At 39.7% G+C, this 55,980-nt stretch overlaps 1 long non-coding RNA gene across 1 annotated transcript; it reads left to right on the forward strand.

Annotated features, from left to right (window-relative positions):
- The first annotated feature begins 4,331 nt into the window (after nt 1–4,331).
- On the forward strand, nt 4,332–29,848 carry LOC125324011. The gene is made up of 3 exons (XR_007202753.1): nt 4,332–6,541; nt 24,373–24,498; nt 29,306–29,848. It is a non-coding gene; the product is annotated as an uncharacterized LOC125324011 (long non-coding RNA).
- Nucleotides 29,849–55,980: the final 26,132 nt, after the last annotated feature.

Raw genomic sequence — 55,980 nt, forward strand, 5'->3', positions numbered from 1 at the left:
TGAGCATTGAGTAAAGCCTTCTGAAGCTTTGGTGACTGTAAACTTTAGCCTGGGCTCAATTGTCAGAAGAACAGATTCCTATGGTGTAGTCAGTAAGTTTGATCACATTTTCCATGTATCACATCTACGAACCTGCCTGTAAAAGGAAAAAATAAACAACAAGCAAACTGCAGTCCTCCTAAAATGTCTGAATCAGAAGAATATCAGCAAAAATACTGTAGATTGAGAACTAAATTTTAGGGTTTTGTGTAGTTTAATCCAGTATCTGGTTGTCATGTCCCAGTGAAACACTAGCTGAGTATCTAATTTCTCTAGCCTTAATCATATTGGCTTTATCCTTTAAAGGATACTTCAGAAGACATAACCAGTGGGAAAAAAGCAGTGTTTGCAATACAAGGTTTACTGGGCATAACTTAATGCTGACAACTAGGCTGACAGTTTCTGTAGTCAGGCTGGTTTGTATCCTACCAGATTCATACATACAGAATGGTTGTTTCTACCAGCCACTATCTGCACTTCTGTGCCTGCAATTACCATATCCGACAAGGAATAAGCTGTGATTATAATATATGTGATGTGGGAAGTCTTGAAATAAGTTATCTTCTCAGTGGTTGGCAGGAGACCCTGAATGGCTTTAGCACAGAGAGCTGAAAGTGTATTCCTGAATTAGTTTCACCTTTATTTCAGAGAAACCAGAAGGGTGGACATTTCATGATTTCTTAAAAGTGTTATCAAGATCTAGAGAAGAATACTGTCATTTGAATTTGGAAGATAATCCAACGGAGTGCTTTGCATCAGTAAACTGCAGAGGGCTCTATGAATTCGTCATGCTCAACAAGAAGAAAAGCAAATTGAAGGAAGTGCAGGTGTAGTGCTCTTAGCACAGTTTTGGATTTAGCTGAACTTTACTCTCCAGTTCACTGGCTCGCGTGACATTAAGAAGACAAGAAAGGTCAGACAAATGGCAACTTCAAAAAGGTTCTTAAATTCCAAGGATGGCTTTTGACTTTGGCCAGGCTGGTGAATCCTTAGCTAACTGTCATAGTATACCAGTAGACAAGCACTCTACTCTAGATGTAAATTGTGTTCTTTTGATTTTCAAATAACATGCAGTGATATAGCAAAATTCCCAAGTTCCCAGCACAATAAAACAAAATAGATTTTGTGAATTTGTTACTTAAAGTTTTTAACAGGTTCTAAAAGAGGGAGGCTTTGATTTGTGTAAAGCTGTTTATGGTGCTATTTAAGATTTGACCTCTCCCTTGATGTGATTAAAAGTGGGAATATAATTAATATTTCTTCCTGACACTAGGGCCAGCAGGTCAGTAGTTGCCAAAGAAAGGAAAGCTGTTATTTCTAGGAGCCAAATAGGAGCTCTACTTTTGAAGTTCTGCTTGTACCAAATGGTATTTCAGCTTGGAAGATAAGGGAGCTGTAAGCAAAATCTCAAAAGTGAGGAAATGAAGGACTCTTTGAACTACTTACAACTGACCTACAAGTTTCTTTAATCTCTATGGACCTCCTGCATAGACCTGTAGCCAGTTTGACATACCTTTATTCACTATACTCATCTCTCCTTCACATGAACAGCGCTGAAAATTGTAGTAAGGCTGGCAAGCTTCCAAAGTTAGCAAACCATTGTAGAAGCACCTTCACTCTTTGAAGAGCAAACAATAAAGAATAAAGGAGTGTTTCTCAAATGTCCACAGATGGATATTAGCCCTGATCATTTATGGATGGATGTTAGCAGAATAGTGGCATAAATTAGAAATACCAATGAAATACTATTCAAGTGATTTAATCAAAGTCATTAAGGCCAACTAGTTCAAGAAAGAAAGTGAAAATGAATAATTCCAGCAATGACTGCTGATTTAACTTGTTTCAATTAATACACTTCAGTGCCCTTGAAATGCGTCCAATTGATGAATGCAGTAGTAATGACTACTGAATCCATCAAAAATAAACATATTCATTGTGGGTGATTTTTGGATTTAGAACAACCAGAACAGAAAGTTAAGCCATTGGGCTAATTTGAGGCACCTCACCATTGAGTAGATAGCACTCTCATTTCTTGGGTAACAAGTGCCTGTGTGCACTGAGTAAGAGGAAGCTGGAGTGGATGGGCAAGACCTACAGAGGTCACAAAACTCATCATGTAGCAGAGAGTTTTCTGTGAGTTCCCAAGAGATATTTATACATGAGTTCATTTTCCAGGCTAGACATGTTTTGCAACTGTGGGTGTGCTTCACCACTGAGATAAACTCTTCTGCCCATCAGTACAAGCTGATTGTTTCTAGGTACTGCTCCATGAGCATTTTCATTTGTTCTCGCAAGACAAAAAGCCAAGTTACTCCTTGGAACTGTTTTTGGATTCTGTTGACCAGCAATTTCCTCTGCATTGTAACAATTCGAGCACCTAAATAGACCGATCCTGACCAGACAAGGTTGTGTCCTTAAAAAATTCTGTGTGAACACTAGGCTTAATTTTTGTTATGCAGTAGACTTACAATTTTTGATACCTATAGAACACCTGTGAATAGATGCAACTGTGGATGCAAACCACATCTTAAAGCTGATATCCCAGAATTCCAGATAATGAATCAATAGTAGTTTTACTGCTGACTTCAGCTGGGATATAAATACATATATAATTATAATAACAGCATTGCAATAGCTTGTCTAATAAAAATTATAAAAGAATTAAAGAAAGCTAGATGTAGGATAGGATATTTCAGTTGGAAGGGATGTACAAAGATCATTTAGTCCAACTGGCTGGCAGCTCCAGGGCTGACTGACAGTTAAACGTAGTTAAGGGCATTGTCCAAATGCCTCTGAAATACTGACAGGCTTGGGGCATCAGCCACCTTTCTGTGTCTGAAGTGCAATACAGAATCCATAAGAATCCCTTATAGTAGGTAACTGCCCCAAAGAACTACACCTTAATCACATGGTTTCATTTTATAAGGAAAGACTCTAGTAACTTTCACTACCTTGCTGTAGTCAGTATTTGTAATGTGGTTACTGTTTTTTATTTGCCAGGAAAGATACATAGGGTTGGCTGGGGGGGGCTTTCCGGGGGGATACTGGGGGGAAGATCACTTTTTGTCTATATAGTTCCAACCCTCTTAATTTAAGTTATAATGGGCAAATTCCCAACTTTCTGGTATTCTCTGTTAGAAGCCAATCCCAAGCCTGTCACCATGGTGGCAAGGAGCAAAGTCTTTGGAGAGGCAGCATCTCATTTGCAGTGAATTCCTGGATGGTTTTTCTTAAATTGGCTCTTCCCCAGGAGTAGCTTAAATGTGGTTATCCATTTAAATAGTTTACTACTGGGAAAACAAAACTCTATAAAGTACAAAATCTCATTTGCAAAGGGGGTCCTGGGGATCGAAAGTGGATATACACGTGCCATGTGTTGCAGTCTCCATCCTCTGCTTTTCCTGCTGTTAGGAAATAATTTGAAAATTATCTAAAATAAGAGCAATATATTCCATGGCTGAACAATAGGCTCAGATCTGTCTCCACAGCAGAACCTGAAGTGGCAGCCTTCAGCAGTAGTTCCTGTAGTCCACAGGAAAAAAAGAAGTGAGCAGTTATTGGGAGGAACAGCACAATCTCTTCCCAGGAGGGATGTCTCAAAGGAAAGGCTTGGCTGTGGTGTGTGGGAGCCTCTGGCCATGGTTGTACTACTAGAAGGGAAGTTCCCAGGACTGCTCTTTGGTCATAAGAGCATCTGCATGTAGCAGCTTGTGTCCATGATGATTAAAAAGAAAAAGAAGAAGTGTCTCATGCTCTGAAACAGAGAGGCTGCCTCAAAAATTTCTGGCTGACTGATCATGCCTATGCCTAGACTGTGCCAAGGATTGGTCTAACAACAAGAAAAGTTACTGGCTTTCAGTGCAACGTCCCTTCTCAGAGATCCCTTGGAATTATATAACGAAAAGTGGGGGGTTTTTTTCCTCCTGTATTAAGTTTGCATGGCCTGTTTTTAGTAGTGTGGAGGAGGCCACAGAGGTGGCTTCTGAGATAAACTTCTGGAAGCTTCCACGACATCTGGCAGAGCCAGTCCCTGGTAGCTCCAAAGATAGACCCGCTGCTGGCCGAGGCTGGGTCACTCAGAAATGGTGGTAACACCTCTGTGATAACATAGTTGAGAACAAATCAAAACAAAGGTTGTTGCACAGCCGTATTTGCAGCCAGAGAAGAGTGGAGTGAGAACACATGAGCAGAACAACTCTGCAGACACCAAGGTCAGTGCAGAAGGAGGGGCAGGAGGTGCTCCAGGCACTGGAGCTGAAATTCCTCTGCAGGCTGTGGTGCAGCCCATGGTGAGGCAGCTGTGCCCCTGCAGACCATGGATCCACAGGGGATGCAGAGATCCACCCGCAGCCCATGGGGGAGGTGCCCACTCCAGAGCAGGTGGATTCCTGGAAAGAGGCTGTGACCCCGTGGGAGACCTGTGGAGAGAGGGGCCCTGTTCCCATGCTGGAGCAGCCTGTCCTTGGAGGACTGCACCCCATGAAAGAGTGACCCATGCTGCAGCATTTGGGGGGTGGTGTAGCTCATGGGATGGACTCACATTGGAGAAGTTCACTGAGAACTATCTCCCATGGGAGGAACTCCACGGTGCAGCAGGGGAAGGACTCCTCTCCTGGAGCATTGGGAGAAGCCGCAGGTGATGAACTGACCATAATCCCATTCCCTGTCTCCTAGCACCACTGGGGTAGGAGGTAGAGCTGGAAGGAGGGAGGGATGGGGAGAAGGTGTTTTTAAGGGCTTATTTTACTTCTCATTATCCTGCTTTGATTTTGTTAGTAATAAATTCATTTTATATCTCTAAAATGAGCCTGTTTTGCCTGTGATGGTATTTGATAAGTGATCTCTCTTGATCCTTATCTCAACTTATGAACCCTTCATTAAATTTTCTCTCCTCTGTCTAGCTGCAGAGGGGAGTGAGTGAGCAGCTTTCATGGGTGCCTGGCAGCTGGCCAGTGTCAACCCATGACATGCCCTAATTTAGGGATAGAATAAACTAAATCCTTGGGTCCAAACCATAAGTGATAAAAGCTCTAAGGAAACAATGCTGCTTTCATACATCCAACATTTCTTCACTTGGAATAACAGTTTGGGGAATATCTTTTGGGAAATACACTCCAAAACTATCCCAGGCACAATGAGTTGCCCCAAAAATAACAGCCCTCTTACTAATGATAAAGGAGCACTGGCCCTTGGTTCTTATATGCTTCTCTGAAAAATCAGAAAATGTTTTAAACACTATCACAAAGTCCATTAATATGGTATTTGTTGGAACGGAACCTGGTATTATCTGTAGTTTTAGTTTTGTTGTCCAACAGAACTTTAAAAAGTCTCAGAAATCATTTTCTATATTTAGTTCAGTTTAGTTTTTGATTTTTTTTTAAATTTACTCAGTGCTCAGGCCCTTGTGTAGTCTGGGTTTGGCTGAAGACTTTTTTGAGAGTTTAAAAGACCTCAGAGACACATCTAAGAGTTTAAACATTAATAAAAAGTGTTGGGGAAAAAATGGGGAGATTTTAAAATGTGATTTTGTTCTCTTCTGTACTGTAGCGTATGTAGTAACAGCAGTACGTGCTTTTCTTAGCATACTATTAGCATTAAATTTTAATAACATATATAGGATCTCTGGACTATTATACATAAATGAAGAAGACAAAACTCCTTTTCAGGTAAAATATGCATATTTCTCCTATATATTCTTCTTTTTTTTTCCTGCTATCTCTTTTATCATAAACACCAGAACTATTTACAGTCCTTGAAGGAAGACATAAAATTTAAGACTGCAGGTACCGCTCCTAGGTTTTTTGAATGCTCTAAAAACCAGCGATTTAGATTTTCTAAATAGAATCACTGTTATATTTAATACATGATCTTTATTTATTTTTTGAGGGGATAACTTGGAGAAGAGAGCTGAAGTTTCATATACCTTATAAAACCAGCATTCTATCATGTTGATATTTGTCTTCTTCTGTGAACAATGGTTTCCATTAGTGTCTTGTACAATTACATCTGTTTGATTATTAATGTGTTCATTAAAAGTATTTTTTTACCCTATTTCTACATTTCTATTGTTCATTCTGGCTGGGAAGGAGATTTCTTTCTAAAAAGACAAAGAGCCCAGTTGCCTGAATCTAATTGTATTCTCAGTTTACTTTAAGCAGAGATTTTAGTTGATCTAAAGTAAAAAATATTGTTTTTTGCTGTAAGCCAAGTGAACAGAATCTGTGCTTCCCCATTTTTCCCTGTCTTCATTACCTAATTGTTATTCCTTATTACAAGGTGTCTGCCATCATGTTATTTATTTATTTTGCAGCAGGTTCCTTTTCCTCCACACTTGTTCTAACTGGTAGTAAGCCCTTAATGCCACAGTGACCAATGGTAAATCACCGTGTCTGACACTGGGAGACAAAAGAAGCAGGAGGGACCTGTGAAAAATGCCTGCAAGAAGCAAAGCACAGCATGGATGGAGATGATTCACGTCTCTGCAGTGAATCTTCAGTAAAAGGTAGTAGAGCAGAACCAAAGACCATTTTCACTCATCTTGAATTCATTTCACCTGATCTCTAAAGTATTTCCCTGCTACCCACCAGAGCTTTGAACCAGGCTGCGTGTCTGAGTACTGCTTTTTTCCTTTCTTTTTTTTTTTTTTTTATTTCCCAAAAAAGTGAGATTAAAAAAGGCAGCTAACAGAGGGAGAAGCTACAAGCAAGGAATACAAAAAAGAAACCAATTTGGACATCTGTCTGTCCATCCCTTGAAACTTTCACAGATTTTTATGCAATATGATTTAGAATATGAAGTTTTCCAAAAACATGTAATGATCTTAAGTTCCCAAGTCACTTAAATGCTTTTGGAAAAGTTGCTGGAAATTGATGCATCCATACTTAAACAAAGAAAGGCTTTCTATTTAACAAAGCCTACTGGTAAATTTTTGTCTATTTTTATAGCTATTTTAGCTGTTTCCTTAAAAAATTAACTTTTTTTCCTTCTCTTTTGCAAGTATTGTAATGCCTGTTCGATTTAGTAACTTAGGGCTATCTTATTCCTGTACAAGTCTATGTAAATCTGCTGGTTACTTTTAATTAAGCAGAATCAAACCTGTTGCCCTTCATCCTGAAAAAGCTATAGCAACATGCTTATATGAGTCAGAGACTCAAAGTAAGTAAATTTAGGCTAGCACAGATAAGATGATGTTGAGAGTGACCTCATGGATCGTTGTGTTCCTTTCTACCACAGACAACTCCAACCATCATACAAGCTGATTTTCTTTGGGTTTAAACCAGTGTAGGGCTAGCCTTGTTAGTATGACTGAAAAGACACTGTCCTGCCTTCCTGGCTTTTCTGGCATTCCAGTTCATTTCTGCAGGACAAGAGACTTGGGATGTAAGTTTGAGTGCTTTCTGATTAACTTCAGCTGAAGCTGGAAAAAATCAACACAAGATTTTGCCACTATTGAGGTGTTGAACCTGGATTCCTCATATGTAGATATTTCAATTTAATTTCACTGGGGAGCTTACCAAAATTACCTTGTTGAATTCTTTGGGGAGGTGCCTGCATTTTTCCTAGCTGCTGAAGCTCTGTACTTGTTACCTATTCTGTCCAAAACTGAGACTTCAATTGTCATCCCCCAGGCCCCCTCTTTTCTTATGAGAACTGTTAGCTGCGTCTCACTTTTGTGACTGAATTTTGGATCCTTCTAATAAAAAATCTTTCCCTAAAAACTTTTGACCATGTGGAAGTAATGCCATTGTTACTTGTGTGGTACTACACTATGTAACTTCGTTATAAGATTTATTCTAAATACACCGTTGAAAGTTTAAAAGGGAGTTGCTAAGGCCTGTGGATCTGAACCTTTGCTAAAGAAACAGTAATTTACCACCCAGAAAGTGATAGACAATGAGGGTTGGAAATTGTAATGCCATAGGAAAGTAAAGAATGGCCCATTTCTTCTTGCACAAACAGAGCAGAATCTTTTTATGCTAAGCAGTCTGCTTTGCAAACATACACAAGAGCCCCTGTGGTTGCATCTTAAAAGAATAAGCCTACCAATATATCTTATGCTCATTGATGCTATATACTGTAAAGATTTTTTTTACTGTAGAGGCGCTTTTGTCTTGCCTGGGTTGTAAAAATATAGCATCGACCTTTTTGTTTTGGTGCTATCAGTGATGTTCCAGGCCCTAATACCTGGAGGTAGGTCTAACTGCATGTCAGGGTAATTGCAGAGAATATAGAGTGCTCACCCTGCCCTGCCTCGGATCTGCAGCTACAGCTCAAGGTGGCAGACAAAGGGAAAAGAGAGAGAAAACATGTGCATGTGTTTGTGCATGCGTAGGCAGTGTTAACAGAAGGGAATTAGCTGGCTCAGAGCTTTGATTATTGACTACAGAGAGTTTCAGCTCTGGTCTCTTGTGTGAATCAGTCAGATCCATGATATCCAAAAGTGGTTATCAGCTGATGATTGTTTGATTGCCTGTGAAGTAATTAGTTTGAAGTGGGCTCCCCCAGTGAGACTCACCTGGTGTCTGTGCACCCTTTCCAGGTGCTCTGGGGCCAGTTGAGGAGGTGATGCCTCCAGGCAGCCCCAGCTCCCTGTAACCCTCCCTTTGCTGACATGAGGGCTGCTTCTGCCACGTCACTGCTGATGACTTGCTGCTATAATTGCATCCAAACCCATCTCAGTTAAAATGAGCCAAATAACCCTGAGATTTGAAACAATCAGTATTGGCTAACCTGGCTGGTTCTGCAAGGGATGGTGGAGACATGGCCACACAAACCCTTCTGCTAGCAGGCTGGAGGAGCTGGTGGGCTGCAGCAGTGGGGATAGCAGATGGGGCTGGAGTCAGCAACCTGTACAGCTGACACAGCTTCATCTGCAATGGGATTGAAGGGGATCTACAAATACTAATCTGCGTTCTTCACTCTTGTGATAGCACCAACACATTTCTAGGGACTAAATGAAAGTAAGAAATCACCCACTTGGCCTTGGTCACCATCCTTCAGTTTTCCTGTTATGGACACCAGTCAGTTAAGACTAAACCTTGGTCCCATTATAAGAACAGCCAAATAATCAGTGCTTTTCTTTAAATCAGAAGTTAGTTCTTAAATGATGAAAAAGTTTGTAGTTCTTTAATCTACAACAATGCAAAGGTTCTCAGTGCAGCAAATATAAACACTTGTCCTGATCAGCCTGATAAACAACCACTCTTGCGGCCATTCATTACACCTGGTTACAGTGAGTGTGGAAACTCCTGTATTCTCCAGTCCTGCAGGCTGCCTGACCTGTGTATAAAAGGACTGTGATTACAGCAATTTTGACAAGCACTGACTTCACTGTTAGACATTTAAAAAGAGTTAGAAGTAGAGATTTTCTTTTGGTGCTAGTTTTTCTTGGGTTGTAATTTTGTATTACTGTTGTAGTATAAATCATTTACTGTACTAATGGGAAGGCAAATTTCTGTCGGAGGGAGCAGCAGCAGCTGTCCTAGAGACAGGTGTGAGATGTGGCCCTGAAGTTTACATTTCTGGAACTACCTCTCTGCATGAGCTGCAAGTAATAACCTTGTAAAGGAAGTTGTCACCTTTTGGCCTCTGCACCTCTAACCCTCAAATAATGACCAAAAAAGTGAAATTGTCCAAGTTAAAAGTTTTCCTTTTTTCAAGTTATAAATACAAAGAAGAGAAGGTCTGTTATTCAGTCATGTTAAAAAGAAGTTGAAAGCTTCTGAACTGGAGCATGGTTGCCATTATATAAGAATACATTTTCAAAGAGCATATTCTTATTTTAATTAAATCTTCAGTATAATCTTCATTGTTTCCTGTCTCATTATTTGACATGCAACATATGTTAACTCCACTAAAACCAATCCACTATCACAGTTTGTGTGTGTTTTAAACATATCTCCCCCTGCTGTATCACCTGTCAACAAACTGGTCACCTCTAATGATCTGTTTAGTCATCTGGTTCCCATTATTTCAAGTTTAAGTTCTTTTTCTGACAGTAGCTGGAATTGTTTCCTGCTGGGTGTCTCTGCTCTGTGGGCCAGCTGGGAGCACAGGGATGAGGGGAGCTTCTGGGGGTTGCACCGTGGTGTTGCCTGCACTTCTGGAAGGAGCATCAAACCAGAACAGTGCTGGTTAAGCTACCAAGTACTCTGAGGAGTCACGTGCCTTGGCTGGGTCAGACATCCCATACAGATGAAGAGTGAACCAGGGCATTTCCTCACAGCATTTTACTGGGCAGTTGGCGCTATTTACACACAACATGGAGTAATGGGTTTGCTGGTTGTTTTAATTGAAACTCTTGTTCTCTCAAAGCTTTACTTGGTACCAGCCTAGCAACTCCACCCCACCTAGTGCAACTATTTTACATCTTAAGTAAAGACATGGCCAGATACAGCCATTCTGGCTGCAGCAAGGTTGGACCAAGCAGTTCCTATCCACCCCACCCTATGCTGCTCATTTCTTCTCATGGTACCAAAGGGTAGCTCTTATGGTTCTGTGGGCTTTACTGGTTGAGAGTTTTCCAGATAGGGTGAGAGTGATCCTACCTAAAAAGCCCTTAAGACAGGAATTGTGGGCAGAAGTTGGGAAAGGAGAGAAATCTGAATTACAGCTGGACTGATGATTCTGTCACAATGCACATTTCCCAAAATCTGGAGATGTTGATGTGCTGGTGTACTTTCTGAAGAAATGTTGTAGGACAATACCATCTGTCCAGGACCTAAGGTTTTATTTTCAAGCATTTATTTAAAGTTGTATCTACTTCTGAGTGTTCACAATGCTGTATGCTTATTTCTTTTTTTCTGTTTACTGTGTCTAGATAAAAGCATGGAGTAACACTTATCAGAACTGATATATTATGTGGTGTTATTTTAGCACAAATGCTTACTGTTCAGCACCTGTACAAGATCAGCCATGACAGCTGATGGTTTAAAATTTATGATGCATCATGTTGACAATATGATTTCAGCTCCAAAACATACAAACTGTACTTCAGTCTTCTTGTCTTTGCACATATAATTTTAAGCAAAGAGAGAACAACTCTGGACTATTCTGACAATTTTGTATCTTATTGCATCATATAATGTGGATTATATACAACAGAGATGGCTGAAAAGTACAGTTTCCCCACAGACTCTGCTCTGACAGATTTGCAGTCTGCTGAATCCTGCAGAGAATTGAGGATGTGCATTACAATGCCTCATCTCCTGCAGGATGCTGTGAACTTTCAAGTTCTTTTCACTGGGTAATTCCTACAGTTTTTTAAGTCAGGTATGAGCAGTAGAAGACTAAGTGATAGATACGAAAAATGCAATTTATGAGCAGTTTTCACATTTAGAGTAATACACATTGTAAATCAGATCATTGTCTAGTTTGCCAATACATGACACATTGTGCTGCAATGTAAAGCCAGAGCAGGGCACTTACCACATCTGGAGTGCTATTACTTAATTGAATGCATACCACGTGCCACAAAAGCAGACATATTATATATAAGGACAAAAGTGGAATAGGATTATGTGATGAAGAAAGGCACAATGCTTTTTGCTTTGATACCAGATGATGAAGTGACTGCAATCTGTATATTTCAACCCTTGTAATTCATGTATTTCATGCCAGCAATGATATTTATTAATTTATCACCAGCATTAAAGTATTGATATTATAACTTGTAAATAATATAGTCATATGCAGAATTGTATATTTTAAAACAGTGGTGAATTTACCCCAACACTGAAGTAAAGAAACCATAGCATCAGGACTTAAAACCAAAATTAGTAATGAAGTGAAGAAATGGTTAGTGTGTTGGTGTCAGATTTGTCAGGGCAAAGCCAAGCAGTTTTGTAAATTTAATCCTTCCTCCACAAAGATTACCTAAGATAACTATTAGTAATTTGATATTTACTATTTAATGAGCTTGGATTTAAGCAAATAAATTTTCATCTTTGTGTTTATCCTTGTGAAAGTATAAACTGATGTATTATGCAAATAGCATCATCTCTGGTAAACCCACCATCTCCCTTCATTCACACCGACTTGTCTGTGTGTTCCCATGTTGACACCTTCATTTTGAATATCCCTTTAATCCCTTATTTATTGATTTATAGCTGTCTCATCAAGAAAACACTTCCTTTCAGCTTATTTAACTTCTATTGACTACAAGATGTTGGTAAAAAGCAGCCTCTTCCCAAGGCAGCTTTGGACTTGCTGCGCTTGGGTTCACCGCTGGCTCAAGGATTTGCTCTTGTGTACTCTTGGTACTGTGAGGGAAAATCAGGTTTACAATAACCTCAGCCAAACCATCCCTGTCATGTGGGGTGAGCAAGCCAAGCAGATTTCCATATGATGTAAAGAAACAAGTACAGTAAAGGGGCAAAAGCAATTCTGATGACTAGAGCACACGCACAGAAAACAAATATGTCTAAACTGTATGTGTAGAAGTAGGCATTTCAGACCCCTTTGAATCTGAAGGGTGGGATTGCTGTAAACCCTTAGCTCATGTCAGGATTTAGCCCCAGGCCCACACAGCCACTCAGTCACTTGTCTGATCGGATGGAGGGAGAGAATCATAAAGGCAAAAGTGAGAAAACTCATGGGTTGAACTAAAGACAGTTCAATAGGTAAAGCAAAAGACATTCACAACCAAAGCAAAACAAGGGAAGTAATTCACCATTTCCTATGGGCAGGTGTTCAACCACCCAGGGAAAGCAGGTTTCCATCGTGCATAACGGAGACTTGAGTAGACAAACACCATCAATCCAAATATTCCACTCACTTTCCTCCTACTTCCCCCACCTTTATATGCTGAGCATGACTCTGTATGGTGTGCAATACTCCTTGGGTCAGTTGGGGTCAGCTGTCCAGACTAGGTTCCCTCCCAACTCCTTGTGCACCCCCAGCACCCTTGCTGGTGTGGTCGGGTGAGGAGCAGAAAGGTCCTGACTCTCTGTGAGCGCTGCTCAGCAATATATAAAAAATCTCTATTATCAACACTGTTTTGGTCACAAATACAAAACACAGACTCTTAATAGCTACTATGAAGAAAATTAACTCTCTCCCAACCAAAACCAGCTTGACTTACCACCTCCCATCTCTGTCTGTCTTTTCATGCTGCTCCCTGAAATCCAGGCAAGACATTTTCAGTTATGTACCTCATTGTAAACTCCCTAACTCAGTTTTAGGAAGTGGGACAAATAGTGCAGCAGTATTAAGACAGTATAAGTAGTAGTGTTTGCATCATTCTTTCTGTAGAAGCGTGCACTATTTTGTCCTTACAACTATTTTCTCGTTTGAAGAAGATAATGTAATAAAAATAATACTAAAATAGTAAAAAATTAGGACTTCCGTCTAAAGTACTTCTTACTCCAGAAGCTTCTGGAAAGCAGATGCAAGTGCCCATTAACCATATACACACAGAAAGGGCTGGGTCTAAATTATTTATGTGGTATGCTCAGTGGGAGGCAGATAAGCCAGCACAGACAGCAGTTGCTGCTGTGGGATGGTGCTGAGCTTGTCACTGGCCCTGGTGTGAAGAAATGCTGCATGGAGAGGTTTAAGACGAGCCTGTGCATGAGAGTCGAGGACCATGTATTTGTTGTGAATGTTTATAATTTCTCTAATAATAGATTGTTATGTACAGTGCAGGGAACAGAGAGCAACTCTCACCTCTCCTTCCATTGAATAGCAAGTCACCTTATTCTGTGATGTACAAGGCAAAGTAATTGCATCTCAAACATGTGGTGTGTATTTGTTTAGAATGTTAGTGCAAAATTGATTTATGAAACAATTTTCCCTGTTTCATGTCAGAGAGGCCATTTTCTGGTGAGTAATTAGATGTGGGTTTCACCTGCATTGTGACATACACTTTTGTGAAGCAAGGTATAGTTGCTGCTTTTCATTAAATAAATCTCAGGGAAATTTTGCCTAGTTGTTCATGAGAATTTTTTTTTCTGTGACATCATTTCGAAGATTGATTCTAGTTGATTTTGGAAGAGTAATGTTTTGAATTGTGTTTACCTGTGCTTCCCATGACATGCAATAAACAATGATCTTGTCCTACTCTGGAGGTAACTGTCCCTTTTCATTTGAAAATCATAATCTTAGATCAACATACATGAGAAGACCTGTACAGTATAATTGCACTTGACATGGAAAAAAATTGTCTTCCTGGTCCTCAAACTATCCCCTGGGCTTTCAGTTTGGTACTGAGCACCTCAGGGCAAAAATATTCTCCCGACCTGGTGCCTTTATTTTATCACAGTCAGTAAGTGAGGCAGACACAGTTTATGCATACTGATTGAAGATTTTTTCATACTTTTACATAGATTTTTAGGTAATTTTTCAAACTTTGGTACCTAAAGTTATATACATAAATTTTGCTTGGTTTTTTGGGGTATCCATTTTAATCATGTAAATCCTGGATTAGATTCAGATGCCCAGTACATTTTATCTCTTAAATTTGAAATAGTACTCTGCTTTTTATTAGACATTGAATTGAACTGATTTTTTTTAGGAAATTACAGGGTTTCCAATGAGTTTCCTTACAATATAATTCAAATCTCATCAAGTTTAAACAAGAAAAGTTGAACATTAAATGAGCTATTTACTTTTTATAGACTTATATTTAATCTGGGAATATAGCAAAGAAAAACTTACAGAATGTATTTGATATGTTATTGGCATATGAACTTTTAAAAAATTGTCTTTTTATGAATTTGTTAGATTAAGTGATTTTAAATGTACTATAAAACAAAGAAATCATAATTCATTGAATAAACTGATGCTGGGACTCCAATTTTAAGAAACTGTTGTGATTCTACAAATCTAAGATCACTGTTTCAAATAAGTTTCCTTTTAATTTGTAGATATTTTCACTTCCTCCTTTCCTTAGTGTAGACTGAAAACGCACATTTTTTCCAGGGAAAACAATGCTCTATTCCTGATCTAGTTTCTGAATCTGGCTTTCATTTCAGTGGAAGTAATCTTGACATTCATTTAACACAAATGAAATCTATTTTATCGGTGATGATTTATTTACTGTTTGTTGGGACATGCCTTTAACACTTGAAGAATTTGAGGGTTTTTCGCAAGCTTAATATTAGGATTCTTTGGAAGAGAGGAATAGGAGAAGGGGATTTTGTTCCAGAATATTTTGAGTAGTAGCACCATGGATTCTTTTTAGTTGGTTTTATAATTTTGAAATTTCTCTAATAAAAGCATTGTACTTTTTGGTTTGAATTTCTGGAATTATGTTTCTCAATTGTTGTCGTGTGTTAGGCAGACTCTTGTATGGGAATTATGAAAAATGTAGCTTTTCTAATCACGTGAAGATGAAGGAACTATATCAAGTCTGACTAGTATTTGAAATATTAACAGAAAATTTGGCTATGGATATGAGGTCTTCTGTAAACCCACAACACATGCAGAGTAATGCAGGGTCAGATCTGTAAAAGGATCAGAAGTTTAAAGCTGTTTAGGCAGATGATTTCTGGCAAGGTAGTCCAGAATTTAAACTTCTGTGACCTTCTACCAAACCTTAGATAACAAAGGCAGATTAGAAATAGTACTAACTGCGGTCATAAAATTCATTCACCCAGACTGTAATCCTCCCTAAAATAGAAGTTACAGCCTTCTTGGGAGATCCATTCCTAAAGATTAACAGAGCATTCACTGCTTGTGGGGAAAGAAATGGGCCTAAAATTGGAAGGCGTCATTTTATAAAGCAGACATGGCAGGACAGAGACAGCGAGTTGTGGGGAAGGGAAGCAAGGCCACCCCTGGCATCTCAGAGGAAGTCATTAGGAGGAACTTGGTGTGGGGGAAAAAAATTGCTCTCTTAGCATGAACATTACTGAGAAACTGGCTGGTCCCCACACTGGCTGGCTCTGCTGAGTGCAGGCGAGACAGATGCAGAACTCTGATTGTATTGATCTGAGTAATAAAAAATTTAAAAAGAATAAGAAAAAGATATTTTTTTGTGGGAGCAGAAATGAGTTAGGAAACTGATTGCAGCACAGACTGGTAACTTATTGATCACTATTCAGGGCAGCTGGAAGTAGAATAAAGGACACGAGGATGGGAAAGCCAGAAGCCGCTCCACAAACAAATGGATAACCTCTGGCTAGCATATAGGAAAACTGGGATTCAGATGCATAACCTCTTGATCATGCTATATGGCAGAAATTTAAAAGAGAAGCAGAGACAGGAGATTTATCTCTTTGTGAAACTTGTAATTATACAAATTCCAGTGCAATCTTTCATTGCAAGTTTCTCCTTGCTGTCCTGAGTGGTTTGCCAGCTGTTGTCCACTGCAGTTTTTTACACGTGTTGATATAGACAACCATGTTGATATGTAGATGGTTGAGATCAATATATTTGTGGTGCCATTAACAGACACATTATAGCATACAGAGAATTATTTATTCATACATTGAATAGTTCCCAATGGACGTTTTACAACCTACTGGAAAACAGGCTCTGTGAGATCAAAATATAAATGTTATAACTGACGTGGGAAGGTTTGGAGAGGGAAGAAAGTGTAACTTTCTCATATATTTGTTCATTAAAAAGTATATTTCCTTAAGAAATGAAACAACTGGCTGCCGTGCTGTCCTCAGTCTCAGTGCTATTAATAGACTGACAGGCATTGCAGCAGACTAACTTTAGTAGAGTATTGAAGAAGATTGCTTGTAGATTGCTCCAGATGATGTTCTAGATTCTGTTCTGTTCTGTTCCGTATTACTCCACTGGAGGATGAGTAGAATATGTACCCAACTCTGTTACATCTCACCAATGTGTGCTACAACTTGCATGCGTTTCTGATGTTGTTCAGAAATTTACATTGAAAATGGCCCTAATTTGCTGACCTACTCACTGTAGAATTGTTCTCAAACAAAGGGGCAGCTTCTGTGGGGTACGATAGTGCTTTTCATCATGTTAATATCCTTACACAAGTGGCTTAGCTGTGAAAATTCCCCTCAGGGCAAGTACCAGGACATAAGCCTGAAGGAGTTCATGCCTTCTGATGGGCCATAACTGACACAACCAAGCTACGCTGACACGTAAGAGGCAGCTGTCATGTCTTAGAAGGTGTTGAAGACTGCCAGAGTGTCCCACGAACCACAGTATTACATCATCCAGCATAAAACTCCTCACCCTAGGAGAGGTACCTGGGCAATCCCACTGAGCCTGAGCATAATACTAACCCCCCAGGCTTTGTATTTCATGGGTTTCCACCACCCCAACAGATCAAGACTGTGACTATCACTTCGACCAACAACAAAAAATTGCAACAGTCAAGTCTTATTTGTGGATCCAAGGGTGGAGACTGTATATATTTCTAGTCTTATCCTTTCTCTTTCTTTTTCATTATACATTTTCTTAAGGGTTGTTTTTACACTTTTATATTGTTGCATCTCTAACCAAAATGGCTACATTTTAAAATTTGCAGAGTACCATATTGTACCTTAATATTCTAAAGTTTGCAAGTAAAAGTTTGTTATTGAACATCCTGCGAATTTTCTCGTTTCTCCTGCGCACTGCCCAGAGTAAATCAAACAAACTTCCCCTAAACCTGCCGGAGACCATGGCATAACATGTTACTTAGTTAAATTGCTGCTTCCTGCCTTTTCATTCCTTAATAAGAGGAGCCCAGTGAATGACAAATCATGCAACCAATGCATAAGTGACAATTCTTAAAATGTAATTCAACTTCACGTGTGATTTAAAATACAGTGAAAAGGTTGTTATCTTTTCATGTACATGAAAATAAAATTTCAGCTTTGCAAGTACTCTGCGAGGCTTTAAAAATATTAAAGAGGTGACAACCTTTTTAGGATTTTAGACTGGTGATGGCATATAATACTCCAAAATAGGAGTAATCTAATGGTTTGAGCAAAAGTAATGGTTTGAGCAAAAATTATTTCCAGTTGTCTGCAACTACATAAGTATATGAGAAAAATCTTGATGTATTAAAAATTGATGAGGAATAATAATCAATCTTTATCTTTAATGCAGTATATTTAGCTCTTTATATTTTCTATGATGGATTTCTTTCAATGCAGGTGCAACCTGTGCTTTCAATCTCTCTAGTTTCGATACACCTAGTCTAATTTTTATACAGGAGTTTAAACTGAGATATATTCACATTTCTTAAATATGTCCTACAGCATTCTATTCTCAGACTCACAGTCTGCAGGAGGGGTTGCTGCACCCTTAATGAAAGAACCTGTCCCAACACCATCTAACATAGTGGTTTAATAAACCCCAGATTTTTCTAAGGTTTATAAGAGGATTTTGAGGAAATTTTGGAAGTCTTTCACATCCTTCTATGGAATGACAATCAAAAGTATCTGTAGAGACAGTTCTGGAGTTGTGGTATTAAATTCCCTGTTCCAGCCTAAGAGGTACTCAAAAGCTGTCTAAACATGGTCAAGGGCAAACAGCTCTAGGTGATCCTTCATGAACCGCATGACCCCCAGAGGTCCCTTCCAACCTTAACCATTTTATGATCCTCTATTTACTTTGATAAAAGAAATTAAGATGTGTGTGGATATACATTTCATGAGAATAGTCCTATTTTTATTCATCAAATATTGTTATTGTGATTGTCATCACTACAGAATACAATCAGTAAGAATAACTTGGATTTTCTTCTAACATGTAACCAGACTCAGCTTTGTACTTTTTTGCACTTTCAGCTGCAACTATGTATTGAAGGTGTACATTTTATTAAAGCTGACATTCTTACAGATTTCTATACTCATATGATACTGGTTTTTGACTTCTTTTGCTACAACTTGACTTTCTGGATTTCTCATACTTCACTACATCCTTTAGAAAAGGTTTCTATTTCTGAACCACAGTGCAGTTGTTATTGCCCTTATTGCTTCCCTCTTAGTTTTAGTCATCTCCAGCCTTAAGTATTCAAATGTTTGTTACCCTTTCCTGTCATCTTTTGAGTTATGTTTGAATTCCTTGAAGGAAGGCAGAGTTCTGTCAGGGACTTTTCATGAGACTGGCATTTTTCCCCCTCTCCCAATTCTACTTGGTTGCTCTAGCACTGTAAGTGTAATGTACTAACAATAAAGCAAAGCTGTACTACATTCTGCAAACCTACAGTAATACTTTCAGGCACCCAGTTCAAAGATCTTTTTCTCAATGATATTTTCATAGATTTTCAGGGAAAACCAAGAAAATAGGAAAAGGCTGAAGTATCTATAGGCTATAAATATCTCTATCTATCTATCTATCTATCTATATCTATCTATAGTTATATCTATAGATAGATATCTATATCTATCTATAGATATGTATAATATATTTATAGGCTTTCATACCATGATTGCTGATTTTTGATTAAAACAATAATATCATGCCTGACTCATTACAACACCTCCCCTACACACACACACACATGCTTAAAGTTATTGTATCTGCTAGAAACACCCCAAATTGCTATATTTAGAAAATCAAACCTCTTTCTATCACTCTGAGTGTAGAGTACCATTCTCTGGTTAAAACCTGCTTCTTATTTCCACATACACGTTCCACATACACATTGAGTTGGACCACAGTTACTTGACTAGTGATGGAAGTTAAAAGTTAAGCAGCTGGGTTTTTTTCTCTTTCCTGTGGGGAATATAAATTGTGATATAGGTCAGAGAACAGTTTACAAAAACTTTTATACAGAATTTCATATATGAAAGAATAAATTCGGGAAATCACTCATTTTCCCCCCTTCAATCTTTTCACTTAAATCTAGATTTGTCTGCATATAAATATATAGAACATTTTCTGTAACTGTTCTGCTAGTAGAGCAGATGACTTGTCAGTAGATAAAAATGTACTTAACACTTAAATAATTCCTTCATACATATTGTTAGAAAGCATTTTACAAATACAGTCCTATCAATGACCATTTTACAGATAGAGAAGGGAGATATATATTAATTTATTTGTTAAGAGCTAAGCAATGGATAAAAACAGATTAAAACATAGGACTGTAGGATAAAATTCTTATGTGCTCTACATCAACAAGAAGTTTGCTGCTTATTTTATGAAGCAACAATTTTATCCCGAGTGACCTACCTTCTCATCTATTGCATAGCCTAGCACTGATTGCCTTTACCTACACTTGAGATGGTTGACCTGACGTACAGAGTTAGAACCTAAAACAATATTTTGTTTTGAATTTTTACCATAGTATGGACTGCTTTGTTCATGGATGAGATCTCTCTCACTTCAGCTGTCTGCAATTAGAAATTTAAGCTCAAGCTAGTTTTCTGAGCTTCTTTTGTTGTCAGCAAAGAAAAGATGCAACTCTAGAATATGCTTCCTTCCATCTATTTGAAGACAAAGATGAATTATCAGTTTAAGCTTGCCCTGCTGTCAGAAGAAACAGTATTGGAGTCTTCCCCCCTCCTCATGTGCTCATCACAAAGTGTCAGATGCACCATGTGGTGAGTGGATCTGAGCTAAAACTAAGCTTGTGTGAAAATGGCTGGTTTTCAGCCAGATCAGCTCCCTGAACAATTTACCATATATTTGTACAAATGTTGGTATCAGCACAAGAGACAAATATGTGCAGGACTGGGAATAGTGCATGTAAGTAAAAGCAGTGCAGGCCTGCTTTCTTTCCCTGGTAGCACCAGGTTAAAGGACCTACTGAACACCAGTCTTAGTCACCTGTGCTGGTTTTGACTGGGGCAGAGTTAAGTTTTCTTCATAGTAGCTGGTATGTGCCTGTGTTTTGGGTTTGTGACTAAAACAGTGTTGATAATTCAGGGATGATTTTGTTACTGATGAGCAGCACGTACACAGACTCTGGAGCTTTTCTGCTTCTCACCCCACCCCACCAGAGAGGGGGCTGGGGCTGCACAAGGGGTTGGGAGTGGACCCAGATAAGACAGACGACCCCAGCTGACCCAAGAAATATCCCACACCATACAAGTGTCATGTTCAGCATATAGAGCTGGGGGAAAGAGAAGAAAGGGGAGGACGCTCAGAGTGATGGAATTTGTCTTCCCAAGTCAGTGTTATGTGTGATTGGGCCCTGCTTTCCAGGCTGAACACCTGCCAGCCCATGGGAAGTTATGAATTAATTTCTTGCTTTTCTTTGCTTATATGCACAGCTTTTCTTTACCTACTGAACTCTCTTTATCTCAACTCATGCTTTTTCTCACTTTTACCCTTCTGAGTCTCTCCCCCATCCTCCTGGGAGGGGAGTGAGAGGCTGTGTGGGTCTGAGCTGACAGCTGGGGTTATACCATGACACCACCTACCATATTAAGCAAGATGAATCTCACCGAAAGTTTATGTGCAATCACTGCTGCCTGGCATTAACCTTATCAGCTGAAGTTTAGTGTGATATTAGTACAACAGGCTTTTTTAAACCACCTCCATGAAAGAATCTGACATGGTTAAATAACCATTAGAGAAATGCTGTTATTGGAAGTGGAGTTGCTGAATTCTCTGTTTATTTGTAACATCTTACATGCAAAGATGTTGTTATTTTCCAGATATCTTAATTGTGAAAATTTAAAGAATTATAAAATTGAAAAAGACTGAACAGATTCACCTCATGCTCTGATTCTATACTTGATCTAGTTACAATTCTCCTAGATACTTGTTTATTTTACTGAGAAGGCAAGCCCAAAAGGATTAAACCTTGCCTGCAGCTTTCTTTTTTGTGCAAAAGTCAATTATGGCTAGCTAAATATCCCTGAGGTAAACATGTGTGAGGCTGATAATGTGGTTAGAATAGCAACAGCAGTTTTAAAGGAGACTGGTGTTCATGGAGTTAACACATTCCATATTGCTATCATGCAAAAAATTACAGACACTTCCAGTCAGGGAGCATCAATCAATTTTTGTTAACTTTCAGGATTTTTTCTTCCTGATGGAGCTAATATTACATCCAAATATTATGTGTACTGCATTTGTAAATTTAATTCCATTTGCTTAAGGAAATCTTCTGTATGAAAAATGTGAGTTAAAAACTATGTTATTTACCTGGTGCCACTGGATTGACTGTGGAATGGGTCAAATCCTGCCATTCTTAATGAGGAAAATATTGACTAATGGCTTAAGTAAATATTATCTGAATTCAATGAATATTTATGTATTAAATATTCAGAGGAGCAGAAAATAGTTCATAGCTTTTCCTCCCAACCACCGAACCACCATGGCACCTAACCAGCCATGCTCGTGCTTATAATTTCCTTCTGTATTTTGGCAAAATGTTGCAGTTTCAACAGACAGTGCTAAAAACATCATATATCACCACAGTATGCAACCTCGTAGCAAAATGATTCACCTGGGAATTTCAAGTTCCTTGCAATTAGAGAAAGGAACTGAAACCATGTTCTCACAGTGAGCAGAGTGCTATAGCCACTGACACTGGATTAAGGGAGGCAGGAGCTGCTGTACAACTGTCCTCCAAGTGAATTTTTGAGTAAAGGCTGATTTTACTCCAGGAGGAGGTAAAGGAACCGTGACATGCAGTCAGAGAGAGAAAGAATAACATTCCTTCATTTGGGCCTACCAAAACTCTGCAGCATCAGCTAGCTTGAAGTGACTCCTGACTAGGACATAGGCCCAACAAATCCCAATGTTGCATCCCAGGCTCTTTCCATGCATGTTTAGGAGCCTAATGCCAAACTTTGGCCTATGACTTTCCAAGAGTGATAGGGCACCTAACTCCTCTGCCCTTCTAGTCTTCTCAATATATTTTGTCGTCTGGTCTATAAAATGGAAATATTTTTTTCTCTTGGGACGCTGTGAATAGATGGAAGACCCTCAACTACTGATGTGAGCCAAGGCTAAAATAACCAAACATTAACAGATAGCAAAGAGGTGCAGAAGAAACTTGAATTTTGAAATATTTCTGAATGTATTAGACCACTTTTGTTGAAAGGGTTAGCCTGGCAAAGAACCAGTAAGAGTAATGGGTAGATAATTTTACAACAGATATTATTTTTATTTCTTGTCAATCTATGAAATATTGTCCTTCCGGAGGTAACCTGACTGCCACATGGTGTAGGCAATTAATTCCCTCTGTCCTCTAAATGTATTTTGCATTTACTTTCAAGACAATTGGCTTTTCTCTCCCCTCTGGCCTTCCAGAAATTTTATATTAAACAGAAAGGAAATTGGTGACCGATATGAAAAGGTATTTGACCACGTGTTGATCTCACAGATCCAGAAAATATTATGTTACCTCTCAAACATGGTCTTACTAACAGTCTGAGTTACTCATTCAAAGATCAAGTGCAAAATAAAATCAAAAATTTAAAACCATCAATTTTTCCAAGTTATTCAGGTGTAAAATCCCTGCAAAATTATTTCAATGAGAAGCACTGGATTGCTTTTGGAAATATAGACTATAGGTGTCACTTTCCACAAAATTACACTGGTGTACCTCCATTGTCATTAGTATATGTTACTTGTTTAATAGACTAAAAAAGCCCAATTTGGTTGGCATTATTCATGTTATGATGGAATTTATTTATACCTGTTGACTCAAAGGTGTTTCAGTTCCATGACCAAAACGTGATGAGCATGTGATAAAGAATATCAAAGTATTCTCAACTAACTTTGAGATAGAAGAGCATAAAGACTTCCTGTGAAGGGTTGGAATCCCCATCAGTGGAAGAAAGTTGATTCTCTTGGATTCAGAAATAAATTATAAAGGTGGAATAAAACAAGCTTTTTGCATTTTGGAAGATTTCATTTGGAGAATTTCAAGGATGCAAAATCAAAACCATAAATAATGGAAAATGCTAGAAGTCTTTGTAATCTTAATACAACCCCTTGCACTGTATGTAAAGCAAAAGTGTCTTTAATTACAAGATCTCATATAATTTATGTCACAGTCACTGCCTAATTCACCGCTCTGAATGGTTGGTACCCACAAAAAGAGTATTAATTTGACATTTACTTTAGTCTTCTTTGTTTGAGGCATGACCCTCCCTTTTGTCCCTAAGATTCAAACCTAATTCTGAATGTAGAAATACTGACCATATCAGGGTAAAAATACTTGCTATGGTAGTCTTGCCTAGTGTCCTAGTGCTTCTTATCTGCTCATTAACATAATTTCAGTGTGTTCCTGGGTTAAAGGATGTCACTTTCCTGTTTAACTGATGGGAGAACTAAAGTAAAGAAGGACTATTGTCAGTTCCCAAGCTTGCTTAAAACAAGATAGGATGTGTTTTTTCATAATTTGCATTCATAGTATAATTTCATTGTTTGTTTTCATAGTTTGTGTGTTCTGGTAGCAAAGATTCCCTGGGCTATTGGGAGTAACCCTAAGTACTTAACTTATTTCTAAAACAGATTTCATGGACCATGTGGAGGCCATAAAATGAAGAGCATGAAATGATCTAGGAGAAGTCTGATTTAAGTGGCCTCTGTAATTGTACACTGACAGTGTAACACAAAAACTCCGTAGCAGAAGTAAAGGTAAAACTTAGCTCTTCAAGGTAATGCATGCAAAATTCTTTTGCTTTCTTTGAACCCCATTTTCCCACTCATTACACAGATTTTGTGTTCTGCTGTGAATGATGTGAGTAGGAATCTGATTCACCCCCGCAGCCCTCTGAATTGATAGAAGAGGTGCCTATTGGCGGGAAGAAAAGTGCTAAATTTTTCATAATATGAAATTCTTTATAATTCTTTGTAATAAAACAATGTAATATCATGTGGGGTTCTTCAAAAGTCTGTAAAAAAGCACAGTTTGTGTGGAATTGTTTTATCCAAAACAGGCAATATGAGCAGTGTCACAGTCAGGAAACAGCATGCAGATGGCAGTAACAGACTCTTGCCACGTCTGGCGCTGACAGGAGATGATTTTCAGTGGGCTTCACTGATAGCTGTTAATAGTAGAACTTTAGAATACTTCTAACTTCTAACTTGGCTATTTTAGGCTGCCCTTGTCTTTCTTTAACTGCTCTGTCCTTGGTATTGAAAAGAAAACCTAGGTGTCATCCCACACAAGCTCTGCCTAAGAGATTATGTATCAGGCTTGATCATATCTTTATTTCATGTGCTCATATTTTTGAGATATAAAATACAGTAGACTAAAAAGATCATACCCGTCTTGTTGAATTTAATACTTTCAATACAAATCCCTAAATAAACAAGTCCACAAACTGAGAGGAATTCCAATATCTTGTCTTTCCCTTTGTTAACTCTAATAATGTAGGTTATAAAATTGAATCTTTTTTTTTGTAAAACCCCTTTCTTGTCAGTGAAAACACTGTACCTTTTCCATTTTGTCAAGTGTTCATTTAGGGTGTTCAAAGAGATCTGTGCCTAGCTTAACTCATTTTTGTGCTAAGCTACACTCATAGCATGTGTTCCAGCTCTCTCATGTTATTTGATATGGATGTAAAAACATATTCTGTCTTCTGCCTTTATATACTAGGACAACAGACAGCAGCTGATAAATATGCAGATACTAAATGCAATTCCTTTAATTGAATCGAAACATTTCTGTCAGAAGCATAAAGGAAAGACTTGTGATTTTCGTGCAAGTAAATATAATAAGGCTGTCTTTTTGGGCTTTTTTTCCTCCTCAAATGTCTGTGGCTCTGACATACCATAAGGGATGAAGTGTTTTAGCAACCTAAGGGGTTGCTTCTAGTAGTGGTGGTTGCCCTTGGTGAAGGATATTTGGAAAGAATTTGAATGACCTTGTACTTTTGAGCCAGACTGGTGCTATTAATATGTTTTTGCTGAGAAATTCCTAAAGAGGCAATTATATTGTCTGTCGTTGCAAATATAAGAGCAATATAGGAATATCCAAAAAGTTGTCATTGCTCAGAAATCATGCAAGTTGTACTTGCAATATTATTGCATTAGAACTTTAGAGATTTTTACACTTTTTTTGCTACCATAAGGTTTCAAACATGCATGTGGGTCTTCTGTGCTCTCTTTCATTCAGAATAGCAGCACACATGTGAATGCTGAGCTACACTCACAGCAGGTGTTCCAGGTCTCCTTGAAGAGGATATATCACATGCTATGTGAGCACTTTCCATTTGGGCTCAACACTCAAAACACCAAGTTCCAAACTCAAACCCCTTTTCTGAACATACAGAAAAATAGAAGCATAATGTATATTTCAAACTCCATATTCACACACGTGGAATTTGTTAGGCTATGTGCTTTGGCAGTGACAAAAAAAAGAAAAAAGGGGAAGGAGAGAAGAAATAAGAAGGACACCAGAAAGAAGACAACTACTAACAAAGACAGAACAACACAGCGTGAAGACGAAGGCAAAGGGGGTGGAGAAATTTTGTAGAGCTTTATTGAAGGATGGATTTGTTTCTGTCTCTTTTTCACACTGGTGGTCCTCTGTACTTCCATCCTCCCTGTCTTGTGATGTGATTTCCTTTTGTGTTGTCAACATGATGTGGCAGTTAGAGAGGGTTCTCTCTATGATAATTTACTTGTTTAGCCCAAGAAGTACTTCTGTATCTTCTCCTGGTTGACTTGGAAAACCAATTAGTGCTTGTTAGTTGTACTGAACTCCATGCTTGTTGGTTTGTGGTTACGTACTCTCAGACCCTAATGTCTGACACAAAACAAAGACACACTTTTTTTCTGATCTACCTGTAATTTGTGGGTTCAACTCTTAACATTTCTATTCCATTAATATTGTCGTTTCTGGACTGAATGAATATAAAATCTAATCTATGCTCTCCAGAGGAAACCACTGTAACACTTGAACATGTTACTGTTAAAGGTATTTGGGTCAAATATTGATTTTTTCCAGTATGCCAGTATCAATCACTGTATTTTAATTTAATTCAAAATAAAAGGAACCAAGAGTTCGTGGAAATGAGTCATACCAAGATGGACTTATTTTCTCAGGGCTGCTATCTCAGTCTGCTGATACAGCGGGCAACAGAAATAATTCAGTACTTTAAGGAAGAGCTAGGCTGCTGGGTTGAGATAGCCCATATTTATACTCATTCTGATAAAATCAAGAAGGAATCTGTTAAGTGAAGTCTCTCCAGAGGAGCATGAGCAAGGTGGCTGTCAATGAGTGGGGTTAAAGCCCAAGGGACTGGAGTGGCTAGGGGAAGGAACTGATTTAGTAGCATATTATATGGTGCACAGTAAAACAAGGGTGTATGTCAAAGATTCCCAACCTAGAATATCTCTAGCAGCGAGCCTCAGAAAATCGGCTGGCCATGGCAAACTGCATTTGTAAGTAGAGAATGAAAACAAGCCAGTGTTGCTTGAACGTGCATTCCTACCAGATATTTAATACTTCAGTAAAACTGCAGGATTCACAGATGTGGTGGATTCCTCTGGACGTGGAGCAGAATCACATGTGATTTGTCTATATTTTCTTTTGGGATTTCTGGGTAGTACAAAGAGACAGTTAGAGATATGTGAATAGATTGTGAAGAGAAATTGGGAAATATGCCCCCAAATTGTAGATACACAAGTTTGAAAGTTTTGTGCCGCTATCTAATGCAATGGTCTGGTGGGAAAGCGGCCAAAGGAACCCCTGTGTTGGTTCACATAAATCCTGTGAACTTGTATATTTGTAGTTTCTGTAACTGAAGTAGGTTTTCTAGGGTCCGATGTGCTGTATCCCCAGTGCAGGGATTCTAATAATCCTGGCAGCAGATTGATTTTCAGCAAGTAGAGTTCAGATTATGAAATCCCTTCTCTTGCTAGCAAACACCTGCTGCTGCAGAAAGATCCACTAAGACTAGTGGAATTACTGGAGTCTTGACTAATTTCAGTGAAACTTCCACAGTCCTGGTCCACTAGTAGGTAGGTGGTTAGATTTAATTGTGTTTGAAAAGAAACGGAGCCATACCAAAGTACAGGAGGGGAGAAATATCAGTGGTGCCTATGGATATGCCTTCATAGTAGGTGAAATCCACATACTTCTCTGAGGTTTACCCAGAATCCCACCCTGTTATTCACATCCCCTTAAAACCTTGCCTGCCTGTCCACAGAAAATTGACACATTTGCTCAGACACAGCTACAGGATAAAGTCTGTGCTGTGCTTTAAGAACAGTTCTAGCCTATCTACTTTGCAGTGAACATGTGAGTGAAACTCATTTTGTTTCCCCAATTCTATTTTATATCTGAGAATTTCTCACCTTTTTCCTTCCTCCTGCACCAGAGACTGCATGCGTATGTGTTTGTGTATGGTTACCATTTAAATCCTCATTTCAGATGCTCTGTCTCATATCTGACCAGCAGAATCTGTCTCAGCCCAGAAATTTAAAAAGAAAAAAATCTGTTTGAGGTTGGTGATTGCTGACCAGAACACTGTTAAGTCAGTCATGGTCATATTCAGAGGTAGAGGATGTGAATGAGTATTTCCACCTCTGAAGGAAAGACAAAATTGGTCTGAGTGCTAGGCACACATAAGCACATCTTGAAGTATCTTATCTATGCCATCTAATTTAGAAAGCTGGGTTGGAAGCCTGAGTTCTCAAGCAGAAAATCCAGAAGGAGATAAGCAGCAAATAAGGCAGAGGAGGGAAGAAAAAAAAAGAGTGATGAGGAGGACAGGGGGAAAGAAAAGACTTTTTGATTAACGTAATTGATGTGATTTACTCCCACAGAGTATTTAATATCAAAATGTTTTGAGTTGTCCTTTAGACCATCTTGTACAGGAGGCCATGATTCCTAATTCACAAACAGGGATGTGGGCAAAATTTGTCACTGTGCATTCATTCTGCTATGGGCTACAAGACACCTCCAAAAAGGCCAGCATGCTCTTTATTAGCAACCCCTTATCTATTGAATCGTGATGTTGGCATGGTTCTTGCAGTACAGATTAATCCGCTACTCCAAGGAGATTTCTTTCCTCCCCACTGACTTTCTATTGGTCACTGCTCTTGTGGTCTTGCTGTCTTGTAATAATGAAAACTAGAACTAAGTGTCCTTTCAGTGCATGCACTCAAGTCTACAGTTATTGTTTCATTCACTGTCACTTCAACTTCAGTGTCCTATTTTCTTATCCTGATATTCTTGTTTTATCTCTGTGCACTCTCAAATCAAAGCCAAGTGTTATGCTAATCCATACATTTAGTGAGAGCACACAAATATATGTGGATGCTAAAGGGGCTTCAGTTTAGTTCAGGACAAAAGAAACAGTGGTTGGTATAAATTCTGAAAACCACAGCAATGGGCAGATCTGGCAACTGACCATCCACCAAGAGTGTGCAGTCTTTCTTTAGTGTTCCATGAACCTTCATCCACAAACTTTGAGGTTGCTCTCTCTTTCAGATGAAGGTCTGGGGTCACTGCTGGTGAATCCCACAGCAGAAGGAGGAAGAAAAAAGAAACAGACCCAACATGACCTGATGACCTGGAAGTTGTGCTGAGCAGGATGCTGAGGACCTACTGGAGATGAATCTATGGGAGAAAGAAGCAGCAGTGTTGAAGTCAAAAACCAATAAATGACTGCCACTGTCTTTGTGACTGTGGCTGTTACTGAAGCAACAGCAGCAAGAGTGGGAATATTTCCCAGGTAGTAACCAATATAGTAAGTGCTAAAAAAACTGTTGTGCTGTTGTATGCTGGGTCACCTCAGATGGAATTGCAGGGAGATACTAGGGGCTTTCCCTTTGAGTCCCACACAACCTCTGCCATGTACAACCCAAGACAGATTTACACATGTGAAAAAATTAAGATTGGAAGTACAAGTTTACTCCGGCTACATCTGAACTCGTTGTGAAGCTTGTGATCCATTTCCTTTGCATTCCTCTTATGCTGTTATGCTCACAACACTGTCCCAGACAATTAAAAAATCATGGACACTGTGATAAATGAAAATGTCTCTTGATGTTTTTCGTACTTTAGATCCTTCTGTTTTCTGGCTATGTGGCTGAGAGTTCTGTTGCCTGCAATTTCTCTTCCTTAGTTCAGCACCCTGTTCATGTGAAAATTTTCCTTTTTTTTTTTGGCAATTTGTGCTTGATAATATTTTGTTTATTTTGTTTAGAAGAAACTGAAAGCAAACAGTAAGTTTCTTGGTTGAAAGAAGGTTCCAATAACTCCAGTAGTGACTAGTCTTGGTCATTTGGTGGCAAGCCGCCAAGTTAGCAAGCCACGAAATATCTCTCTTTAATGTAGATAACTGAGTTCTTAATGGGAGTTTGTAAAAATAAACTTTACTACAGAACTGATCTGATTTCCCTGGTGCACCAACCTTCTCCTTCTTCAACTCACATCCCATCTTTTCTTCCTTGTAGTTTTATTTCGTTGGCTTTCTGAGGTGTGGGCTAGTGAGAGTCTTTCAATGTGCCTTTCCACATGTCAAATGGTCTTACATGTTTTAGTTTATAGGTCCTTATTTGCAGAGTACTTAAAGCAACTCTTAAGTAAGGTCAAAGTTTGCAGCACTATTTCTGCATGGCTTTACCTTGTCATGGGTTAGCAAGCATAGTCCCAGAAGTGATGTTCTTGCAAAGGGGTGCTTACAGCTTCCTCTATGATCTAACAGAACCTATCAGCTGGCCAGTTTGAATATGGACAATTCTTTAAGCCACTTAAAGTTGTGACCGCCTTTGTGATCCACACTTAAGAATAGACAAACTCCCCCCCCAATCTCTCTCTCGTTTCCGGTGCTGGCACAGGTGGCTGCGGACCCCGTGCAGGGGCCAGCAGGCCCAGCCCAGGCCCTGCTCGGGCCAGGCCAGGCCGGGCCACAGCCATCCTGGAACCGATGGGCCCTGTTCCACCCACGGAACCCCCCCCTCCCCCACAGCAGGGCTGTGGGCAGCTGGAGCAGCTCAGCTCCCCCTCTCCGCTGCAGCCAAGATTCAGCTGAAGCTGCCCTGCTGTCCGGCAAAGGATCATGTGGCCAACAGCAATAAGCGACATTCCAGCTGCAAGGCTGAGGTGAGATTAACCCTTTCAGTGCTATGAAGAGCTGAAAACCTGAGGGAAGAGAAAGAGGGGATGCTTAAAGCTGAAATTCTGTTGTGAAGCTATGATATATCAGAGTACCCGTTGTAATTTCATGAAGATATGGGGGGTGTAGCGTTCAACTTGTGAGCAAAAGCACCTGTGCTGAGATAGGCAGATGCTGACACAGCTATAATTTCATGAGAAGTTTGAACAGGGAGAGATGGAAGCGATGAGGACTTTTGCTCCAAATGGGAAAGGAGAAAACCTCAGTTCCTAGAGATGCTCCCATAGATAGTCCTAAAGATGAAGACGAGGAGGACCCTTTGCTCCCAGGGAAGGAGAAGGGCCTCTGTTCTTAGAGATGAAATGCCAGAGATGGGTGAAGAGAACTTTTGTTTCTGAACGGCTCAACCTTAAAATTGTACCCCAAAAAACTTCAAGAGTGGACCCTCAAAAGCAGTTGTGGGAAAAGCTGCAAGTCGGGGAAGGGACTCACATGCGAGCAGGGAACCAACCTGGGCAGCTGTCTCGTTGTGATAATGTTTTCATAGCATGGACAAGAGAGACTCCGCTTCCTAAATGGACTGAACAAGGTTATTATGGAAGTGGTAAACAGACTGAACATCTCAAGGGTTGTCTTTTTACATTGTCACTGGGAGAAGAGAGGAAGGTGTGGGGAGGAGAAGTGTTCTGAAGGTGTGGTATGATTTTTTTTTTTCTTTCTGCTTTTAGGTCTGTTAATAAACTTCTTTATGTTCTTTCAAGTTTGGTGCCTGCTTTGCATTTCTCCTAATTCTTATCTCGCAGAGGGTAAACAGTAATGAGTATTTTGGACCAAACCACTACACCTTCACTGGTTAGTCAAATCACACCCCTACAATTTAAGGAGAGGTGAGTTAATTCTTTATTTTTGTTCATTTGACCTTGCCCACTACTGAAAGACACAGAAGGTCCCTTTAAGTCCTACCAGGAGCACACATTTTGGCATAGGCACCATGCAATTTAATCAAAAAGGTATGAAAACTCCAGAAGAGTCATTGAGCCTCCAGGAAGCATGTGAAGGATAAATGAGTTGGAAAAATAGTAGGGAGGTAAGGAGGTTGGTTGCCACATACTCCTAAACACTACTCCACACCAAAGAGTCTGAATTGCCCTCTGAAGGCTTGGCTGACTATTCAGTGACAGCAAGCCCCTGTGTCAGCACTCAGCTTAGGATGCACGAGGTTCATGTGAATACCTGCTCACTTCCCCTCTGCTCCTCGTGCCCCTTTAATAAGGAGAAAATTGATTCCCTGTTTCTGAACAGAAGTCTGTAACTGGGAGAGAGCTGGGGTGGTCTCCCTGGCTGAGTAACAGCTGGGGAAAAACTGAATAGACCATATGCTGGGAGAGCAGCCGCCAGAACATTGGGACAAAGCCGTGGACCACTGCCAAGCCTTGCAGCTAAAGCCACAGCAGCCAAGATGAGGGGTGGAGGGAGACTGTACAGAAACACACCGTCAGGGACCCTGCACTGGGTTACTTTTAGGAACTGCACTGTGCAAACCCCAAATGAGACAGAAAACCTGCTTGTTTTCAGAAAGGTCCTTGAAAGGGAAAGTAATTTACCCAGGTGGCCCTGAATATCTTTGTTAAAACGTGCCTAGTTCCCTTATGCTTTCCTTTTTTTTTTCACCTGCCTGATGATTCTCAGGAAAGCCTAGACCATTGCAAAATTTTCTCTGAGGGAATCAATGGCTCCTGATTTCTTTGTTTCACTTTTTCCACCTTTGCTTCCCTTTCTCTAGAAGCAAGTTTTACTGTTTCTCTGTCATCTGAGCTCACTGACAGGATGAGATCTGCTCAGGGGTACATCATAAACAGCTGTAACAATTCTGCAGCCTCTGGAAGAAGAGCTTAGTTTGTCATGGAAGACTTCCATGCAAAACAAATCAATCGGCAATATTTTCACTTTGCAACTTTTTTCCCTCCTACCCATAAACTGATTATATATGCCAGTCTCTTCCAGGCCCAGAGAGCATGCCCTTGGTGGTTATGTATAATTTTATTAGAAGTGGACTGGAGAGCTATAAATGATTAACTCGATGAGGCTCTGTGAGAGAAGTAAGGTAGGAGCATCAGCAACCCTCAGGGGAAAAAAAGCAACTCAGGCCTGGACCTGAACTGCAAGCCCACAAACTGTGGGTCATAGCCAGTTTTTTCATGGGAAATAGTGTGAGCCTGGATAGATGGGACCTGCTGGCCCATTCTATACTTTGGGCTGAGTTTATGTTGGGTACTACATACCTGATCAGTTGTAATCTGTGAGGGTACAAGTCAATGACCAAATTGATAAGTGGAGAAACAAGCTAGAATCTTGGCTAAGTTTTGGGTTTAAAAAAAAAAGGAAGTTTTAAAGTAGGGCAATTCTTTCCAAAAGAATATATGGATATATGTTTTAAAACCACAGTTTCACTTTCTAGTAAGAATCACACTCATTACATTCTAATTAAATTCATTTAACCACACTCTTCTGAAACTTTTTACTTTAAAACAGAGTACCTGCTTAGACACACTTAAGCAAAAATAGTAAAACAGTTCGCATTAATTGATTGTGACTGATTTCAGTGAAATCTAATTGCCTACAATGCTGATATTTATTTGTCTAACAAACCTAAATGAAAGCAATTGGGAAAAAATCCTTATGCAGTATTTTACACCTTGTTAGTTCTTCCCCTGTAATTATTCATTTTAGATTCTAGATATCCAGTTCAGTGTAACTTGTCATATATTGGCTTATAATGTTTAAGGGGAAAAATAAATGAGAATATACTTCTGGAATGGCAGCGATATCTACCAAATTTTCTTTTAAATATGCGCAGCAAAATGGATTGTTAAAAATAATCCCCTGAGGATGGTGCCTCTTTTGTCAGTTTTCTACCAGAGTGCATCCTGCTCTCTGACAGAAAATTGCTCATTAATCTCCAAGGAATGACCAGTTTTTCAAAACAGTCACTCAGCTATGCTGCCACTGTTAATTTTTAAGCATTATGGATGCCATTAATTGCCTGATGTGGTTGATAACAACAGTAATCCTTTTTGAATGGGACATTAACTCCAAAACAAGTCATTAGTTTTTGTCCACATACTGTAATTAACACTTACCTTCCAGGAATTCACAGAAATTGCAAAGGCCACATGTCACTGGAGATTTGGCAACTCTGTCTAATATGCATATTTAGTCTTGAGATATTATGGCAGGGTGGGTTTTTTGGCAATCACTCTTTTACTAGCAGCAATTTGCATTCTGAGTGGTGTACATAGTAAAGGTAAGGGATCTGATCTGCAATTTCAGCCTGACTAGATTTTTCCCTTCTTTTTTCTCTCCAGCTTTTTTTTTGCTTCCTGAAATACGAGAGAGGAGTGTATGCCTCAAATTGCTTCTTCTCAGATGTGTGAGATAGCACCATGTCTGGCCACCAAGCAGGAACGCATTGAGCCATCTTTTTGAGCAGAGCAGAGGTAGTCACTGAGTGTCTTTAAAGGGAAGCTTACGGATTGGTTGCTGTGGAAAAGATAAGAGACAACACATTTTTATTATCTCATACACAGCATACTTTGTCCTTGCAACCTCTGCTCATGTCCACTACATCTTACCCCAGTGGGTGCTGAAATGAGTGATGAGAAAAGGGAAACATCATGGAAAGGAAGAAGCTACTAGAACTGGAGCTGCTTAGATGTGAATTTTTTCGAATTTAAGCTTTAACAGAGACATGGCGGGTTTGGTTTGCAGCGTCTGTTCCTCACTGTGATACTTTTCTCAGTAAAAGGTGCAGAATTACAGGTGACTGTGCATGTATGTGCCTTTTTGTCCTTCTAATTCATTATAGTATGACTTTTGACTCAATTCATTCAATTTTACAGCATAGGACTAAACTTAGTGTGTTGAAGTATGCATACATGGGCAGAAGGGAGGAAGAACATAAAATATATTTGGTTTTATATTTAAGAAAACAGTTCTTTCTTTGCTCTATGTTTAAAAAACATCAAAAAATGCAAGTAAAAAACCAAAACAAACCCAACAAATCTAACCTGCAATATAAACCTCTAGTAAGTCTATTTAGTCAAGATTTTTTTAAAGCACTACATGATTTAAGATATATGCTGTCCCAGAAAACCTGAGAAGTTTGTGCTTCTAGGCTGCTAAAGCATATTTGATATGCCTGTTTATATTGGATTCTTTATATTGGATTCACTGGTAGCTTAGCTCAAATTGAAGCAGAGCTTTGGTTTATCATTCCTCCAGGACTATAATGTCAGCTACTGACACAATCTCCAATATTTTCTGTTTCAGGAATGTGCTTTTTCAGAGCTGTGCTTGGTGGTATCAAAGGGCACTTCCCAGTGGCAGCTTCTGCTGGTTGAGAAATTAGTAACCTGGAGATGTTCATAAGTCTTGCCTGCTTTGCTCAGAGATAGCAAACACTCAAGCAAAATTACATACCATAATACTCCCAGCAGACACTCCAAGGAAGGCACTGGAATTTCCTAAACCTGCAGCAAAAATGCAGCTTGCTTAAACATGTCTTGCTTATCTTACTCTTCTTTATCTAGTTGTTCCCATACTCTAGCCTACAGGTCTTTTCTCCTCTCTGTCCCACTGCTCCCCCCAACAATTTTCCTAATACCATGGAGTGTGTAGAAAAGGCAGGTATGAAGTCTCACTACACATACTTTATTCATAAGGTCATTTGTGTAATAATCTTGGGGTGATGTGGTTGTCTAGGAGTACTTTATATTCTTTCTACATGTGCAAGTATTACAGAATTTGTGGTTCCCCTTTTTGAATATGTTTTACCTCTTCCAGATTTTGGGCATCTTCCATTATTTTGACCCACAGTTTTCTAAGCTTTTTTTCAGCTGGGGCTATATTCTTATTGTTGTTTAAAAATATTTTGAACCATAAAAATGGCAGAGGTGAAGAATGCTAACACTTGAGTCAATACAACATCATACAGTTAAAAGAGAGAGTGCATTTCACTTAGATCAGAAGGATTTTGGACTTCAGACTTCATTTATCCAAATTTTTAGGGGTTTCTCATAGCATTTTCTGTACTAGCCATCTTGACTTGTATATATGTGCCACGCACTCTAAATCATACTGGGAAAGATTTAAAATGTATGTAGTTAAAGCTATGCAGCCAAATGTAACAGGGTTTGATAAGAACTTCTATTAAGTAAATGGCTGGCCCAGGAAGGCCATTTTCACATGGTGATGATGAGAATTGAATATTGGCTATTGTTAATGAATATGAGGGTAGAGTAAAGTTTTTTGACTATAGAATCAGTATTAAGACTCTATGGTCAATTAAAAATGTGCAGCTACACCTTTGTAACTGAAAGTCATTTGTCTGCATCACTGTGTATGTTTTTCTGAAGAAGGTACTCAGCTCTAAATAAAATCTTTAAGGGATTATTTTCAGATTAATTGACTGGAGCTCAGGAAAAGAGACTTTGTTTATTTTATGGATTTATAGACAATTTATTTAAAATAGTCTTTTTATAAGTGGGCCAGTAGATCATAGTAAACTGTAAGATAAATATTAGTTTTCTTGCTTCTTCTTTTATTCTGGAAGAGACATGTGACTCGCTGTCTTTGGTAAATGAATTAATTGTTTTTTTCCAGGTAGTTTGCAGCTTGCGAAAGGGACAATAAGGATATTTGGTAAGATATCCATTCCATCTTTTTTTTAGAAATGTGTTGGGAAAAAGTTTGTGGTAAGATATCCATTCCATCTTTTTTTAGAAATGTGTTGGGAAAAGGTTTGAAGTAAAGAAAAATGGAAAAAGATTTGACATTGACATGGGGAAAACCTGATTGGATGTAGTGAAACTGAGTAGACGACATTTTCTTTAGAGGTGGTGGAAGGTACCAAAACAAGTCTTTCTCATTCGGTGACTGCTGAGCCATTGGGTAAATAAATAGAGAATATGAACACAGGGTTTTTAAAGGTTGCCCCTCAAGAAATTTTGGAGTTGTTTAGCAGGTGTCTGAAAACAAAGCAATTTATTTTGATTTCAAAAGGATATTCCATGTTGAATGAAATATTTGCTTCCTGCCTTGGTTAAATAATTGAAAAATACCCAGTTGAAGTTGATCCGAGTCTGTTTTATTTTTCAGTTTGCAACTAACTAAAGAGTTCACTCTTCACCTGTTGTTTTACAGACTTTCACTCTCTTGGTGGATGCAAGTTGTAAAGGCATCCATGGGTTTACAGAGTTATTCTGGACATATTTGCATATCCACGCATAAACCTAGAAAAATAACATTTGAAATAGCTTCAACAATAAAAGAAAAAACATCTAGCCTATATTTACCATTATAGGTTCCATTAATAACACCATCTGTGTCACACTGAAAGAGGCAATGGCAAGAATGGCTGAGCCATGCTTGCCTTCCTTGCTTGACTTCCCTGTTACCTGTTTTAGAGAAGCTGAGGTGTTAAGAAAATTATATTGTTCCAATTTTCCTTCTTAGCTCTAAGGAGCTTTCACATGCAGCAGCACTCCTCGGCTCCTTTCATATTCTGTGAGGTAGCAAATAAAATCAATAGCTTGTGTTTTGACTTGGGAATTGGTTTTTCTAATCTTTTAAGGGTAGTCAGCATCAGCAAGTGATGTGAAGGTAGGAGGATTTTAGAGCAACAGCAGTGACAGCACAAGGAACATCAGTCAGTGCGGAACTTGTGATGGGACAATTGCAGAACAATTGTGACTCAAGGTTTCAGTAGCCTAAAGTGCAAGTCTGTTGAGAACATACTTTTCCAAGTCCACAAGGAAGGGAAAATGACAGCAAGGATTTTAGGAGTCTGGCAGAAGATAGCCTGTGGTGAGAGGCTAGGGGAACTAGTTTGCTTCATTAGGTCAGCTTGATTAAAGAAGTTTTATCACGAGTATTCATTCTACCAAAGAAAGCTGAATAAACAGAGTAGGTACAAGTTTCTGTAGAAGTGTAGAGTTGTGGGTTTGGAGGGCTGTGGATTTGATAGGACAGCTGAGGCTGTCGCAGGGCACTCCCTGTAAATCCACTTCTATAGGGCTTGATAGTTCCACTGACCCTGAGCAGGAGCTCAGAACCTGCATCACTTTTCAGCATTTTTCTTGCAGCAGCTAGGTTGAGCATGTGAGAACATGAGCTCAGTGCTGCAGACAACGTTCACAAGTCTGACTTGACACAAGAAAGCACCTGCCCATGTATTTAGATCACGCTGGAGTTAAGGAGATTTGAATCCAGGTTTAAAATTAATCACATACTTAGACCTGTTGCTAAAGAGGAATGGACTTAAGCGTTTCCTGAATTGGGGTCCAGAAGCAGTAAAAGGCTCTTTTACTGTTTTTGTTCTTTTAGAATTGGCCATTCTTGCAAGGCGTGTAGCCACCACTGACAATTATGAGAGAAGGGGTGGCAGTTCAGAAGCCAAACCACACACCTTCAGCCCCCAGCATCAAACACCGAACTGAAACACTGAAAAGAGCAAGGGGGTGGCTCACTCTTTCGTAACCCCTGACTATATCATTAGGGTGGTAATATTATTTGAGCCTAATGTATCATAAGGAAACGGTTTCATTGTTATCCAGTGGAGCCCCATCACAATGCTGTGGTGACTGAGGCTGTAATGAGGAACTCTAAGATTTCAATGGCAAAAGGGATTCATTGCTAGTCCATGACCTCACGATGAAATCATTACAATGAAGTCAGAGATATGAAGTTATTATGGGAAAACTATTTCAGAGCAAGTCTATAAGGACCTTTTTGACAGCGCCATTATGAAGCCATTACAATGTAAGGTTATGATGGTAAAATGGTTTCAGTGAAACCCTATTATGGTTTAAAAACAGACTAAATGGTGTCAGTGAAATTTATTCTGCCTTCTAAAACCTAAAGTTAAGCAGACCTCTGTTTCTAAACAAAACCATGTGATTCTGACTTTCATTTTCTCTGATAAAGGTAGCTGTGACATACCTCAAAAATGAATTAAAATTCCACTGCCACTCCCAGTCTAGGATTTTGAGTGACATCTAAAACTGTCAAAGTAAACAGTGTATTTCAAAAGTGAGTAAAAATCCCACTACCTAAAACTGGCATCTCATCAGTAAAGATGGCTACTGTTTATCTGGTGAAAAATCTAGCCTATTCTAATCATCTTCTGTACCGCTGGTGGTGAAATGGAATAAAATGCACATTTAAAAATTGGTCTAGTTTTCCACCTCACTGTGAGATAATTAGAGTAATATTTCCATAGAGGAACATGCCTCTGAAGTATCTCTGTTCTTAACACATGGAAATTCAAATCTTGTCAGTCCTGTTTAGTTTTCAATTACATATTAGATGTTCAAAGAGTTCAGTTAGGGATGGTCTGATAGCATGGGGACGTGGATGTGGGACTCCGTGGAACTTGTGGTATTTAAATGTCCACAGACCATTCAGGAGGGAATGCTCTGGGCCACAAGAACATAAAGTGTATCCTAAGGTAAAGATTTTGTTTTATTGAAATGAAAGATTTCTGAAAAATGTTCCAAGTTTTGTCAATCTCCTTTTTTCCCTTCACTCTACATCAAGACAAAAGAGAAAAAAAAAATCCATGTAAGTTTTACATGTGCTGGAGTAATGCTTCAAAATGAGTTACTTAGGTGGGAGCTTTCTTTTCACTCCTCGCTCAGTATGCATGCAAAATGATCTGGCAAACTTTCATAGAGGTCCATTATTTTTATTACCAAACCATGGGTGTGAATCCCTGTGAATAGTAGTTGGTGTGTCTTTCTAAGACAGCTTGAAGTATGACCATTTGGGTTTTATGTGTCTTTGTCTCTGGAGACTGTCACCCCTGAACACACATTTTTGGATAGAAGGGCCAGGGTTCTCTAGCTACTGAAGAATCCCATCCCTTTAAAAAAACTGTGGTTGAAAGCAAAGCCTTGAACAAGAAGTTTCCTCTTGAAAAGCAATCTCGGTGGTTTACAGCAATCTGAATTACACTTTTTGCATCTCCTTTGCAGAGACTTTTAATGGACGCTCACTTATTTTTTTGAACACATGCCGTTTCTGTACAGTGACAGCAGCAGAGTTAGATTAGCAAATGAAAAATGAGCTCTATATTTCCCACTTCAGATAAAATAGAAATTATAGATTTTTTAAATTATTTTGGTATTAAAACTACAACTCAGCTATCAGTTCATCAGTGAAATAAAAATCATCATACTCGCCAAAGGATGTATTTTCTTCTTCTGGTACATGGTAAAACAGGAATAAATAAGGTCTCCTACATTTGGTAAAGAAAGCTATGCAATACTATAGAAACATGTAATATCCCAGCATCAGGTGTCTCAAATTCTGCCATGCTCATTCTTTTCAACTACTTAATAAGTTCAAAACCTTTTTGATGTCCTTTGAGCAATATCATCAATCTCTGTTATCTGTGGTAATGAGGAAGTTATTCTGTAGACTGGTATAAATTGGATATTAAAGGTACTGTGGAGAATATGGCAGAGGAAGTCCTCTGAATATGTCTGTATACTGCCAGCTTAGGTCTGCCGTTGATAGAATTGAGCTTGAAGTGATAGTTCTTCCTGGACTCAATGATTCCTGTTGATTAATTGGATGCCCATATGTCATGGGTTAGCAAGCATAGTCCCAGAAGTGATTTTCTTGCAAAGAGGTTCTGACAGCTTCCTCTATGACCTAACAGAACCTACCAACTGGCTAGTTTGAATATTGGCAACTTTTTAAGCCACTTAGAATTTTGACCACCTCTGTGGTCCACATTTAAGAATGGACAAACCCTGCTCTGTCTCTTGCTTCCGGCCGGGGGACAGGTAACTGGGCTGGGCCTGTGCGGGGCCCAGTGGGGCCTGCCGGGCCCAGGCAGGGACACAGCCATCCTGGAGCCAATGGGCCCTGTTCCACCTGTGGCTCCCCCCAGCCCTGCTACGTGCAGACGGTGCAGCCCCCCCGCCTCCAGTGTGGCCGAAGATTCAGCTGAAGATGCCCTGCTGTCCGGCAAAGATCATGTGACCAACAGCGATAAGCAAAAATCCTGCTGTGGGACTGGGTGAGATTAACCCTTTTAGTGCTGTAAGTGCTGCAGACATTAAGTAAAGAAAGAAGAGCTGAAATCCTGAGGGAGGAGAAAGAGGAGATGCTTAAAGCTGAAATTCTGTTGTAAAACTATGGTGGTGATGGACTATGATATATCAGAGTACCCGTTGTAATTTCATGAAAGCATGGGGGCGGTGGAGCATTCAACTTGTACTTGTGAGCAAAAGTACCTGTGCTGGAATAAGCAAATGCTGAAGCAGCTGTAATTTGATGACAAGTTTGAAAGGGAGAGATGAAGTGATGAGGACTCTTGCTCCAATCAGAACGAGAAGACCTCTGTTCCTAGAGATGCTCCCAGAGATAGTCCTAGAGATGAAGATGATGAGGACCCTTGTCTCCCAGGAAAAGGGGAGGGCCTCTATTCTTAGAGATGAAAATGCTCCCAGAGATGGGCGAAGAGAACCTTTGTTTCTGAACAGCTCAACCTTAAAATGGTACCCCAGTAGCTCAAGATTGGACTCTCGAAAGCAGTTGTGGGAAAAGCTGCAAGTCAGGGGAAGGGACTCACATGCGAGCAGAACCAGCCCAGGCGTCTGTCTCGTGATACTGAAGCCCTGAGAGAACCTCTTGTGGAGATGTCTCCATAGCATGAGCAAGAGAGACTCCTCTCCCTAAGTGAACTGAACAAGGTTATTATGGAAGTGGTAAACAGGCTGAACGTCTCAAGGGTTGTCTTTTTACAGTGGGAGAAGGGGGAAAGGTGTGGGGAGAAGTGTTCTGAAGGTGTAGTATGATTTTATTTTTTTTTCTTTTTTCCCTTCTTTTAGGTCTGTTAATAAACTTCTTTATGTTCTTTCAAGTTTTGTGCCTGCTTTGCTTTCTCCTAATTCTTATCTCACAGAGGGTAAATAGTAATGAGTATTTTGGACCAAACCACCACACCATATCACAGTCCCAGTGAGGTAGATGCTGGGAGGGTGTACTGCCTCAGGCACTGTTCAGCACAGACACTGCTTCTGTACATTCATGTCATGCAGCACCCAAGATAATGTGAAAGGCCAAATGCAACAAAACATAGGATGGATGGGCTGATCATCTCTTCAGGTCATGCTGCTACGAACAGGTCATAGTCCGTGCCTGAGAGCAGATGCCTGAGACCTATAAAGATGCTTTTCAGACACTTTGCCCTCCTCACCCTCTATGGGCAGTAGCCTTACAGAAGTGGGACTTGCCAAGGGAATGAAGCCTTGGTTTCAGTTTTAGCTCAGATGAGAGAATTCATATCCCATATCTCTTTCTGTCTCTGAAGAGTGCCGAGTAACACGGTGCAGTACCTGTGCGGTCTCCCCATGCTCTTGCACTGGGCTGCTGCAGTGGGTTTGCAGCTGGCAGGGCCTGTGGGGGACAGGAGGGAAGGTGGACATCAGGCCTAGATATAAATCTGCCTTTAGATTGCAGATGATGGAGATGCATCATCATCTGATGGTTCATACTTCTGTGATCAGTCAGTATATCACTACCCTGCCTTTCCTTTGCTGCATCCGGCTGATGGGCCAGTGGCAAAAATTGTTATTAGTCTCTTATATTTTATTATGCTTTTTTACTATTGCAGAGTTATCCATCACTCCTTGTCTTCTTCTACTTCCATGATGACCTATCTTTGTTTAATCAGCAAGTTTGATGATCACTGTTCTTTTTTTTTCCTCTAAAAGCCATTAATGAAGATAATAAATAGGATCTGTCTCACTAAACACATTTACCCTCAGAAAATTCAGTCACCTCTCTCTTTTTGGCTTGGTAGCATTCCCTTTAAATGAACCTGGAAGAAAATGTAGATGAAGTAAAATCACTGTATTAACCAGCGTTACAGACTTCACAACCATCCATCCATCCATTCATCCATCCATCCATCCATCCATCCATCCATCCATCCATCCATCCATCCATCCATCCATATTTCAATTTGAACAACAATTTCCCACATGATACTGAAATCCATATATGTTAGATGACTACTTTGCTTGAAAACAAGAACATTGTAACTATTTTGAAAAATAGTAGACTCCATTCCAGTTATGATTGCTTTTCTATCAATTTCTTTGTCCATGACCTAATGGAATATTGTCTTGATACCATGTTTAACCATTCTAATTTGACTAATATTTTTCTATGACAAGTAGGATAAATATATTTATGATAATCATTACTTTATAAAGGTTGGTTGGGGGTGAGATAGGCAAGGATTGCTATATAACGTAAGAAATCACTAAAAAATTTCAGAAGCAAGTAATAATGTCTCTACTTTATGGGTCAGTTCTTAAAACATCTGATATAATTTAGTAGAATTTACAGCCATTTCTGTTCAAATGCTAAGTACCATAAGCATACATTACTAGAAGAGAACTAGTTTTGTGTTGGAAGGAACCTTAATGGTTATATAGTTCCAACTCCTCTGCCATGGGCTGGGACACCTGTCAATAGACCAGGTTGTTCGGGGCCACACCCAACATGGCCTTGAATACTTCCAGGGATGGAATATCCACAACATCTCTGGGCAGCCTGTTCCAATGTCTCACCACCCTCTGAGTAAAGAACTGTGTTCTAATATCTAATGAAAACCTACTCTCTTTCAGTTTGAAGCTATTCCCCTTGCTCTGTCACTACATGCCCCTGTGAAAAATCTCTCTCCATTTTTCTTGTAGACTCCCTATCTGACAGCACTTCAGACTCCAGGTTTCCAAAGTCTTGATTCTTTGCTACTTTTTTTCATAATTATTGTTACTTAGAAATAACTTCAGAGAGTTTGTTATCTCTGTCTCTCTCTAACACATGTGATGGATATGCTTTCCTGTGTATCCTGCAATCCTACTGGATTCATGGATCTGTCCTTGGAGGACTACAGATTACTTCCAGCTCAGACACCTGTTATTCTGTCAAGACATGCAGAGGGATGGTGACCATCCCCATCCTTTTGTAACACATACTGTCAGGATGAAGTAGTACACTGAAGGGTTTGGATGTGTGCTGAGTCACCACAGTTTAGGAATGTACTTTACACAGATATAGAAAGTTTAAAGACTTAGTTAATGGAAATTGGGCATTATGAATCTCTTTGTATTCTTCTTATTTGCTTTTCTATAATGTTAGCTGTAGCGGGTTGGGTTTGTAACCGAGCGGAAAAACCAATTTAGTGTAGTGGTTTGGTCCAAAATACTCATTACTGTTTATCTTCTGTGAGATAAGAATTAGGAGAAATGCAAAGCAGGCACCAAACTTGAAAGAATATAAAGAAGTTTATTAACAGACCTAAAAGGAGAGAAAAAAATTATACCACACCTTCAGAACTCTTCTCCTCCCCCCACCTTCCTCCCTTCTCCCACTGACAATGTGAAAAGACAACCCTTGAGATGTTCAGTCTGTTTACCACTTCCATAATAACCTTGTTCAGTCCATTTAGGAAGCGGAGTCTCTCTGCTCGCATGTGAGTCCTTTCCCCCAGCTTGCAGCTTTTCCCACAACTGCTTTTGAGGATCCACTCTTGAAGTTTTTTGGGGTACAATTTTAAGGTTGAGCCGTTCAGAAACAAAAGTTCTCTTCACCCATCTCTGGGAGCATTTAATCTCTTAAGAACAGAGGCCCTTCTCCTTCCCTGGGAGCAAAGGGTCTTCCTCATCTTCATCTTTAGGACTATCTCTGGGAGCATCTCTAGGAACTGAGGTTTTCTCCTTTCCCATTTGGAGCAAAAGTCCTCATTGCTTCCATCTCTCCCTGTTCAAACTTCTCATGAAATTACAGCTGTGTCAGCATCTGCCTATCTCAGTGCAGGTGCTTTTGCTTACGAGTTGAACACTCCACCCCCCATATCTTCATGAAATTACAATGAGATACTCTGACATATCATAGCTTCACAACAGAATTTCAGCTTTAAGCATCTCCTCTTTCTCTTCCCTCAGGTTTTCAGCTCTTCATAGCACTGAAAGGGTTAATCTCACCTCAGCCTTGCAGCTAGAATGTTGCTTATCGCAGTGGAGGGGGGGGGAGCCAAGCCGCTCCAGCTGCCCACAAGCCCTGCTGTGGTGGGGTTCCACGGGTGGAACAGGGCCCATTGGCTCCAGGATGGCCATGACCCAGCCCGGCCCAGCCTGAGCAGGGCCTGGGCTGGGCCCACTCGCCCCCACACGGGGCCTGCAGCCACCTGTCCCAGCACCGGAAACGAGACAGAGAGGCTCTGCCTTGGAGTTTCCTATTCTTAAGTGTGGATCACAGAGGCGGTCACAACTTTAAGTGGCTTAAAGAATTGTCCATATTCAAACTGGCCAGCTGATAGGTTCTGTTAGGTCATAGAGGAAGCTGTAAGCACCCCTTTGCAGGGACATCACTTCCAGGACTATGCTAGCTAACCCATGACATTAGCACATGAATACCTTGTTCAATGACAACAGGTATTCAAATCCGCTATTTGTGGCTCATCTGAAGTAGATTTTTTTCTTTCTCAAGTTCTCAAGTAGCAGCAGATTAAGAGTAAAAAAAAAAAAAATTGTAGCTTGCAACAGACACATGGGGAGAATCTAGTATTTACAAACATGAAAAGGACCGTCAGCCAATTAGCCGTTGTTTAATAAAAAGTCAAATTCTCTGTTGAACACAAATCTATTTTATTTTGAAAAGCATCACAAGACTGGAGTAAGGAGCCATCATTGTGTTAATGCTATCAAATAGCTTTTGGGGAAGAGAAAGAGCATGCACTGGATTCTTAGAGCCACAATCATGCATCATGCACATGATACACATCAGAAATGGTACACAACATCCACATCATAAACTTCTTCTTCAAGTCACATCCTGATATGATGTATCAAATGTTTCTCTATATAGTTTGATGACTGTAATGTACTCTAATAGAGTGATTTTAAATGCATTTGCAAATTACATTAGCAAGGGGAGAAAAAAAATCTTTGCTTTATACACAAGTTCTTTGTGCTTTTGGTATGGCAATGATTCAGAAACACGCCTCTAATACTAAATTTACACTGAAAAAAATTCTTTAAATATATAAACATTTTTCTTGCTACATCGCAGTAACGCTATAGTATTCTTTAGCTAATTCTTCTCTGAATATTAGTCTGTGTAGAGGACAAATGGCTTATAAGGACTATAAGGAAAGTCCTTATTTCATAGCACAGTTCTATATGGGTATTTCCTTTTCCAATTTCCCAACCTGTTTTCACTTCCCAAAGGATCAAGAGGGTGTTCTCTAGAAAACCAGGGCAGCAAATATCCTGTTGCAGAACTGAGCTCTGTACAAATCCTTTGAAAGAAGGGGTGGCATAGAAAATGCTCATTGCATTGGTTTAACAGAATCACAGAGTGGATCAGGTTCGAAGGGACCACAGTGGGTCATCTGCCAGCCTCCCTGCTCAAGAGGGATATCAGGATTTTAAAAGCACAGTTGCCTGTCTCAGACACAGTTAAGGCCACAGAAGGTGTCTCACTGTGAGTTTTCAGGAATAGCAGAAATAGCTAGCATTTCTTTCCAGTTTTCCCAATTCCTGAAGTAAAACCTGAAGCGTCAACGGCAACTACTTGCAGCTTTATTCTCCTGTTATTCTCTTCTTGAAAAATCTAAAAAAAATCTAATCTCTAGGGATGTTATCTAGGAGAAGTCAAAACTGAAGAATTATGGAAACCAAAGATATATTTCTCACTCCTACATTTGAATTCTTCCTTTTCAAACAGCTCTGATTTATTTCTATCATTCCTTCCTTATCTCTTTTTACAAGCTGAAGTATCTTATTTTATTTAAAACATTGTCCTATGAAAGACTTCCCGTATGGTAATCTTTATGCTGCCCTACAGTCTTTTACAGACTCTATCTTTTTACAGACTCTAACTTTTCTTTCTTGGGATGACCAGTACAGCGTCCAGTCATCAAAATGTGGGTACACCATGTATCAGCACCATGGCTTTATGACATTTCCTATTTTTCTTGCTACATCTTTCCAATTAATTCCCTTTTTAATAGCAGCATCTTCATTTGATTGCTCCAGGCCACTGAGCTGTCAGAGAACTGTCCTAATTTCTTTTTATCTAATGGAGTATTTCACTGAGGAACTTGTTGCTACAGTGTAGTACAAATACCACAACTTTACATGGATTTAAAAATAATTAAAGAAATCCATGACAGAAAAATTAATCAATGGCTATTAAATAACAGAAGGAATGTTGCTGGTTCAGGAGTTTCAAGCATCACAGTGTCAGGAGATGGGAGAGTATGGTGGGAAAGGATGATTTACTTCCTTTCCATGCTTCTCTCTAAACTTTTGCTATTGGCCTCAGTCAGGCAGAAGCTTATGCAAGGTGGACCTGGCTCAGACAGGCCATTGTTACGCCATGTTCTTAAGCAGGAGTAGTTAATATGTAGACCTTTAACATAATACTGCTGGTTTTCCCATGATGATGACTTTGCATTTGTCAGTGTTGCAGTTCAGCTGACAACCCATTTACTGAAGACCGGAGACCTTTTGAAAGCCTCTGCTGTAAGTGAAGTGAACTGCTGTAAGTTAGTGAACCTATCTCATCCTGAATCTTTGTCACTATCAGTGATCTTATACAGGCCGTTTACAGGTATATTGAGCAATGCAATCTCCATTGTAGCTCCCTGGAAGACTGCCTTACTGAAATTCCTACAGTGTGAACTTCCCTTTATTCTTGATCATTTTTCCCCATCCTTTAAAGAATAATTTATATATGCAAGGTGTGTGGCAGTTTAGTGTCTTTAAGAGACTCTGCAAATGGGTGTCTTCAGGCCCTTTTGTATAATCTTGCTCTACCTCCTTATTGCTCCTTTAAACTACTTTAACTGGTTTGTGAGAAATGACTCCCAGTACAAAAGCCAATTAGACACTTACCTGTTGCATTGGAATGTGTGGCCTAATTCTATGCTTTCTTCTCGATGTAACCACTTTACCTAGCAGGAAGATTTGTATGTGCAGTTTCCACTTCCACTGAGATCTCTGAAAAAATCATGTTTCAGTGACAAAGCTAATGTAGATTTCAAATTACAACTCAGTACCCAGATTTTGAAGAAGGTGTAAATGAGTACAGTCTGGGTTGGCTCTTCTGCGCCTCCTTCTGCTGACCCTTTAGCCTTAAAGTGATTCTTTAGCATATTCCCCCTGCAGAGTAGGGCTGAAAGATGGAAAACTTTTCTATAATGAACAGTAATACTAAGCATTCATCTAACTAGTCTGTCATGGTCTTGTTATCTTTTGCCTTGCCCTGACACTTTGGTGATGACCGAGTGACCCTTGGCAAGGATTCTGCATTCAGAAAGAGGTATTTTTTCATGTTCTTTATGCCTTTAACAGGTTGCACCTTTAATCTGTTTGGCTTTCCTTATGGCTGTTATATCTTTACATGTCAAGTTTATTCTTTATCCCATTTTCTTTATTTTCTTATTGAGACAAAGATTCTATTTTCAGCAGGCTGTCTTCTCACCACCCTTCTGTGACTGTACATGTGGGGCTGAGGGAAAAAGTCTTTACCAATCTTTTTGCTTTCTAGTGTGCCTTCACAGTGATGTCTTAAAACAGTCCCCTTCACCATTTACAAGCATTTTGTCCTTTAGCTGCTTAATTTTTTTTACTTTCACTGGACTTCTTTGTTTCTATGTACTTTCCTATCTAATCTCAATGCTGTTAGACTCATGGTGGTTATTTTTTCTTTTTCACTCTTATAAGGATGCTGAAGTTCACCCTGGTATTATAGAGTATATCTTTGGCAGTGATTTCATAAACTGAGCTGCATACCTTGTCCAGGCCTACCCTAAGGTTTGTTTCTTTTTTGTAGCAAGGGGCAGAATTTCAGTTGCTGGCAGTGTTTGGTCAGGTGGCTGCTGCAAAGTTTGTTTCAGAGAGTGAGGACAACAAATGATGTTTGGGCTGGTTCATTGCCTAAACAGTGGGTACAGAAGGACTGACTCTGTTGTCAGTCCAGTTGGTCTGTCTACCAGTTGTCCTGGTATCCTTGGAGGATGGTCCAATGATGGTTAACAGCTGCAAGTGTCTTATTTCCTCACTGCGCTGCTCTGCACTGATTTCTTCAGCAGTCGCCATGCCAGCCCTGCATGTGATGTAACATATGAACATGCTGCATGATGAGTACTGAAACCACATTCGGAAGCTATGCCTAGTTCAAGAGCTTTAAGCTGTTCATCATTGCTGTAGAAGTAAGCCTTTTTGCCCTTAGAGTCTACAAACCTGGTGCTCTGGCTGTGACCATTGAAGAAACCTGGTTCCTTACTGCTGCAGAACTGTAACAGTTTTTAACTCTTTGAAATGTAGAAGATATTGTGACTTTTACTCAAAAATCTGTTCTTGGATTGTCCCTGTCTTAGATTATGCCCTGGCACACAAAAGGCAGGACCTTTTATGGGACTATGTTTTCTGGATCGGGGAACATCTTTTATGGGTAATTGGACATCACTTAATAAGAATCATTGCAAATGCATTATTGTAACACCCTCTACTCTGTCCTTTTGACCTTACTTACATCATGCATATTTATTCTTTCTGCCAATACAAATATTAACCTCCTATCTTGCATTAGAATCAACTATTCATCCACTACCTGGGAAAACAACGAGAGAGGAAAAGAATGATGCAGGAGAGAGGGGCTTTTAGTATTCTGTAGCTGAGCTGTCTGATGTAATATGTTAGAGAATATAGGTGCCAGTAATGCACAAAGAGCTTGAAAAATGACCAGACAGTCCCAAGCCCACAGTGCCTGTTGTCAGGAGGGCTAACAGTGTAATAAATCAACCTGTCTTGTGTCAAGGGTCATGTAGTGCGATGTTCAAAGCCGTTTGGCCAGCCTGATCCAGACAGGCATATGCTATTCATTTCTGAGCTGTTAGTGCTATTACTAGAACCATCCTAAAGCAGTGTCTGCCCTGTGCTGCTTTGGGCTTTAAGTCAGGGAGAGTCTAAAGGAGAAAGTATCTGGGAGAAGGGAATGAAGCACTGCTTAGTTTCAGGTCTTATGCTTCTCCTGTAATTATTTTTGCTAGGCACTACCAGGAAGAGTATGGAAAACTGCTTGCCAGATGGGTTCTTCCCGTGCCTTTTGTGTAGGACAGTGGTGCTTAACCTGCTCCAGCTGGATGAGCCATATAGGACCACAGGGGCAGATGGGAACAGCAGTCAGTGTCTTTCTCTGTTCACTTGACCACACACTTACAGAAAATGGACAGAACATGTCCCGTTTTGAGTAAGTGGATATCAAGAAAAATACAACTGAATGATCCACTCCAATCCCATTTACTGCATATTTTGTCAATTGTGTTTCTCACTTGTAGGTCTCATTCCTGCTGTGCTTTTCACCTCCATTCTGTCATGTTTAGATGGGCTGGAGGGAGGACAATCTGCTCCTAGCCCTGCTGAGATAGGATGAGCCTCTTCCCATCTGTCTTCTCCTACCCCAGTGTTTGTAGGGCTGGATAGGTACAGGCAAGCTGCAGTAGGCATTTCAGGCCAGTCTGAAACATCCTATGTTCAGGAGATTTAATTAGGCTCACTAGCTGGGAATATTCAGGGAGAAAGGTTAAGGCAGCAAATCAGGCTAATTACAGGCTGGAAGTCCCAGGAGTTCAGGTCGAGTGATCTTTTGTGGCCCTAATCTCTGAGAAAGAGGCTGTTAATGCCATGCTGTCTCTGCCAGTGCTGCAGGGCTGCTGGTTTTCAAGCCAGGCACGTGGTGACTTCCCAAAGGGCTGTTCTGCCCTGGGTACTCCCAAGGCAGGTCAAGTTACAAACCCAGGTAAGCTGGGTCACAAATTAGTATTTCCCCTCAGTGCTTTTGGGTGATGATGGCAGTAGGCCCTTGGTCTCTGCTAGAACACTCACAGATCCACAATCTATAAATCCATCCATCAGGGGCTCATCAGGCTCCTACGCTGCACCCCAACCTCTGTCTCATATGCAGCTGGGGTACTGAAACTGTCATAAGCAAATTTATGTGAATACAAATGACATGCAGCATAAAAGGCTGGCATGTATTTTATGTAGCAAGTAATTTTGCAACCTGAAACAAATTTCAGAAGAGCAGTTGGGTCAGAGGCTTAAGGATTCTTAGCACATATAGCATGGAGGAAGTTTCAGTGGGAATCTGGCTTGGTCCACATAGACAAAAACCCTGCATTACAATGTCAAACAAAACCCCCAAAGCAAAACATAACTCCAAACCCAAAGACTGTTCCCCCAAAACTATTAAAAAAATAGGTTTAAACGAGGTGTAGAGGGAAGATTCAGCAGGAGAGTTTTGACTAGGAATTTAATCAGTTTGCTTCCAGAATTTTTCTCAAAGATTTGTAAACTCCAATGTTTGAAAGTAAATTTTATTCAGAGAAACAACTATGGTTACAATGTAAGTCTTAATTGTACATCGGGTTTTTAATCATTTCACACATCCTATGTGGACTTTATTTCCACTGAACATTTCAAGTTATTGTTTCTGAGAAAATTACTATGCCCACCTAGCCCCCAAAAGACACACTGGTTATGTTCTTCTCAGACTGGAGAAAGTGTAACTGATTTCTGTTTTTCTTGTCATACCCAAATCCTGGGGAGGTCTTTTACAAATTAAGATCAAAAGTTGTTAAAGTACTGGACTGGCAGTAGTGCTGGTGTCATACTCAGGCATTGTGCAACAAAGTCAGCTCTTACCAGCTCTTTTCCACATCTGCAGAGACCATGATAATGCCTGATGCCTTTGTAAATGGCTTTGAGAAACTTATAAGAAGTCTTTTATATAAGAAAGCAAGTCAAGTCATTATCAGCAGAGCCTAACTGGAGTATCAAGATGCAAGACAAAAGACAAAAAGCAGATTTGATCACTTCATGCCCCTAAGTACATATCTAGGATTATTAATTTTTCAAACTATGATTCTAAAGGTACCGTCAATGTTAAATGCTTGTGAAAAATTCTGTCTATGTATTTCAATACGAAACTTTGTAATGATGAAGCATTAGAACTGGGAATATTGCTCTCTTTGCAGTGTTTTAGGCAGTGCAATAATAAAAATAGAACAACAGAGTGTAAAACCAGAGCAAGGCAGCAAATAGTGAAGACAGAGGGCAGAAAGGACCACTTGACATAAAAGAAAAATATATTCGTTATCTGTAGCAGTTAAATCAGTGCTCTTAATAGCAGTGTTGAACTACGTGTTACCAGGCTAGACTTAGTGAGCAAGAGTGCCATCTCAGAGTCTGAAAAAGAAAGCTGTGGATTAGAAGGGGTTGAGAAAATAAAAGGAAAGAAAATGTCCAAAGAGTGACATACTGTTTCATCCAGTGAGCTAATTGAGAAGATATTTTGCAAGGTTTTTGTCCTTCCAGTGCTTGCTATAGAAAGGACCTTAAAAATTATCCAGTTCCAATGCTCCTACCATGGTCAGGGACAGCTTTCACTAGACCAGGTTGCTCAAAGTCCCATCCAATCTGGCCATGAACACTTCCAGGGGTAGGGCATCCACAGCTTCTCTGAACAACCAGTCCCAATGCCTCACCACCCTTGATTTGAAAAGTGAGCATGTCAATATTTGATATGTGTGTTTTTGGCAGCAAAGCTGGCTCGAAAGTCCCTGGCATCCATGACCAATTTATTGCTCCCTCTGACATGTTAGAAAAAGCTTAAAGTTCTGTGCACGAACTGGGTAACTCCGATGGTTTGGAGCCAAAATAGCCATTCAAATCCAGCAATACTAAAAATCAAACTGTTTCGGAAGATGGTGTAATGTCGGGTACCAAATGTGAGCTTTGCTGCTGGAGCACAATATAGTGGCTAGCAACAGCAAAAGTGTGCAAGCTTCCACTTGAATAATTCCACTTGTGCAGCTGTGTTGCCGGTCTTTGGCTGGACTAACCCCACATATCCTGATACTGATGGATTTATTCCCACCATGTAGTAAGAGTAAGGTTTGTAAATAGGGAAAATATATCTACTATAGCAAATTTGTACTTGATGGGTAAGAATAATCTGCAATAAAAAGGGTTCTTTCTGTTGATTCATCTCATGTCAGGCTGCTGTTAATTTCATAGAGTCAAAATGAACCAAAATGTTTATTTCTACATACAGGTAACAAAAAAAAATTAAAATTCAGTAAATGCTTGCTGTATCATTCATTTAGATTTGAACTCCTTTATTACAAAAGAAAATGCATGTTTATCTGGTACAAAATGATTTTTAAATGTTGTAAGGGAAGAGAACTTTTAATTTCCAAAATATTCTGGACTATTACTAAGGTTAGAATAATAATCCAGTAATTAGAATAGACCTAATAAGGCCAAGGTTTGTGTTTGTTTAAGTTATGATTACTTAAATTATTGTAAAGTAGAGTCTGAATGCTTGTTAATTAAGTGTAATGCATTACTATTGGCACTTGTTGGTGCAGCAGCTGTGGGTAATGCTTTAGGGATCTACAGGAAGGAAGTGACCGGCAACAAGTAACCTAAAATCAAATGTGGACTCTGCATCACCTTGCATACAATCAGGAAGTAAAACATGAGGCTCTTTCAGGCTCTGCAACAGCAGACACAAAGTAATGAATAAAAAATAAAGCCCCTGCAAGTATTTTTAAACACACATTAGAGGTATTTCTCCTGCAATATTTTAATGGTCTTACGGCTTTTGTGATTGTTTTATTTAAATATTGATTGCAATTTGTTTGAGTTTGTTTTCCATGTTCCTAAACCTTTCAAGATTAGGTGCTGAGCAATGGGGATAACTGGAGATCAGTGGCAGACTCCTGGTGTTAATGCACCTTGTTATAACACTGGAATGTTTTTCCAGTCGACCCTGTTGACTGTGGCTAATGCAAATGCATTTGGTGGCCATCAGCAGGTGTGTGGCGGTGGCATGTATGTAAAGATAAAGTATTTATTAGTCCATGCCTCTGCAGTCTTTGCTTTCCCAAATAATTGAGACCTGTTTGTCCAAGCAGCCTGTTGCTGTGCACACCCTAAATGCCAATTATTTACATGATTTAATATGATATATGGATATTTTTGTTACTGAGCCTTTTACAATAAAGCGATCACCTACACACTTCCTATCCAGCCTAGGAAAGAAGCAGGATGGGGCATACTGCATTTTCCTTCCCTTCTGTCCCCCAAGGAAAATACCTCTGTACAGGGAACTCACCCAGCATGAGGGTAGAGGGGCCATTTGTATGCCCCTGTATGAAGGGCATGCCCCATCTTGGGAGAGCCTGGAATCAGCTCTGCCATTCAAACTGTGAGCGTGTGTGTCCGCCTTCATCTGCTGCACAGGTCTCTTGTTCTCCAGCTGATCTTGAAGAAGTCTTGTTAAAAGCACTTGCCCTTTCTAAAGCAATGGGAAGCAGACATCCTCCTGTGCTTGAAGGTGAGCACTTGACCTGAAGATCACTTGGAGAACCAGATGGTGCTGGGTTTGTAGATGTGGAGCTGCTGCTCCCAAAGCACTGCAGAGCTGCGCAGCCCCAGCACCCGGCAGTGCCTGGCCCCAGCACATGGATTTATGAGGTCCATGTTTGGGGCTGCAGAACCTGGAGGGTGATGTGCCCTTGGATCACCAAGCTGGGCTCTGTGAAGGACAGCAACCCCAGAAATGTCTCTGAGGAGTCCATTTGTCCAGAGCTTGGGTGAATGAGCCATGGCTAGATGTCTGTCCTGGAAACAAGTGTCTAGTACTTCTCTTTGACAGAATTCAGGTGGGCTTACCCTTAGGATTAGGAAACAGAAAATCCTGTAAGAGTAAATGCTAAATGACGGCATATTGTAAAGTTTGTTGAGATTTTGAGAGATTAATCATTTTATATGCATATTTCTCACATTGAAAAGCTTATATCAGCAAGTTAAAAACTTTAATTAAAGAGTTAAAACCTCCTGGAATATTGAAAATATATTTAAAATATTTAAGTGCATGTTGATGGACCAACTAATTTTCCACCATATTTTAATTTCTGGAAAATATTAGATTTTTGAATTTTTATCTTTTCTCTGACTAGGAATTTTTTTTCAGGGTGGAAAGTGGTTATTTTTTCTGGAATCTCTTATCACAAAGCAGTTGTTTCTGTGGGTTACAATTTTCCAGGCAGTGAAAGACCAGTTGTGTGAACAGCCAATTACCACGACAGAGCCCCATGCCATTCCAGTCCTTCAGCTTCTGAACTCACCATAATCTACACCAGGTGCTCTGTGCAGCTGAAGGGATGATGCAGGTACAGCTTTTGTGAGCATCCCTTTCAGAGGGTGGTAATTGCTTCACGGCAGCTTTTGTGGTGTCAGCATTGTTTTCAGTTGGCATGGGAACAAAACCAGAACCTCCTGAATGTTTTTCAGAAATAATTGGTTTGAGATGAAAAATCTTGGATTTTCAAACAGAGTGCATGCTTTCTCTGTTTTTGCCTCCAGAAGTGACCAAGAGCCTTGAATCTTGAATACCTCCCTGATTAAAGCTTCATGTAAACAGGCATGTTTTCTGCAAAATTTTTGGCTCTGACAAAGCAGCATATTTTGATGAGACTTCATTTATGAAAATGTTCTGACCAGCTCCAGATGCATACTTTAGATATGCATAAATAGTTTCGATTGCCTAGAAAGAAATACCTAGTAGACAGAGAGGGTTTGCCAAAAGCAATCACATTTTATCTCAGTTTGGTTTCAGACCATTTGGGACTATCCATGACCATGCTTTGGTAAAACAAACAGATGTGGTCTGAACTGCTGCAAGAAGCTAAATTGTAAAAGACAAATACATCTATATGCTGTGTTACAGTGAAAATTAATATTGTGCTGCTAGAGAATTCCATCCACATCTGTAGCAAATAAAGAGGCTTATAGGATATTATATTCTGAGTAGCAATGTGACCAGTGAGGCAGAACTTGATCCACAATTGCCAAGTTACAACCTGATAATACACCATCAATTCTGAATG

The sequence above is a fragment of the Corvus hawaiiensis genome, chromosome 3 (assembly GCF_020740725.1).
Source record: "Corvus hawaiiensis isolate bCorHaw1 chromosome 3, bCorHaw1.pri.cur, whole genome shotgun sequence".
Classification (NCBI taxonomy): Eukaryota; Metazoa; Chordata; class Aves; order Passeriformes; family Corvidae; genus Corvus; species Corvus hawaiiensis.